General features: G+C 38.5%; 1 protein-coding gene, 1 long non-coding RNA gene and 1 pseudogene across 2 annotated transcripts; 2 read left to right on the forward strand and 1 right to left on the reverse strand.

Moving 5' to 3' along the window:
- The first annotated feature begins 16,908 nt into the window (after window positions 1-16,908).
- LOC139739613 (neuropeptide FF receptor 1-like) lies at window positions 16,909-30,520 on the forward strand. The gene is made up of 5 exons (XM_071650214.1): window positions 16,909-17,335; window positions 26,588-26,796; window positions 28,581-28,802; window positions 29,552-29,647; window positions 30,156-30,520. Exons 1-5 carry the CDS (start codon window positions 16,909-16,911, stop codon window positions 30,396-30,398), a joined length of 1,197 nt encoding a protein of 398 aa, XP_071506315.1. The 3' UTR covers window positions 30,399-30,520.
- A 4,923-nt stretch (window positions 30,521-35,443) lies between these two features.
- LOC139739628 (steroid 17-alpha-hydroxylase/17,20 lyase-like) lies at window positions 35,444-57,488 on the reverse strand (annotated as a pseudogene).
- Window positions 38,800-41,078, forward strand: LOC139739641 (uncharacterized). The gene is made up of 3 exons (XR_011711519.1): window positions 38,800-39,051; window positions 39,693-39,838; window positions 40,720-41,078. It is a non-coding gene; the product is annotated as an uncharacterized lncRNA (long non-coding RNA).
- Window positions 57,489-60,693: the final 3,205 nt, after the last annotated feature.

The following is a 60,693-nucleotide window of genomic DNA, read 5'->3' on the forward strand; positions in this document are numbered from 1 at the left end:
GCTTTGTCCTTTTCCTTTTTGAATGAAAAAAAAGAAGAAAAAAAAACTTTCCAAAGTAAAAGAAGGAGTTTGCGAGTGAGAAGAAGAAAGAGGTCTGCGGCAGGCATGGAGTGTTTTTACAGGCGCAAGGTTGAGGTTGTCATTCTAATTAGGTTTGTTAATCCAAGCCTAAACGAATAATTTTATCACTGTCCACCATGGCCATACACATCAGCGCGGGACACAATATTTTGATGTTCCGACAAGATATATCAGGATTTATGACATTCCTGAAGACGAGTATGTACGTGTTTTGAATTCCACGCACGATATATCTCTCTTTCTTTTCTTCTTGTGTGTATTTGATTGAAAGTACCACGTGTCTTCTTTCTTTGTAACGATGCATCGCTCTAAGAATCGTGATTACCCGTGTCTTGTGTAGGCACGTGTCTAATATGCGAATTACATAGTGGTGCCGATACGATTATGACCCCAAATCCGATTTACCTTCTATTTATTTATCCCTTTTCTGTCTGTATAGTTTAATTGTTCTTTGCTTATGTTTTGTATATTTCCATCTTCTTCATTAAAAGAATCTTAATTTTGGGGATTTTAGATGTTTGTGTCTTTGAAAATCCAGCATACTAAGTCTTAAAACACATTTACATCACATCTCCATTGGATCATTCCCCGTGGAAGGCCCTAAAAGCAAGAAAGGGCTTTCAAAAATCGTAAAAAGTGACATTATCACCCCAAGATTGGGTAACAGTTCGTCATCTTGCGTGACTAATCACTTAGCATTTTGGCCAAAATGATGACAGGCGGAGAATGGAAGGACGTATTGACAAGCTTCCGAGAGAGATTTGGGATACGAATTGCACCTGCCGCTCGAATGTTGTGTATCACCCTTCTGAACAGCAAAACCGGTGTATGGCAAGATACAAAAAAAAAAAAAAAAAAAAAAATATGATCACCATTCCTCGAGATTGTCAGGCTATTGAGTGCAGCGATGAATACTTCCTTGATGAAAGTCAATTTCTGTATGTATGACATTGTATTACATTCATATCATTTCTACAATATGCGTATAGCATACATATATATATATATATATCATATGTATTTAAAATTCATATAACATATCTGAAGATTTGTGCATGTTTACGATATAAGGTTCCATTTAACTTGCTCGTGCAAGTCAGAAGAAAGAGTGAAAAAAGAGATATAGGGAATAGATTTTCCATATTTTTCCCTTTGTAAATGATCAGGAACAATTCCTTGGCGAAGGCATCATACCATGAATTAGGAGAGTAACACATCATATACAAAACTTTTTTTTTTATAAACAACCCATTCTACAAGGGCTATGGCAAGGGAAAATCAAAGCTGAGTATGTGAGTGGTACGCATTGTATAGGTTTATTTGTTTGTTTGTTTGATTATTTATTTTGTTTTCTGGCTCCACCATACTAGCGATGTTTAGCTCGTAAAAAGAGGGCAAATAAGCATTTTATACTTCCCTTAACGCACATGTGCCAAAGTCGTGTACGTGTGTGTGTGTGTGTGTGTGTGTGTGTGTGTGTGAAAGAGAGAGAGGGAGAGAGGGGGAGAGGAGCATGTAAATAACACATAAATTAACACACATGAGGTCTTGCTGCTTAATGTCGAAAACTTCATCTCTGCACTGCAAATTTTCAAAGCAGATTTCAGAATCACCAAAATAATTGTCAGCGACGTAAGTCTGGCTAATAAGGCAGCGTTCCTTGCCTATCTATCTGTGTTAGGCGGCGTCATATACCCGATACAATCTCGCCTCAAAGACAGAACACTGCGTCGTCTTCCGCTTCCAGCCTCTAGGGCTATTTCACACTTTGTAATTGGCGTCCTATTCGCCAAACGTCTGTCGCGGGAAAGACATACGTAGATTCTGCGAAAGGCAGCGTAACGCGGGCTACGCCCGACACGTTAAATTCGTCTTGAGTGGGATACAGCTTGATCTTCATTCGCAAGATGATCAGTTGATTTTATTGTCTGACACCGACTGTGAAACTGGACGAGAAGAGAGTATCGTCTGCGGTAATAACATCTTTGGAAATGTGGTCCAATATACTGGCTTACATTGTCCTTTTCATTCCCCGAAATTCTATCATTAGATTACGTTTCTGGGAATGCACATTCTTCGAGCAGTAGGCATCATAGGCCTATTTTCAAACGAAGGCGCCATACAATTTACACTGTCGCTGCACATTTTAACATCTTTTCGGAGTAGAAGTGACGTGCAAATATTTTTGGCTTTTTTCTGATTCTCAGCTCTGAGCAACACGCTGGCTGCATACTGTCCGAAATGAATATCAAGTTTGTGAAATCACAGTTAGGAAACCTTATTTCCCTTTTCTTCCAAAATGGTCAACAGTTCTAATCTCAAGCATAAAATCCGGGAAGGGGGGGGGGGGGGGGAGCAGAGAGGGAGATTATATGAAATCGAAGAAGTGGATCAAGTGATGATTACCCGCACTGGTTGCTGTATCGAGAAAACTAGTATGTTTTATGCGTGTGTATTATTCTATCTTAAATGATATCAACGATGTAGACAAATTAATCAATCTGTGATTGGTAAAACGTCATCAATGAGTTACATCTGGACATCGATAAAACTGTTACGGTTGGACATTAATAAAACAGTTATGCGGTTGCCTCTAGACCTGTTCGATTCAGTTGATTTGATTGGGTGGGCAGTATGCTAGCCGGCGAGCCCCATACTAAAGTGGACATTGCTTATCCTACACTCACGTGATCCTTACTGAAGGAAGAGTTCTTTTGCACGCCGTCAGTGTGTCGAGCAATACGTATTTAGGCCCATGACGGATAACCTTTTCTGGAGGTACCGCGCCCTAGAAATCGTTGTACAGCCATCGTTCATTTGATTTGTTTTTACTCTTTTTTTTCTACTTGGCCAGTTCCGTTTCGCTCATAACGTCCCTCTCGGTGGTATACATATTGCCCACCTAAAAATCAATTAGCTTAGTAAGACTCTTGTAGCACGGCCCCATCATGGCCTTTGTAAAGTTGATAATGACCGAAGAGATGAAATGACCCTTAATGCACGACGCGTCAGAAGCATGTAGTTTGAAGTGGGCTGTGATCTGTTAGGTCGTGATTCCTGACCGTGTCTGCTTCGCTGTATATTCACGGCGCAAGGAAAGTGTATCCATTTGCACAAACTGGAATGGGAAGTTCAAAGGGTCGTCCGCTTAAAAGGGGAAAACGGCAAACTGACCAAATGCTCATGGCTCTGCGACCGTCTGAAACTATGCAAAACATGTCAACTCATTGACGATTGATTGTATTGCAATGAAACATTGCATGATATGTCATGGTCATGGTAAATATCAATAATCCTCGAAATGTAAAGAAATAGATGCATCCTCAAGTTCTGTACATTGTATAATCATATTGTATGCTATTGTTTAGTATCATGTATATAATGCATTCATGCTTACTCAGATAGAATCCTTGTACTTGGTCACTTTTTATGGGGATTACATCCTATGAATTAAGTTAGTGGCCGGTGATAACGTCATACACATCTTACATTTTCCAAAACGTTAGTTATTTATTAACTAACATTTCGTAGAAATGGTAATATCAAGAGATATACCTAGAAATATCATACTTCTGTAAATATCGTCTTTGCGTCGATCAGTTTGAGAAAGAAGATAGTAATTGCAAACAATGTTTAACACAATTAACACAGAGAGTCAGGTATTCAAAGAAAGCACAGATACCCTTTCAATAAAAATTAGGTTTCAATTGAGGGTTTTCTTCTTTTTGTCACAGCGATATAGTTGTCATGATCGATGTCTTCTCATTTCTCGTCTGTCACGTTTGTCAGAATTGATGAATACTAAATCAATCAGGAAATAATACGAACGGATTTGTGAGGTCTTAAGGAGCTCTTCACCGAGATTACAGAGGCGCCAGATGTGGAAAAAATGAATGAAACTGGCTAGCTCGCCATTAACTCCCTGTGTATCCTACTGAAAATTTTGCTGTATACCAAGGCGATGGTTACACGTATGCCGTAAAGATACTGAAGGTCTCTAACCGACCCTTACAATTTCATATCTCTTCGTTGCTCCCTCTGTTTATATGACACCATCAGATTCCATATCAGCTCTCTTTTTATGTGTGTTGCCTATCACAGATAACAGCATCAACTATAACAACGATAGTACAAGAATAAAAGTAAATAGCAATCGAGGCGAGATCATTCAAATGCGCGCCTTTCGCAGACCCCTCACCACATAAATTTGCCTCCATTTCATTTGATCTAGGCCCATTCAAAGCCGACGCCGTGTAAATCTGACTTGTTAACCTCTCTTTCTAGGCTCTTATGTGGAAAAGTCCTCATATTCCCTCATCCCCCTTCCATGTCCTTCATTCAATTATTGTTGCTCATGGTTCCTCATCAAGTCTTGATTCTTTACGATACAACAACAATTACGCGGCTTTCACAAAACTATTGGCAGTGCACAGGGTTATGTGATACACTGAGATATGATTATAAATTCATATCTTTCAACGGAATTTTTCTGTGTTTACAAAGAGCTCAACAGATTTCTTTCCGGGAAGTTATGAGACGCGTAGGATACCTTAAAGGAATTCCTTGTAAACGGGATATTTTTTTGAGGATGATTCTAATTATGCACGCAGAATTACCGAAGTGAGTGGCTATGTGTGTAATGCATTTGTAATGTGGATAAGAAGTTTGTTGTATTAAGTGTTAGTTTTGAAGAGCGCTATCACGACATGCGGATGAGATATTGCTCTCTTTGTCTTGTTAAGCTGCTTAGCGATAGAGTCGTCTGTATTTCTTTGTTTTTCTTTTCTATATAATCACCCACGAGTTGGTCCAAAATGCATCTTCATTTTACTCTAGCCTGACATCTGTGTATATCCTTATTTCCCAACCATTTCCTACATGAATCACATCAACCTTAATGAGAGGGACATTGTAACTTGGTTCCATAAAGTCATGTGCTGATATTTTCCTTAATGTTTCCACAACTTTGATCCCTGAACTGAGGAAGATGTGGAGATTTTGACAGTAAAAGTGACTTTTTGTTAATTTTGTCATGTAACGAGCAATAATAATTGTCCCTTAAAAACGGCATAGCAGCAATATGTTTTGTTCACACTTTCGATTTACATGATTACTAGTTTTTGTCTTCTTTACACATTACAAATATCTCTATACTATATCAATAGACATTATAATATCTCCAATTATATACCGCTCTCTCAGTAGTTCCGTCTCTTCGTGTCTGTCTCAACATATTTGAATATGTATATACACGTATATATATATATATATATATATATATATATATATATATATACAAGTGCTTGTGTGTGTGGATGAGCGTCTACAATACGTGTGCTAAAAAGATTGTGTGGAGGGAATATGATATGCATTTCCTATGTAGCAGAGGCTTAAGAAAAAAAAGCGAGCAGGGGTAAAGACTGAAATGCGCCGATCGATGTATCCTCCCCGAGTAGATAGCTAGGCCAGGTGAGGATACAAAGATTTGTCATTTGGAATTCTAGCAGGTCATCTCATTAAAGGGGCGGAACTCAATTAGATTTGTGTTTTTGAACAACGGAACTACAGTAGACCCGGAAAAGGTTAACAGGCTGAAGTAGGCACACACAGGTCGATGTCGGATTACTCAAAGGTAAAGAGACTCTCTGGTTCCAACGAATTTTTCAACCACGGCTCGTTGGTTGGATCCTCTTCAAAAATATAAAATAAAAAGGAGAGCTATGGGAGGGACTATTTCTCCCTTCTCGTTCGATTGAACAAACAGGGGATTTAGTACGCGGAACTGGATCAACGGATGCAGTTATTTTCTCAAAGCGAGGCAAGGTGTGTATGATTTTTGTTCCCTACATGGCGGCGCATTTTAACTGCCTGTAGTCCATCTTGTCTGTAACATTAACACGTCGTTCTCCGGAAACTCTAAAGTCTATATTACCAGCAAACAGAAGCTTCCAGTGAACGAACTAAGATTGAGGTCTTGTGAGATTGAGACCATTCAAAAATGAAGTAAGGGGGTAACAAGGAAAGCAAATTGAAGTATCCTTTTTTTTTTCTTGGGAGAATCTGCAGTATAGTTAGTAACACACACACACACACACACAAAGAAGAAGAAGAAAGCAGCGAATATGTAAATACAGGAGGGCTAGTTAGACGAATGATAGACGAAAATGTCTTAATCTAAAAGTCGTTACTTTCATTATGTAATATGTGAACAAATAAAAACCTTCCAGTGTATGAAGACAAGACTTTTCTGGCGAAAGTCTCACCATGTGACTCATTATTCTATTCTTGGTATTCCTTCAAGCACGACAGAGAGCAAATGTTTTATTTCATAAAAACGAATTTGATTATATGAATGTATAATAATTCTCTCGTCATGTCTCAGGAACGTATCAATTCAAGATGAACTGATACAATGTGAAAGAAACAAACATACTACAGTGTTTGATCTTTTCATAAGTGTGTTGTAGGATGTCATTTTAGTCTTTGATAGGAACTTCATCCTATTATAGCAGAAAGGAGATGGTTAACAATACTCCAGAGGGGAAAAAAAAACATGATAAAGAAAGAAACAGAGGGACATGCAGTGTGATTAAGCAGGCCTCTGTGTGTGTTTGTGGGAGGGGGGTGAAAGAGAGAGAGAGAGAGAGAGAGAGAGAGAGAGAGAGAGAGAGGGAGAGAGGGAGAGAGGAAAGAAAGGGGAGAAAGAGAGAGGGTGACCAGCCGTGGTTTTATATTGATGGAAATGTCCTTTCGAGTCGGATCCTGTAGACAGTATAAAAGATTCCTATTGAGGAGGAAGATACTCTGAATAAACACACAGAGGCTGCCTTCAGTTTAGACGTATTTATTTGCCATCCCTATTACCTTTCTTCACTTCTCTCTAACCCTTTTCACTTAACCTTTCTTCTTTATGTATCATATTTTCTATGTACACATTAGATGTTTAGTCTATAAAATTCCATAAAAACCCTAACTTTTGTAATTTCGTCTTGGAGTATCTATTTCCATTTGTTTTGTTTGCTTGTTTGTTTAATCTTCTCTCTTTACAATTCTTCTCTCATTTCTTTAAAATGTGGCTTATTTGATTTGTGTGTGTGTTTTTTTTTAAATCTTTGAGTTTACTACCCTCACCTCACGAACCTACAGACACATCCCTCCCCTGCACCCCCTCCCCCCTCAAAAAGAAAAAAAAAATCTTGGCATTTGGTGGTAGGGGGTACAAATTTCTCGGGGTAACCAAAAGATTAAAATTGAGCGCGCCAATCTTATGACTGCCTAGCACCCACGGAAATTGGCGCCGTTTGATTTCCAGCCTCAGATGATTAAAGACACGCCTTAGAGGACTCATAGGCAATGCCATTCCCTCGAAGATAGGCTTTCTGTTTTCATGTTCTCTGTTTTCCCAGACTCGATATTGCAGACATATTAAAGGAGACTTCCGGATGATTTTCAGACGTAAGTATTCGAACTTCTATAAATTGATGATACTGGGTACAGAGTTTCAGAATTTATAGTGATTGCGATGAGGAATAAGAACAATTTTAAAATCCATTAAAAGAATGAGGATGATGACAAAGCAGCTGCACATAAGAGTGCATGTTTGGATGCTCAAGGAAGAAGAACAAAAGAAGAGAGCATGATATAATTCTACACAGATGAAATTGTTGTGATGTAATGGAATTGCTACATTTCTGGAATATGCGAGCCTTCCATGTCATTGTCTTTGTTCAGTGTAATTTGTTTTTCTTTTTAGAATATTGGTTTATCTGCTCAATGACCACACTTAATTTCACAAATCTATACATGGTACTCTCGAGTCATATACTACATGATGTGAAATTATGAAAATCGTCTGGATTCCTCTTTAAACCTCTGATGAGACTTTGAAAAAGTCTTATAGACATAATAAATTCATTGTTTTGAATTCACCGACCATACATCAACAGCTTCAAGACCCAATGCCCTCTATTGTCAACCTCTGTTCAGAATCTTAGGATTATGATTATTTGGCAAGGACTATACAGGTAACTTAATTTCGACTTTGACCGCTGTGTAAGGTGTTACAGGCGTAAGGGATAAAGGCCCCAACTCTGAAATGGGATACATGTAACTTGACTTCTAATCCGCCCGGGGAGTGTATTCTTAATCGAAATGTTTTATCTACCCTAACTGATCTCTTGAACTGGCTTTATAAAAATGGCTGAGTATATGCTTAGGGTCATTATAATGACAGGGCCCGGAAGAAGACGGATACGAAGACTGAAGTTGCTACCATGGATAAATCGGACCCAATATCATATTACATTGTATCTGGAAGCGTAAAGAGCGATGCTTGTCAGACGATATACTTTGGGTTAATCGCCAAATCCTGTCCGATATTTCTCTGTCCCCTAGAGGACCAATGTAAGTGATTCTGCTTTGTAGTAGGATCCTCAAAAACATTTGTGTCGAACTGCACAGACACCTAAAATCAGTTCTCTCTCCTGCCTTTATGACACCATCATGTAGAAGTACCTGCCAGTACGAATCAAGCATTATTTTCCATTCATTTTGTTTTACCACAGGTATGCTATCTACTTCTAAGCATTCCTCTTGTGTCGGTGCATTTTATGCACATTACTATTTTTTTCTACATACCTTTCATTAAACTTTATCCTCATCTATGTATTAAAAAAATTATGATAGTCTACTTACACTTTAGATATTTACAATTGATTCTATTATACACACCGTTGAATAGCATCTATAAGCCGTTTATCATGGTAGTAAATAAAACGCTCCTTATTCAAGCTGATGGGACGAGGAAAAATACCTGAAAAGTTTTTGAAAGGACCAAAATATTCAACATGAGTGTCGAAGAATAAAGTGTACACCAACGTCAAGATAAATTTCCCGCCAATCCCCAAAATCATTACTGGCGTTTCCTCTTGAAAAAAAAACGAGAGGAGAAATAAACACTGAGAGTGGATATCTGATTTATATTCAAAAGCATCTTTTGGACACCGAATTTTCAAAAGGTGATCGTGGCGCCAAAAAGACGTCAAGAAATCGCATGCACCCTCTCAACTCTCAGCCTCGGAAAAGAAGGGGGAAAAATGTCGCCTAAAGGTAAAAATCTTGCATGTCTTTCCGAGCACCAGTCTCAAACGCTTATTTTCAACCGAGTCTATCAAATTGTTATACTCCTTCACCAGGATTTTTCTCTGCACGGCCGCCATCAACCGAACAAGGAGGAAAATTTCATATACTACCGTAGCTCGTGGTCAGCAACATCCAATTTAATACTGAGGGGATGAGGTCTGCAGATATTAATTGAAGCACTAACTGCACAGATATGTTTTCTCTTTTTTTCTGACTGAATATATACTTCCCTTCTTATAAAATTAAGATGTAGTGAATTATCAGGCAAGTAAAAATGCATATTGAAATAAGGAAGATAGATATACAATTGTATATTAATGGATGATTTAACAAATCAACAAATGAACATAGAAATGAAAAATGGATGTTAAATGGCTAGATAATTGATGATAATGTCATCAACTGAGTTTCCATTGAATTGACCAGGGAGGGAGAATGACTAATAAATTTTAATGTATCATAATGTGTATGTTTGCATGAATGAATTGTATGTTTTCATTGAGAACATCACGAACGACAAAGACTTTAACATTTTCGAATCGCTGAACGTTCACCTATTTTCTATTGTCTATTAACTACATCGATATGTATTTGTATGTGCTCCTGTCCCTCAACATAAAATGTCTGTCAAGTTGTGTCTGCAAATTCTATGCTTTTTCTATCAATCTCTCCTTTTGTTTCGTAAGTAAAAAAGATGCAAAGAATGCAAATCATCCCATCTATTTTCCTCTTCTGGTAAGTAATGGTAAGGCGGATGTGAAGTCTCTCACTATTTTGTTCTTCTGCCGTTATTGTTGTGTGCCGTGTGATATGAATGTCGGAAACCGCAAACAAGCCATTAGCCAATCAGATCTCGTGGCGTACGTATCTGGATTTAAAAGGTGGGACGACCGGTATTTGAAGGAACGACTGGAGAGAGAAGGCCAGATGGCGTGATTTCGTATCCCACCAGCTGACTACACGTCCGATCAAGTTAAGCCAATCTCTCTGGTCTTCTGTCGCAGTTTATTCCTCTCTACCTCACTCGTTCGGAGGTCCTCTGTGATCGCTGTGTTGGCATGACAGCGGGACAGTCGCAACTTTCTCTAGTCAAGAATCTGAAGTGGAGACGAATGCAGACGGTTTCCTTCTCGCTGATAGAATAACACTCATGGTGTTTCCAGCTTTCCTAAAACTCTCTATGCCTCGTCTGTCTGTAACTATAGATTAGCGACATTGTCGAAGATCCCAGATCAGGAGTGAAGTCAAAGGACTGTACACGCCTGATTTCTTCTCGGATATTTCCTTACAGACCCACCGGCAGATGCGATGCCAGATTCTTTTTAGGGAAGTGAACTTCCTCCGTGTGATTTCCAAGAAAGATTAGCTCCAGGTAAAGTATCAGTATAACTCCTTTTTAAAGGCTAAATGAATGTTTGCATTGCAGTGTTCTTATGATTGCTCATTATTGTTCAAAAGCGGTGTCGAGTGCACTGAAATTACGCACTCAAAGCAGTTGTGAAATAAAGAACTATCGGACACTAGAAGGCATAGCTTTCATAGAAATCTGACAATTGGTAAAAACAATGAATGTTTGGCTAACTGATAGAAAAAAAAATTGGCGGATTTGATTGAAAAGGATACACATGATCACGCAGAAATAGATAAAGAAAAGATTACCGAGTATGGAAATGGGATAAGAAAAGAAAAATCAACATAGATATAAAGGCAGCGTAAACCATGCATCTACAATTTCATTTTTCATTCTATCTATTGTTTTTACACTCTTGCTGGAGTGATGTCAGTCAAACTTCGCTTTTTGAAGTACTTTCTAATTTCACAACGACGCAACAAGAAGTGCGGCAGAAAGTTTCATATCTTTCCGTTATCTTGCCGTAATGGCGGGTACACGATCATGATCATGGAAAAAAGAGATTCCGGTATTTGTAAAACAGCCAGTCGTTTACAACTGTGAACTCAAACAATATTTCGGGTCTTAGCTCGTTTCAACAGAGAACATTCTGGAAATGTTCTGAAAAGGGACAGGTATACTTTTCTTTTGCCCTTTCAATCAGATGACATCCTGCCTAATCAAAGCAAAAAGTATTACATCTTTAAGTTGCTCTCAGTGTTAAAGAAAACTGATTACAAATCAAAGTTCTTTATGAAAATGAATCTTTATCAGATACCATTTAACAGTCATTGAGATAGAAATTTGCCAACGAATGTATGCTGTCTGGGTATCAGAACTTGTGGAATTCAGTGTTAAAAGACGCTGCTGATTATCATGTCGACTCAATAAAACATAAATGTCAAACTTTGCTTTCTGGGTAACGATCTACAATCCTCTGTGTGCCACATTGATTATCTCTCCATGGGTTTATATATTGGGTGAAGTGTGTGCACATTATATATTGGCACAGAAAGAGTGAAATAGACAAAGAAACGCTCATGCACAGCACAGAAAGTTTTGAAATATACACTGTTGCTCTAAAGATAATTCATTATCTATACCAACTATCATCACACTAGTAAATTATTTCCTTTGTGGTTTATTCGAGCATTTCTGTCTGCAGAAATATCGAATTATATGGTATACGCTATCACCCTACATACTTTTTGTGTTTTAATATGTTCCACGATCATTTTCACTAGCAATTTTTTACAGCTTCATCATTACGTAATATTACAGACACTGGTCATGCTGGTAGCAATTACCCATGATCATGCAGATTGGATCTTTCCAAGTGGAAACATCGTTAAACAATGCCTTCACATTCGTAAGAAATTTGATGCCCGAAAGTGCATTTCGTAATCTGTTGAAGGGTTTAAATCGCAAAACCAGTTAATTCAATTGTAATGATTTTGAGATATTATCAATTAACGATTCTAAAAACAGGGAATATGCTAAGAAAAATATATGTATGTATAACTTTAAGAATATTCCTTGTTATGTTACATGTGAGGCATCACTGGAAAGGTTTTATTTTGCTCTATCTGCTGGCGGACTAAATGTAAAATATATGAAAAAAAGGCGCTTAACCCTTTTTGCCACCAAACTCTTTAGTCAGTCCGTGGAAGTGCAAGAGAGACCGTTCTCATAATGCTGGCTGGGTAGGGCGCCCTTCCCAACCTCATGACTTTATGACTCGTGACAGGGCAGTGTGCATTCAGAAGTTTAACTTCTTTAGAACACAGACTGCAGGACAGTCGTCAACTCGTCTCGGGCTGATATCGACGAAAGGAATGCAGAAATTGGATATCATGATTCTAAAGTGATTTTGGTCATTGTAAATGCCAAACTTTTGATTTGCCGAACATGCGTCAGTCCCGAATGATTATACTGAATAATATTCTTGATTAAAATGAATGTTTGCCGAAAATGTCTACTATTTGATTACCTTTCAGTTGATACTTCTTGTAGCAGATTGGAGAGAATTTTATAAAGTGTATATAGTGTAATAATGCATTTATTCTTTTGATGGTGTGGATGATGCGTATTCATTGATATGCGCTGAGTCAGTTTGTAAGTACATTAATCAGAGAGGTGAGCGTGCGCTCACATGTTAAGATGAATGCACGTGAGCAGTTTCCCTAATCATGGAAAGCCTTGTGTAACACATCGTCACACTTGATGGGAAAAGGTGATCGTACAGCGTTGGGTGTATCAGGAGGTTATTCTATACAAAGTAGCCTGACAACGGTACATAGGAATATGGTGTAGACCAAGACCTAGATGAGAAATATCGGTATGGTAGCAGGTCTAGAACAGTGAGTAGCAGTTGCTTCATATTTGCTTTCTTTTACAATAACTTCCAATTGTCATGATTGTGACTACGGTCTGAGTGAAAGTGAGTCTACGCGTAGGGGTGTTCTGCGCATTATGCAGGAAGAGCAAACAAAAAAAAAGAAAGAAAAAGGAGAGAGAATGTTGTATTGTTACAGTCTTCTTCACTATTTTCGTCCTCCAGTTGCTTAATTTGAAGAGATCTTTTATGTTACGAAAAATGATTTTATGGTGTAATAAATTAAATGATTTTATACACTAAGCTTCAGGGCCCGTAGTACTCTTTCCAATGAAAGCGACTGTCTTATAAGGAATACTCATTCTTGTCCTGAAATTATTATGGAGGATCAAAGCATTTCTACCAAAATTGTTTCGTTTTCTTTTTCTTGCTCTCGCCAATGAATACATATTCTTTTCTGTTTTGAAAAGGTTGCATAAATATGCACCGAATCCCCTCTTCTTCTTTTTTTAATGCTTAAAACATCATATCAAATCAGTTCTCTTCAGGAGCCAAACACATTGTTTACTTTTTGTCTTTCATGCAAATATAAGATCAATTCATTCATTCATTCATTCATTCATTCATTCATTCATTCATTCATTCATTCATTCATTCATTCATTCATTCATTCATTCATTATCCATCTCCAACAGTGCATGATGGGTATAATGAGGCAGCAATGACAAAAAACAACAACAACATTAGGTATCTCTCGAAAAAGAAAAAAAGTTTTCCTCAAAATGTGTAGTGATATGATTCAGTTTCTACATCCCTCTAAACATCTATCATTAATTTTGTTGGCTTGAATATTTACAAAAATTAGTTTTCACCATTGATAAACAGGTTTTCTTTGTAATACCACTATGAATGTAACGCGTACCCATTAGCCGTAAATAGGAACAGTGAGTTCAGCATTAAAAAAAAAAAACACCCGTTGATAATCAGGTCTTAAGGGAAGCATGTCTACCAACATTATAGAGCTTGAGAACTTCTCGTCCATTTTCAAAACCAATTTAGACGGCGCCATTGATATGCAGGATATACTACTACACGGTCATGACAAATCTGGGGTACTCGGTGAAAATGTAAGAAGCGCGGAGCTGCCGCCACCTTTTCACGTTCGTGGTGGAGCACGTGTTAACGTGACCGGATAGCTTCCGGGGAAAGTAAGAAGAAGTGAGAAAGGTGGCGGACGTTAATCACCCTAAAAGGGTTATAATGGAGAAAGTCTTACAAACTCGCTCAATAGATGGGAGGGAGGAATCTCATGTTTTGCTGCACGCGTCGTGGGTGGGTCGGCCTACCCCCGCCCCCATGATCGTCTCATCGAATATGCTCTATTTCGTAAAAAGAAATTGGGGAGTTTGAATGGATTCGGACCCTTTTAATTGTCATTGCGATTCGTGAGTGCACATCTAGTGGTCTACCATTCATCCTCGTGCTTTTTGATCCCGGTGAGTGCACCATGATGAAACCCTGATGCATTGCTCTCTGTCATTCTTTATATTTCTTTATAATTTACCCCCCCCTCTCTCTCTCTCTCTCTCTCTCTCTTTACTTCTGTTAAATTCTAGTATTATCTATAGATTCCTTTGGATTGAGGAACTCTTATCTGAGGCTGTGAAAATGCAAAACGTATTCATCTTTGCGCAGTGAATTCGTGCAGTGGAAACTATCTATACTCGTGAAAGCAAAACATGACGACAAAACTTTTCCGCAACATGTATTCATGAATAACAACGCCACACACGTCCTTTTCTCTCTTTTTACATCAACACTGGACCACAACCTGAACAGAAACAAAAGTCATCGTCTACTTCAAATCCCTCAAACTTGTAAGGTGGAGTTGGTTTTATAAATATTATTGATATTAGTATATCCATGTTATTTTGATGTTGTTTATTAAGCACCCATCTCGGACATGAATGAAGACATGAATCCTTTGTTTGTCGAATGCACATAAAATCATCATGGTTAGTGAGGTTGAAATTGTTTCTGTGTTCAGAAAGGTACCTTCACTATCGGCTTACCTGCCGTGATATTCGTTGTAAACCGACACGGCCTCGGTGGCATCTCATTCGTCTGCATTTACTGGTGCATAGTCACGATAGTGCTCTTGAATGGACAGACAGTTTCGTGTTTTCACTTTCTAAAGTTCAAAGAGTTCTGGCAGTGGACATTCAAGTCAGGCATTAACGTGACGCACAATGGGGCTTAACAAAAATTTAAGCCAACAAACATAACTATGATCAATGAATTGGATGCGAAACTTTTATGGAGTTTGCATGTAATATTGATGAGATTTTGTATGCATTCTCTGTTGTAAGGGAAGTTGTTCTCTTTAACAGACGCTATCACAATTCCTTAGCAGTTACCCTGCGGCCTGATTGTATACATATTAATGAATGGATACCTCCCAAAGTAGTGTGGTGACCTTTTATCACACATTACGTGCTAATTGACCAACCAATCAGGGAAGCAATGTTCCGCTCAAATGACGTACTCTTGTCGTCATTCAGTGATCTGAAGGATGACGAGGCTCGACAAAGGAAAGTGATGTTGTATAAATTGACCACTCTTGTCGAAACTGAAAATGGGCCTGTTACTAAAGAACCAACGTGAATGCACAGCAAAGTAATCTTACCGCAAAATTACCATAACTTACGGAGAGTAATCTTGATAAAACGAGATATAGAAAGATTCAAAGATTCAAAGGCATGCATTCATTCAATCATTGCATTATTTTTCTATTAGGATATTTGAGTACAAAGTATGTCGTTGTTATATTTGACGAAAGTGAACACAAAAGCACGCCGACAGGTCTGTTGCCCTATTCTTCAATGGATAATTCCTCTAAACTGTCATAAACTGTAATTAAAGGAAGTGAAGGGTCGTCATTTTTATTTTACTACTATTGAAAATCCCAGCTAGCCATTAATTTCGCACATTCATTTGTGCCTGTGTACGAGCATGTCTTATTTACTTGTCAAAAGCCTACAAGATGTTGCTGCACTCATCACTTTAGCATCATGAATTCTAGAATCTGACCTGCATTTTTTTTTCTCAATATTTTCACGATTCTAGGATAAATCGTCCAGCGGCATTTCGGAGGTTTGATGGTGGCGTGGATGATGCTCACAATCACCTCAGCGCTGCATCAAAGGCTCCGATCTCAACCTAACCCTTCTCATCATCTCTTTGGTATGAGATGTGGTCCTAGCTAGATTAACAACTTAAAGAGGACAAAGATTAAGTCAACGAGATTATCGCCGACAGACCGACAAAGACACATCCGTCTGTCTGCCATTTAGCGGGCCTCAGAATGTTTCTATTCTCGTAGATTATATTCTATTGGCATACAGCGAACTGCGACTTCGAAGACCAAGTGTATGGGATTGCAAGTCGATGAGGCTGCTGGAATGATGGTGCTCGAGGACTCCAGTAAGCATGCCCACCGTCAGAGTGCATATTGAATCTGGAGAGGCATGGTTGAATTTACAGATGTGAAAGGGTCCATCGGAGGATGTGGGGCGTGATTTGCGCATATAACGGTGGTGCAGAATCTATAATGTAATTAAGGCTCGTCAGGGACTGCAGCTTGACATAGCGCTTTGAAAACAGTGGAAGAACCGTCAAATGAAATATTAGTTAGAGTTAACGATGGCCGACAGACTTAAAACAATGTGTAATTAGTCGAAATCATTCATATAAATCAAAGAGATGCTATGACGAATTGAGGGTATAGACATTGCAGTCAAAATATTGTGCTGCTTTGCTAAAGTGTGTCCGATACTGGGGTACCTCCGTGACGTAACAACAGACATCTTTTACGTCTGAAACACTGATTCGTAACTAGCCTTGTTTGCTCGTAATATCCAGAGCAGTATTAAAGCTCGAAAGGCGCAAAGTGGTTTACAGCATGGCATTGGGGATGGAACAGGAGACTTACCCCGTCACGAATTCGTGGATTGGCGCACACTCGCGCCTGAATGGGTCGCAAAACCAGTCAGCGTATGAGTTCTTGAACAATGGGAGCACATACTACGAAGAGGTTGGTACGATCGAAGCGACACCGCCACAGGCGGAGATTTCGCCCGTCGAGCTCTTCTCCAAGGTCGCGGCGATCGCGCTGAACATTGTGATGACCCTGATTGGGAACATCATCGTCATCGCCATCATCATCCGTAACAAGCACATGCGCACGGCCACATACTACTACCTGATGAACCTTGCCGTCGCCGATATCATCATCGCCGTGTTCTCGGAGTGGACCTACCTATGGGGCTCGCTTACCAACTCTTGGCCTATTGGCGGTTTCATGTGCAGGTGCTCCACTTTTGTACAGGGTAAGCTAAAGTGCGATTTGACTCCAAGTTCGATCTTATTATACTGCGTAAATAAAAAGAGTAAAAAAGTAAATGAAATAGAACAGAACGGTGAAAGTTTTTATCAAAATAAGTAAGAATTTTTTTAATAAAACATATTAAAAAACAAAGAATAAAACATACATAATGGGAGGAGTGAGAAAGGAGTGTGGGACCTTAGAAGCAGAAGTTGTAAAATGAAATAAATACTGAATTATCATTAATATTATCATTTAAACCATACTCTCTAATATAAAGTAACCGAAGTTAGGATTGACTTATTAGTCTATGAACAATCGTGGACACTATGGATCATATTGGCAGAATGATCGTACTACGACAATGGAATTCAAAGTGTATATCCAATCATCCGTATTTGAATTTATTTCTGTGTTTTGATGTCTTCGTGCATGTACGGGTGTCTCGTTGTTGTTGTTGTTGTTGTTGTTGTTGAATCTGTATGTATGACCTTTTCAAAACTCCAACAATTTATTCAATCCTTTCAACTCGGACTACAACTGTTGTTGATACTCTTTGTAATTGAATTTCCATTATCGTCGTGCACTTAAATGGTAAAAATCAGTGAGAACTAAATACTCTCTACACTTTAGGCAGTTTTCTGATCTCGTACCAGCCTAGATTGAAATTTTGAGATATCTTGAAATAAGTTCACTTGTCTCTTGTTCAGTGTTTTTTTATGCAAAACGAAAAAAAAAAGACACAACTAGGCCTTATACGAGTAACTACGTAGTTTGCAAATGAAGCAGATTGAGGCACTAAACATCGCACTAATGCTGCAGAAACAGGAGCAGAAAAACATCAACAATGAGTTGTACATGAAATAAAGAAATGGTTATATTTTGTTCATTGCTAATCAAATTTTGAATTGAAGTCGTTCTGTATACGGGGCCGTAACTACAATGAATGCTTGTCACAAGAAGTTTCGAAACCGGTGGGCTTAATTACGTTCCATCCGAAGGACTAGGCAATGAGAGGAATGTGCCTAACCTGTAGTGGTATAACACTACAGCTTGGGGACTCCAACCAGTGGCCCGTTGCATAAAACATTCCATTGAATTTCAATGGTAACTACCGTCAAAATTAGGCATCACAGCCAATCAGCATCAAGGATTACAAAATTTACCGCTAATTTGAAGACTTACCGCTAGAAAGGAGCGGTAAGTCCAGCGGTAGGGGTTTTATGCAACAGGTCCCAGGAGTCCCCGTATTCATTGATATATTAGGGAGCTTTAGATTTGCTGTGCGGACGTTTGAGACGACGCCCCGCCTTGACCTGGACGTTCTCCTCTTCCCTGTGTCGTGCTGAAAAGTAGCTTTAGATTACGCTGAGACGCAACCAAAGATATTTTCCCAAGTCACTGGTATACCTCCGCCATATTGTTCTCTTAACAGGTCTGGAGTACGTCTTGGCAATGTTACACGATAGTTTCACATACTTGGCAGAAAAAAAAAGATGGCATGTTTGTCACAAAATTGAATGCGTCGAGTGTTTACCTTCCTTAAACTAGGTGTAAATGGATATACTTTTTTTGTTACAGACTCGTAGACTGAGGAAGACGAGGAAATTGAGCATTTTCACTTTGACCAATCTATTTTTATGACAATACTTTGAGCGGACTCTAAAATTATGAGAAAAATCCTGTCATTTCAGTATTTCACTTGACTTTTAACCATCATAGCCAAAATCTTTCCCTACGCGTCATTGTGGAGTAATGGTGGCATGCAAATATGCCGTGTTTGTTTTTTATGCATTGGGCAATCTCCAAGGTATGGAGGAATTGTGTAATGATAGTTCAACAATAGATCGTATAATTTCAACATTTTACAATGATTCTTTGAGCTGCATGATTCTCACATGGCACAGAAACGAGTTGCTACTCGCTGACCAGTTTTCTGGTCGCACTCTAATTTCCCACTTTTCCTTCCTTTTGGATCTGCTTTCTCGTCGCACTCTGATTTCTCACTTTTTCCTTCCTTTTTGATCTGTCGGAAAAAGGTGCGTTATTACACTTGAGCCAGGTCGTTTATCGCGGTAAGATATCAAAATATCTCTTTCGTGTATACCTTCTACTTCAATAAAGAAGACAACGGCAATTATCCCCAAAGGCAAGCAATATCAGCGCTGGGCGTAATGAACAATGGGCACTGCGTGTGAGCTATGCTCGCGCCCGCGTAAGGTAAGCACTATTTGGGCACCCGTCCCGCTTCATCATGAATATTCATCTGGCAGTAAGATACTTTACTAGTAAATGGCAGAACGCTGGATACGTGCAAAACGTATGGCCGGGAAATATAAAAATCTCGAAAAATTGCATCAACGGGGAATGTTAAAACGTCTCGCCGGGAGATGGAAAAATGTTCAGTTTTGCCGAGAAATGTAAAAACGCTGCCGGGAAATGAAAAAAAATATGTATTTTAACGGTATTACGGATACATGTAGATGATGAATATTCATGATGAAGCGGGACGGGTGCCCAGATAGTGCTTACCCCCGCGTAATTGACTTTGGTAACGACATGGCACCTGTAGATCACGGGACCAGCTTTTGACCAATCACAGGCTTCAAATCTCATAAGCCGAATACTGAGTTGGTCAGACTCTCTTTATACACGGCACTGGACGCCATGTATAAAAAATAAAATGGCGTCCCCATATGATCGGTGCATGATGTAGCTCTCTACGTCGTGAACTGAGGGGACGTAAAAATAGCACAAAACGCGTAGTGAAAACTCAGGCGCGCGAGCTATTAATAGATCGACTTTGATACGCGATTCTGCGCATGCTCAGACCGGTTTTTTTTCCCCTCTGAACGTCCCCGTCGCGAAAATCTAAAGCTCCCTATTAACGTTCTTACCAAGATCATTATTCAGATTATGTGGCTTGACTCTTCAAAACTTTTGTATACAAGATGATAAATCTAGTCATGATAATGACGATTAACGTAATTTCCAGCAACACCGTAAAATTAGAATCGGAAAGAAACTGTAGGTCATATCGATAATATCAGTGTAGTAGGGGCAATTTTTTTCTTATGTGGCTATTGGGGTATAAAGTTCACTTGTTGGTTAAAATTTCTTTTGATGAAAAAAAAAAGAACGACTGTATACCTCCTTCACTTCATTTGTATAGTACATCTGTCAGTCGCTAACGAAATTTGTAATATTTCACAGAGAAATAATTTTCTGTCCATGAGAGGCTATAGCGAGTTCGCATTCTAAGCTTTCCGAAATCTATCTGGCATCGAGACCATGCATGGTGATGTGTCAGAAATCGCCACCAAAGCCATGCATTAATAGCTTCATTAAAACAGGCCAACTTCAGAGCTACAGGAATGAGGGAAGAATTAGATGGAACGCACAAGGAAAATACAAATCATCCATTCCTTTTGACAGTATGATGATGGTAGAATAAGAAATACACACATCATAAGTGTGTGTACGAATGTTCAAATGACATGGATGTATGTTCAGATTTCCTCAAACATGAAGTGTTCTATGAACACGCTCCGGCTTTGCAAAGACACTCAGATTGAACGGTGAACATCTTGAGTTGTTGAGTGTGTGCACACAATGCACTTGGGTGTTAAAAATTATGGACGCAATATGTCGGGTGGGAAATATACGAGGCCCTAGGTATCTTTTGGGCCCCTACTTGGGAGTCAAAAGATTTAAACAGTCAAGGAGTTGACGTTTAAGGCATATACGAAGTGTGTGTGCGTGTGTGTGTGTAAGCGAGTGCTTGTATGTACGTTAAAAAAAGCAGAAGACAATTGAGGCTGAGTACCAGAAATTAATATAAAATACAGTTTGCTGTGAATGCTGGCATGACCCTCATCATAGAATTATTCATGAATTCGTCAGTCGCCCAATTGAGTTAGATGATAATTTCTGCTATCAGGGAAATGGATGACATTGCGGTATCACTGGAATTAGTACTCAACACAGTTGACTTGCGTAATCATGACTTCACAATGTCGCAAAAACTTGCTCGATGGCGACCTAGCATGGCGACACGATATTTTCTTTCCATTAGCTAGGTTCACATATAAACTGAGAGCACATCAGATGAATCTATACTTTGGTTTTCTCCAACACATGTTGGATTTGAGCTTATAGTCAGATGTCGCCAATAGAATTATGAAATTGGTACGTTTTGATAAATACATAGATAACCATGTAAAACTGATAGATATGATATTACGCATAGTGTGTATATAGAGTGAAGAGATGGAAAACTGTACGGGTACTTGTGTAACTTTTATACTTCATACAATTTTGCCATTCCTTTTCCCTTTGTTTATCAAAATGATAAGTTATGGAGTATAAGGTTTGTCAAGTTGTAACTGATTCAAAAAGTCACGTTATACCAATAAAGCGAAACTTCCAGAAACTGACACGAAGAGTGATTGTAAGATTTGGCTTCCTCGTCGAAGACATCAATCGTATAAGAATATTCATGTCTTCGATTTACTTCGTGTTCATTAACATTAGTTGTTTATAAGCTCGCCAAAAAGGTATTTCAGAGGTGCTATAAGTTACGGAAGTGAGATAGATGTTAAACACTAAACAATACCTTTATGATTTATATAGTATATTTCATTTTCGTTTCAATTATTCATTTTCATTAAAAAAGAATGTATGAATGTACAAAACATGTTATAAAAAACAATGATATACATATTCTAGATGATATGTCAAAATATAGAATAATCACAATATTATAGGTTGCAAAGCAAAGATGCATTAAATAAAATACAACAAAATACACAAAAATTCGATTAGCATAATGATGTGCCGTTCATTTCCTTTGGTGAAATATAAAGAAAAAATTGCGTATGTCTAACTTAGCCTTGGTGACCATTATTTGTCTTAAATTTGCTTGTGGATAAAAAGTTGTAGGAAACCCAGCCCGCGTTTAGAATTGAACGCTGGATTTTGAGTACATCAGTGATTTCACTGAGACATGCTTTAATAATTTCACACAAATGATACAAGAACGAAATAACAAAAGACAGCAACCGAAACTTTACGTCTATACGTCTACACTGCTCGTTGCAAATGCCAGATACTTTGTTTGTGTGTTTTTTTTCCTAAAACGAATTAGATAACACATATAGAATATCTTTGATTATATTTTGCTTGTACTGTAAGAGATATACATTCTGTTCCCCCTTACTACAACCCTCTTTTCCATCCCTATTTCTTAATTTTTGGAATTCAATTTCGGTTTATTTGTAACATAACAATGTTTTCTTTGCAACTGACTTACAAATTGTCCTATATCGACATTAATAAGCACTAAATTGATCAGTGTTTTAGTAGTAACCATGATGAAAAATCATGGGCGTACATACTCGAGCAGGATCCGAACCTACGACCTCCTGATCTCCGGACAGGCGTCATCTCCACAAGACCACCAAGCTTCCGCCCGACAGCAAGTGTTGGTTCTTATCCTTATTTATGTCGATGTAGGGCAATTTGTCAATCAATTGCAATGAAAACATCTCGACAGAAAAATTTCATGAATTTGAATAATTACGCAGTACCCGCTGCATGCTATAAGGATTAGAACCAACACTTGCTGTCGGGCGGAAGCTCGGTGGTCTAGTGGAGATTACGCCTGTCCGGAGATCAGGAGGTCGTAGGTTCGAATCCTGCTCGAGTATGTACGCCCATGATTTTTTATCATGGCTAACTACTAAAACACTGATCAATTCAGTGCTTATTTATGTCGATGTAAGACAATTTGTCAATCAGTTGCAATGAAAACATCTCGACGGAAGAATTTCATGAATTTGAATGTTTTCTTCATTTGACAAAATATAACAAAAAACAATTATTATATTGTGAAAACTGAAAAGAATTGAACCATGTATAGGTTCATTCTCAAAGCAGAGAAATATAGGAAATAGATAGGAAAAATGCATAAAGTTCAATAAGATGATCCGTCATGTTGAGTATGAGGTCGCTAGAAGCAGAGCTTAATAATCATGATTAGGTGCCTGTGACAACTACGAGTAAGGGTAAATGAGTTGACAGATTATACATGTATATATATATATATATATATACATACATATATATATATATATATATATATATACATATATATATATATATATTTAGTGAATTAGATTTTGACAGTTTGAGGATTTGACTTATTCCGTTGACGTCTTGAAACCTTCAATAAGTTAGTTGACAAATCTCCAGCTGGAACTGTCCTTGAACTTATTGAACTGACTATATAGCTCATTAGAATAAACAACAAAGTATTTGTTTTTCTATCAACAAAAAAAAAAAATCAAATTCCCGCATTTGAAATTTATGTCCTTGCCTACAGGGATATGCCTCCATGGTGAAAGAGAGAAAGACGATGGTATGACGTAGATAAACTGGATGAGCAAAACCAAGATGAAAAAGTCTATCTTTATCTCATAATTATCAACATATTTCTCAATATCTACGTTCCGTATCACTTAATTGAGGAAACCCGAAAGCAGTGAATACAAATGGTTGTTGTGGCCACTGAGGCTTTTGATCATACCTCAAAACATTGGCCGAAAGTTACAGAGTGGTGCTAAGGCATTCCAAGAGAGAATTAGGGAGGAAACTCTCGGCCGTTGTGCGAGATGAGAAGCGATGGGGGAAAAGGTGCTGATATGATGAAGGGGGAAGTATCTTTCGGAGTGTTGTTGGCGTCCAATGAGGTAATCATCACAAATCAAACTGCTCTGGTTGCCCACTGACCGGGAGACGCTTACTTGTACCTCTCGCTTAGCAGGGTCATCCATTTCTCTCCCCGGTGACGCCTGAGCAGCGGAGTTCGGAAGTCGGGCAGTGGAGGCTAATAGCTTGTCAACATCCAGCAGACGAGTTTTAAGATTGATGCCGCAAATATTGGGCCATTACACATTACGTCGTCAAAGGTCGACACCATTACAAAGAAAGAAGACGAAAGTAAATAGCTTTGGATAAACTAACGAATAACCAGACACGTTGAGATGGATTGATAAGTAGTTGATAAATAGGTAGATAGATAGATAGATAGATCGGAAGATATACAAATGGTAATATAGAAAGGAAAGGGTGAAAAAAATGTTCAAAAGCAAACAGCTTGTAGTTACACTGAATCAAGAGCCATTGGCTTTTAAGAGTGATATTTAACAATGTCAGTGCACAGCAGTGATACGTGTATGTGTTTTACATACAAAAACACTCATACTAGTGTGTTATGTGTATAACGTCAAATGTATATCTATCTATTCTGCATATCATTCATTGCAACGATGTATATTAAGTGTTCCTAAATAAGACAACATCTGTAGACACCACAAGCTTTCAGTAATGCGATGCATGTTACTTGGTCTGGTAATTATGAAAGTATTTATAATGATATATGGCTTTTAAGACGATACTTTTAATGGTTGAAAGCATTCTCTCTGTCTAAAAGTTCTTGGCTCTAAGATTGGTGGCGTAAGACCGGGATTGGAAGGCGTCTCCAGCGGCTCCCGTAGAACCTCGGGCCTGATCGGAAGTGAGGGAATAAATTGCCGAGGTCTGTGCTACACCCCGGAAAAAACAAACAAACGGGGCACCCACATGACTTTGGCCGATGGAAGAACGATGAAAACCAACGAAAAGAATTTGATACTTTTTACAGCCAGACAAAAGAATTCAGAAATCTTTCTTGCCAAGATGATATGCCTTCTGATCAGAATCACTGAAATATTCAAGAGCATTTGTTTTTATTCCAAATCTTTATACATATCAGCTATACTTGTACAACTTTGGACAAGTTTAAACTTCCGTTTCAGACGGTGTCAGATGTGAAATAAACTCTTTTACTAGGAACCTGAACACCATGAAAAATAAACACATTTAAGTATTACACACTATCATTTAAAGGAGAAAAGATGGTATTCATATTGATTACACACTTTTCTGGTTAAACAACATGATTGAATATGTATATAGATACGCTTGGGATATCATTTAAAGAAAGAAAACTTATTTCAATAGGGCGTTTGGACTGTTTCGAATGCCCTGAGTCTGGATTATTTTACTGAAATGGCCGAACAATCTGATATTCATGATTTAATTTAGCTTTCAAAAATGATAAGACATATCTTTCGAGATGATCGAGACAGTCATTACTCATCGCAAGTAAATGAAACAATTAAATCTCGCCTGGTCACCGTCGCAACGTGAAAAAGCTAATGACCGGTCATCACCTTTACTAATGACGGGTCATAAGCAAAATTACGTGGTGGGCAAAATAAATGCCTTGTCACGTGTACGCTATCAACCAATCATTTGATTGGGATCTGATCCATCAATCTATGAATGGTATAACAATGCTGTTGATCGACACGGTAGTATCATTACTTCAAATAATATTCAATCAAACAATATGTTATCATTAATATCATAATTTGATTTCTTTTTCGTAAGGATTACAGCGTAATGTTTAAGTGAGACCATTGACCCCGCCCAGTAACAAACCTGCGTCACACAATTCTTATCATAACAATAGCCGTCTCTGTTTTGCATTTTTGTTAATTATTCCTGACAACATTCTGCTTCTTGATATCTGTTTTTGTTTCCAACAAAACACACTCACTCGACTAATTAGTCTCTGCCACTCACAACCTTCAGACATCATCAAAATGATTACCTTTTATCGACACTCGACAAAGATTCCAAGGACTCTTAATCAATTAGGTTATTAAAGATTGAATGACTGCTAACATGCTGCTGATGGAGAATGGCGGTGATATAAGATCCCGTAGCTCATCAGCTTTACAGAAGTTTCCCTGAACATTAATCTGCTGCATCACCGGAAAGTTCATCTAACGTAGATATAAACTAATTTTGATGACTTCATTCGCTCACAGTGTCGCACGACACCGAACAAGTACACTCTTTCAAAACATGCGCATGCGCAAACAAGTGCGATATAATTCCCTACCACTTGTTACTGAGTACGGTACGATCCGCAATACCCAACAGTTGTGGTTCTCTAATAGGAACTGTATATCCAACCACTGCCGCATGTTCTTTTCTGTTAGCACATGTTGCTCTACGGTGAGGGGACAAAAGTGAAAGAATGGACAATAACGATTAGATTAATATGTAATGTCATCCTACGTCGCATATTAAAGTGTTTCTGCCCCCCCCCCCTCTCTCTCTCTCCTTTTCTCTTTCTCTTTCCCAGGCCTGTCTGTTCACGTTAGCATCCTTTCCCTGGTTGTGGTTGCCGGAGATCGATACGTCGCCATACTTCACCCGATCAAATCGCGCGTCATCAAACGTAATGCATGGCTGGTCATTGCGGCGGTATGGCTTATTGCGAGCGCTATCAACGTGCCGACCCTGTACTACACCCACTTCTTAAAGTATACGTGGGACAACGGCGTTACACAGGTGAGCAGTACAGCCTGATATGGAATGCTAAGGACCTTTGTATCAGCTCTCTGTGGCAAATGCGATGATATAAATGATTTGCTTAAACTTGCACTGGGAGTCTTAATGAATAATACGGCAGTCACAACTACGAGAATAAGTGATATTTCATGAACATGGTAGTGATAATGATAACAACGCCATCAATGATGGAAAAATGTAATAATGATAATTATCTTGATAGATCTTTAATAGAAAATCTGATGAGAAGTATATAACTGTCTTCGTTGATTCAGTTCTCGTAAGAAATAAGTTTTACTGTCTTTAATCATTGCATCGTAACTGATTCTGCTCATCACCTGGTTCATTGCGCTAATCTTATGAAATGCGGTAAATCGTGAAATAATCTGATTTTAGAATTCTAAGTGATGCCACGTTTATTCTTTACCATCTTGAAATTGACAAATTACCATTTTAAACCACCTCAACTTTTAGTTCTTGGTGGATCACTGATCCAGTTCAATGGTGGAAAACAACCATATTTTCCTTGAATACGAAATTGTGCATTAGGACTGCCGCAAACAAAGGTGACAACAGAATAAATCAAATCCATGAAATATAAGACATCAAAATAATGATGTTTAGCAAGCCGAGTCCATTAATCAAATTGGGATATTCAAAGACACATATAAACTGCAATATAAGAGATGCAAGGTTAAAATGCAGGTGCATTCTTATTCAACATTTCAATCGTCTCGCCGTCATATCTATTGGATTTGATGACTGCCTGGCACAAGTTTTGCTGTGAAAAAGTCGTAAGGGGTGAAAAGAAAACATGAAATGTATCAGTCTCTTAAATCCAAGGTGCATCTTCATAGTATCTAGATAAGATAAATCTAAACAATTTAAAGCGTTTTATGCGTACAACAAATGAAAAGTATAACAAGGGTGTGATTAAGGTGTGAGTTTCTGCAGTTCGTCTACCTCTAAAAATTAAATTTGTGAAGATCGCAGCTGCTGATGTGTAAATTAATAAACATATCGGAAAAACGGAACCAGGGGACTCGAACCTGTCATCTACTGCGTTCCGGGCAGCGACACTACCACCAAGCTGTCCCTGGTTGCCGGCAGTGACACGATGAACATGGAACAAACACCCAAATGTAATTTGTAGAGGGAGACAGATGAAGAAACCCACACCTGAACCTTCACCCCTCTGAATAATATCTTTCTTCATTTAAGGGTAAAACTATGTTCAAATAGTGTTTTGATAAAGACCAATCGGGCTGGTTATTATCCTGATCTATTTCCTGTATAGTAAAAGTTGGAATAACTCTATGGATATGATAAATGAGAGTCATTGATAGCAAAATGATCTTTCATTATAATCCCTCTTTCAAGGAGTAGGCATCAAAGTTCACTTCACTAAGTGTATTAGAGATGACAATGAAAGAAGATGTCAAATTGTGAAATAATTCAAAGAGCAACAATTTTCCTTGTAGTCACAAAAACGTAATACAATATATAATCGTTTTCGTGTTTATATCTTCCCTTATCTCCTTTTGTCTGGGTGTCTTCTTCTTTCCTCCTTTTTGCTACCATATCCTTTCCTTTCACTCTTTTCTTCCTGTCTCATCTCCATTGTTCTTGGTTCCTCGTTCATCCCTTTTGTATCATATTCTTCTCCCCTCTCCTCCTCTTCTTTCTCCTCCTCCTCCTCCTCCTCCTCCTCCTCCTCCTCCTCCTCCTCGTCATAATCATCATCATCGTCATCCCCTTCGTATTCTCCTTCCTTTTCTGTGCAGTTTTACTGTTTCGAGCACTGGGGAGAACTTGACAACAAAGAGATATACCGGGCCAAGGAAATCTACTCTACGATCGCGTTCGTCGTGGTCTACGTATTGCCCCTTCTCATTCTGCTTGTCACTTACATCCGGATAGGACAGACCCTGAGTTCTCGGAGTACCAGCGGTCCCGGGGTAGCCATACAGACGACGATCTCTGCGCAGGACCGATCCCGAAGGAAGGTACTTAACGATTCCAAACGGTACCAAACATTAGACACCGTTAAAGGAGCATCTGTTCGTTTCTCTCCTCACTTTGTATCATTTATTATGTGTGTCTTAAAAAAAAAACCCGATTCTTAGTCGTAGCCTTAGTCCATATACCGCGGCGGCCTTAAACTGCCTTACCGTCCCAGAGTCCCGGGCTCCATTCATTTGAAAGTACCTGGCTCTGGTGAACTGCTAATATGGGCCCCATTTCATAAAAGATATTAGGATAGCAACCTTTGCTGGAATGGCAACTTCCAATGGCAAGAGCCAATCAGGAAGTGCGATTCTTGTCGTTACCATGACTATTACCATTCTAGAAAGAGTAGCTATCGTATCAACTTTTTATGAAATGGGACCTAGGTGTAAGCCTTTTCTATCGCTACACATGCAATATTTGTCGATGTGCCAGGTCTGTTTGATAATGTATTTAACTGCTTATTTCTATTCTTATTGTAACCATTTATTCATCCATTTATTATTTTCTTTGCCAAAAAGCTGTGTAGTCAGCTATTCAGTTGAATTTTCAAATCTCTCCGCAAAATGATGTCTGTATATTCCTTTGTGAGATCGTTCTGGTTAATGGTTGTCCTTTGTTACAAAGTTAGGCAGGAAATCTCAAGGTTTCTGTGCACCCATCTACTTTCTGTCTAGCGCACTTGAGGGGACTCACAACTTTAAATGTGCATTTTTAATGAAATTTGCTCCCATTCGTTACTTGACAGGTAGTTCGGATGCTGATTGTAGTGGTACTCGCCTTCGCGCTCTGCTGGTTACCCTTCCACGTGTACACATTAACCATTCACTGGGGAACTGGGTCTGTGAGTATTTGTGAATGAAGATTATGACATGACTATAATGTATTACAGACGGTGACTTTGATATTCTTAACACGAATGAATACCACGATTTTGCAGCCAAGCAGCTATCATTCAAGGAGGTATTAATGGAAAGGCAGGAAATTGTTAATTGTTGACTTTATCGGGTTTTTTTCAAGGGAAGTTACTCTTCGGAGAATATAGCAAGATGTTATCTTGAACCTCAAATAATCCATTGTTAGTAGGTTAATTGGGTGTCATAATTCAAGTAGTGTAGCGATTTGAATTTTGATCATCAAAGCATCCTATATTCCATCATTATATAAAATTCAAAGAAAAGAATTCACTTTGGGTTAATGAACAATTGAAATTATCATCTGTTTATATTACAAAGACATTGATTTAGCCAGTTCCACCAACCTAAGAGAATGCATTCAATTTCAATACATGTAATTATGTTTGCCTTCCTGGTTTTGTCTTCTCTGACTTTTGTTAGCTGCGAATTTATAAGAATCGTGATGTTGACTTCGGCCTGCTTTGGCTCGGCTACGCAAACTCGGCCATGAATCCGTTCATCTATTGCGGCTTCAACGAGAACTTCCGGAGAGGGTTTCGCTACGCGTTCACCGGACAGTGGTGTTTCAGACGACCACGTCAAACTAAGGTTCCTATTGGTGCTCCAACGAAATCGACGGTCACGACGTTCACCCATAGTGACCACGTCGACCCAACTACTCTCGAGTCGATGCTGTGAGGAAAATAACAAGTGAAGTTTCGACATGTTCATCATCAGACTCCGATCTGGCTGCCATGAATCACTGCTTAATCTGAATGAAGAGATAAAAGTGAACCACTGCCAATTGAAAACCCTCAATTATAGAGAATACACTTTTTAAAGACCTGGATCTTGTGCATTGTAATTATGATCATGCAATCAACTCTGATTAAACTTTTGAAGAAGCGATCATGTGCTTGAATACCTGTTAGATATTGATGTAATAGTGATATTTGGAAAGATGCTGTGTGTGTGTGTGTGTGGTTTTTTGTTTCTGTTTTTTTTTCAGGGGGTAAGATGATACATCTATGGTGCATCGCTTTGAGACAGGCTCTTCCCCTCTTTCAGAGAAATAAATCATGCTGCCAAAGTTAATCATCCTCTATAATCAGAAATAATCCTGAGTATAGATTCTGGCAATGATGCTCATCAACTATTCTTTCCGTTTCGCTCCGTAATACGAATGGTGATGTATGCCTGCTTGTACCAGGCCAGTCAGTTAAAGATGAAATATTGGTGGTCAAACTTGCTGTAATCATACGTTGTGTTTCACATACGTTAGATAAAAGATCAACGGAAAGTAACTATCATATTTCAGTTCATTAATAAGGACACAAACATTAATACTGTAACGGCCAGAAATAATTCAAACATAGAAAATAAAACAAACGGCAGGTATAACATTTTGGAATATCAAACTCAAAGCGAGCTGCCACAAAATCAATATTTGACCGCTAAGATGACAATGAACTGATTATTGAACGCTGAAAGTTATTCATAGTATCACAACACACAAATGCTTACCTCACAACATTTTCTTTCGACGTTTCTGTTGATACAGACAGCTTTAAGAGACGGTCTCGAAGAAAGTTCGCTGCTACCTTGTGTGCTACTGCCACAACCCCGAAACACCAAGAATTTCCCCATTAATAGCTGCGGAACATGTTCCGCCATATTTCTAAACACACTTTAAGCAATGACTGTACCTGAAGGAGGGTCACCACTAACCAAGAAATGAAGATTAGGGGATAAAGGGATTCGAAGAGAGGTGATATATTACAATGATTTTCCAGTAAAAATTAACTTCTTTGCCAATCTATTACGGTGACGAGATTATTTGCTTCTTTCTTATTCTGTTGAATATTGAATTGACGTACCCTTTCTATTTCGTAGTTGCATGGAAACACCACAATCAAACCCACAATACTGCTTTTATACCAATTCATATAATGAGTCCTGCGAATGCTGTTTAGATGGAAAAAAAAAGATGTTTCACTTCACCGTGTAGAATAAAGAAATAATCCTTGATCATAGAAGGGATAAATGCATTGGAGGTGGTGATATAGGGTGGGTTAAAAGGTCCACGCCATTCTTAAATCAACAGAATTCTCTCTGATCATTTTTCTGTACAGTAAAAATTAGTGGTTGCTCTTTGCATAACTCCATTATGCTCCAGGATGACAGCAGTGACTACGGTGAGAAAAAATAACTTAAATCTAAAAAAACATACCATTGATTTTAAATTTAATGTGTATGCTCTTCAAAGGATTACATTATGAATAAGCATAAAAGGCAGATCATCTAATCTGTATTCCTAATCCTTAATTCCTAATTATGACTAAAGTAACGATGTACTCCCTAAATATGAATTATACTCATTCTTAATAGCAACATTCTCAAGTAAACGTTACTTGATATTCTAGAACTTCACAAAATTCTTTCATGGAGGTATCTATATCTCTATTACTATAGCCACTCTTATGGCAATGGAAACTTGAAAAGTCTACTTGTTAGCAGCAGTAACTCTTAACTGTTTAAAGGTACTGTTTACCATTGGGAGCAGTGATTTAAAAAACGTTCGAAATATCACATTTGATGCAAATGTGTAGTTCAGTTATATCACAAAACATCCTGCCATGTACAAAAATTCGTAATATAACGAGATATCACTATGTTTCCCACTAAACCATCATTATAACTGTAGACATGGTAGACGATTTAGTGTAGAAACATTTTTATTATAACTATTGTTCACATTTTGTGTATTTAAAAGTACTTAACATTGATTATACTGATTCCATTTTTTACATTGGTTGTTTCTATTCTTAACTCACATTTTAGAACTATTTGGAAGCACTAAAGCTGGGTTTTTGTTTCATCTGCAAATGGCAATTAAGGCCTTTAAGTTCTAGAGGTGATGGCTCTGTGCATCTCTTCAGGGTGGTTAGATTGGCTCCACCATAGGCGATGCTCAGTTTAAAGGCAGTAGAGAATATCACTGTTTTGCTATGAAGAAGAGAAGGGCAAAGGGAAGGGTAGAATATAGGACCTGTTTTTTTATCGATTTTACCAGAGACAGAATGAAACTGGACGACAGTGCAATAAGACTTTGATGCACAGCATCCATGACGCTGGGAACAACAACATGAACAACAACAACAACAACAACAACAACAACAACAACAACAACAACAACAACAACATGAACAACAACAACAACAGCTCAAACAAATAAAACAACAACAATACAAGGACTTAGAAGGAGGATAGATTGGATATACCCCCACCTGTCCAAAAATCCCTGTGGCTTAGCGTGCTCAGGTGACACGTTAATGCCGTTATTCAAGCCCCCCCCCCCCCCTCCCCTCTCTCTCTCTCTCTGAGAAAAGTCGGAGCCCCTTTCGGTACAGATCCCACCCCACCCCCAATCAGCGTTAGTACAATTCACTTGCTGCTTTACAATATGAAAAAAAAAATAATCTCAAATCTATATTTTCTTTGTCTGTTTGGATCTCCAGGAACATAATAATTGTGGTGTCAAGACATAATTTGTCGTGATGTGGGCTCATTTTCTTTTACCTCTTTGTCTTCACACAATCAATCCACAACACACCAGCATATATTCAAATAAAATGGCGAAACTTTACAATTTATTGTGGTGCAATCGAGAGTTTTCCAGTTTATACTTTCTTCTCACCTGTTAAACTGAAGGTGTTGTCTATGTCTAGATGTGCCGCATGGACCACAGTCGCCACGGTCAACAAGAAGTTCCCAAATAAGAGACAAATCCTTCATTTGAACCACTGTGACTACTAACGGTACGAGGTGACTAGATTGATTGGATGATTGGAACACAAGAGATGATACAGGGGCGGATCCAGGAATTCTGTAAAGGGGGGGGGGGGGGGGGGGGGGCAACTAATATTTCTGGTGCCACTTCCGGGTTTCATTTTCTTTTTTTTCCTTCTCATTTCTTTTGTTTTTAATGATACATAAAGGGGGGGGGGGCGTGCGCCTCTTGCGCCCCCCTCTGGATCCGCCACTGTGATAGAATATTGTTCCCCTTGATGAGATATAATGCATTGGTATTGTGTTGTATACCTCTTGTGTACACTATGTGATCCAGCGAATGTGTTTTTTTTTCCAAAACACAGACAATTCTGTTTTGCACACGACTGTGTCGCCATGCGCGTTCGTGTCTCTGCTACATTCCAAACACAGTAAATATGATTTCGTTAAGACACTATGTAACTAATGATGGAGAGTGTGGATTGTAAATACAAATCTATACATACATTCTCCCCAAGCAATGATGTCATGTGACTCTACAGAGTTTAGTGAGTTAAGGACATCTTATATTTTGTCATTGTCTTATTGATGTCAGTGAAAGCAGACGAACTAAACACGCGAATAGCATCGCACCAACTATATTTATAGACTCTCAGTGTGAGCTATGCGTTTCATATTCTGTGAAATCTGTATTTCGAGTTTGTGTGTTTGGAGTAATCACGTGACATGGTATCCGTGAAGTAACATCATGATCCCTCCTTGCTGTAAAATATATAGTATAATTACTATCATGATGAAGAGGTTGAGGGAGGAAATGTCAATTGAGAAAATCAGGAATGATGTTAGTTGTGACGGGAAATATGAAACGAACAATGCCTCTTGATAATATATGCCGATGCAAGTACCACTCAGTTTAATATTATGACTAGTTTATTGAACAATAAAGTTATAATTATGTATAATTGAATACAGTGACACCTGATGCATCATTCCCCCTGATGTGATCAATGAAATGATTATATCCTTAACAATTCTAAGGTGAGTAATATTTTCAATAGAGTCGAGTCATCCATTATTATGACATAGACAAGTGGGGGCGCTAGAGCTCTATCTACACACAACTAGATTGAGCAAAGCTGTATCTATTAAGATTAGGATACATGGGGCCTTCGACCACACACACATTATACACATACACACACAGACATCTCATCGTATATATATATATATATATATATATATATATATACAGAGAGAGAGAGAGAGAGAGAGGGGGGGGGTGCTGGGGGAGAGGAAATGGGTATGTATAATGCTGTTAATACCAACAGTTCATTTGAAGAACAAAAATTTTCGGGTACCCTGAACTTTGTCAAGTGATTTTGATATTGACAGCATAATACATGTCTATTTCTGTAGTTTTGGCCTATTATTGATAATATTATTTGACCAACACGAGGACTACAATCAATGTATGAACATATAAATACTGTATATATTTGATAATATAGGTCTACGTACATAAAGAGTCTATTACCACATTAACACACAGACACTGGAAAACAATCATATTAATGTTGTTGAAAGAGTATTCTTTATTCTTCGTACAATTAATATTACTGTCTTCCAAATAGTCTGTTGGTATTACCTGAGGAATATCTAAATCTGGTTTGATCAATTTACTCTAATATGATTTCGCCTGTGAGCCTGTTTGCTTTGCTCTATCTTCTTTTATTTTCATGTAGGAACAGGGTTGAATGTCTTGGATATAAGATATAATATGGAAGTGGTACATTCATTAATAGCAACCTTTGTCATTATAAAGATGAACATTGATTCTAATTATGCGTAGACTGAAAAAAAATGACAGACAGACATTATCTAGGATGGTGGATTCAACAAGTGTATATATATATATATATATATATATATAAATCACTTGTTTCATGTGATATGTATGTGGTGTGTGGGTGATATGTATGTGGTGTGTGGTTGCTATGTGCGGATATGATCTGTAATAGGCGGTTTATACGATGTGTAGGTGTATTGTAACTTACATGAGTTGTATCGTGAAAATGCGCGTGTGCATGATGTGTGTATGTGTACGTCAACTGAGCTGTCATGATTATGCAAGAACTAGGTGCCATGCATCAAATTTCTGCCATTCAGTTCCGCAGTGATGACATTCAATATCGAAGTATCAGGAACTGTTGAAAGAATCTTTAATTATTCAAAGGGGCAATCTTTTCATATCAGACGATAACAGCACCAATAATCTCCTATGGCATTGACTTTGAATCATTAATTTTTGTATGTTTTTTATCTATTATTATCATTATTTTTTTTTGCGGAAGCAATGAACTTTGTGAAATGGTTTTGTGGGTGAATTGCTACTCAAATATTAGGACACCAAAATGGACTATAATTCTCTCGCGACTGTCCTATAAGTTCTGAAACTTTATTATAATGTGTCGTCTTGTTTCATCTATCTGTAAATCAGTTCAACCAATTTAATTTCACTGGGCTTGTTGATTGGTGATAAAGTCTGAGCCTAAATTGCTGTTACTTTAACATGTTTAAAGAGGTAGCCCTACAACATAGAGTGGTGGGAATACAAATTCTAAGATCCTCTTCTGAAGAGTATGCGATTGTGAGATGAAACCAATGTTTCGGGTGGTAAGCTTGAACAATAGTTCTTTCAAATCACAGTAAAAATCTAATCACTCTGTTTGTTTAAGGTGACTCTAAAACACCAGGAACAAAGAGAAATAGGGGTCGTTTTTATTTCGTACAGTCAGTCCCGGTAGTGAATTTAATTAAAATTTAGCGAACACTAATACCAAAGTCACCTATATTAATACACTTATTAAGTGAGGGAAGGGGAATTGGTGGATTGGGGAGGGAGGTAAGAAAGGGCTAATTCGATAATTCGGATTTTTGGGGTAAAATCGTGGCTTTTTCCCCATGTTTCTCTCGGCGATGTCTAATCACGCTTCTTGATGACGATCTGATATTCGGAGAGGAAGCGGGCAGTCGGGGCTGCTGTAACCTTCAGCAGGTTCTCGCGTTCCTTACCGGGTACCTTGCTGAAGGTGTAGTTCTGCATGAGCCATGTAAAGATGATGAAGAGATCGGCCTTAGCAACCGCCTCACCGAGGCAGCTACGCCTCCCAGCACCGAACGGGAGGAAGCTGGGAGGATGCTGTCGTACCATCCCGCTGTTATCCAGGAAGTGCTCTGTGGAAATAGCAATGGCAATATTAATTCATCTTAGGCTTTCTTTCGGACCTTCTGACCAAAACAGAATGATACAATTTGTCTGACAACGTCTTTAAACATATTTCAATGGATATGGGGACCAGTTTATCAAATTTCAGGTACTACAGAGAGCTCCTGGTAAAGCCTGACTCTCGACACTCAAGTAAAAGCCATTAGTTATAGAAGTTTAGTGAGTACCATGCATGTGTAAATCAATGGTGCCTACACACTAAGAAATCAGGGTTCAATTTGGGGTTGAATTTATCCCAATGCACCCTTGCGTGGACTAGGGTTGAATATTTAACTTCTATGGGTGCTATTTACTCCGAATGGGGTTCACCTTTGAGAAAGTTTAATTTTTGAACGTCTCCAAATAGAAGAGTTAGTCTGCTACAAAAACCTAGATCATAGTGTTGCGTTCAAACATGTTATGATTTGTAATGCAGTATCAGTAGTGATTTGAATTGTGGATGATGTTCATCTTTAAGATTGCAAATCAATCAATATAAAGATGTTTGTTGGTGTTTGATAAAATGAAATAGCATTTTTTGTTCGTGCCAGTTTCATAAACAGTACGTGAGCAAAGACAAACACGCCAATCCCGGAAATTAACCAATCACTCACATCAGAGAAGACGATCGAGGCATACAGCGAGCTAGCTACTGTACAGTATGTGTATACGTGTCACAAAGCAAAGCGTCGCGACAGTTCACTTCCATTTCGTTCTAGAACTCCCGTGCAATTGCATTGAAGCGGGGCTTTTTCGTTGCAAGACTTGCTGATTTATACAAGACTAAGGTGAGTAAATGATCACTTTGTAAATCATGACATATTTGGGTTGCTTCTGTACGGCTAGATCCTTCAATTCTTCGGTAATAGGCCTAATTTCAATCGTTTGTCGTGCCGTTCTTTGTTACCACGTTCACGCGTGTATTAATACACTGTACATGCAAAATCATATGACCTATAAATGGGAAGTAATACGGGCCTCTTTACGGTTACTACTGCTTGCTATTGCCATTTAGCAGAGTTACCAAGTCTCACGCATTCTGAGTGAGACTATCGACAAGAAATAAGGCAAAACAGTTTGCATTGTTTAATTGAATGGTAGTTTAATGTATAGTGATTTGTGATACTGTTGCGTCTTCTATTGCATGTGCTTATATGAGACAGTCTACAGAGTCAGTAGGCTATTAACTGCTGCGACCTGCCCGAACTCGAAGCGTTCGGGCTCCCACAGTGTACAACTGTGTATGCATGGGACTAAGACTCGATCGCGCACTGTCACTAGTCATATCTGCATGCCCCTGATACAGTCTGCATGATAAGCTGTGTGAGAGTCGCGGTCGGCGGTGACACACATGATACGGATACCGGTGATTGAAACACTGAATGAGAGAGTGTGCATCAAACTGTACTAAGGCAGAGGAGGTACAGCTAGTAATCATCAGTGTGAAAGAAATTCCTTCTTACTTGGGTTTGGTTGCACAGTGCCGCAGTCAGTACCTACCAAGTACCACAGTAGTGCAGACTGAGTACAGTAAAATCCTATACTGGTATAATAAAGTTTCTTGTACGGTATATAGTGGCCGACTAGCTAGGCTAAAAGGTTTAGCTGTGTCAGTGTGGCAAGGGTGTGAAGCTGATGATACCGGTACTGATTATCAAAAAAAAAAAAAAAAAAAAAAGATATTTCAAGTAGATCTACAGTACATGTATTTACTTTATGGCCCAAACGTTATATCTATGGACATGGTGAACAACAGTCGATCATAATTATACTGATTTCGAAGTGAAAATACAAGTTGCCAGCAGCGTTGTACGTCATGTAGCAGACTAGTACATTGTATTAAGTGTGAGCAATCTATATAATAGCCTATTGACATCACCATGCGCTGTGCAGACATCATTCATCTACATATTAAACTGGTGGGTGGTGGTAAATTTGAGGTTACAATTGGTACCCGTACCGGTACAACAGATGTACGTTACTCAGACCCTTATGCTTTGTATCGCATTGACGGAACTGTTACCTGCAGATTTGTTATAGGGCCTACTGCACATGAACAGTTCAATATAAATTCAAATTTCTGTGTTACCATTGCAAGTTTCTTTCTTTTTCCCCTTTCTTTCTTTCTTTCTTCAGGTCAAAGGTGTTTGAAGCATCCTTGTCCTTACAGCAAATGAAGGATGTTGTTTGTTTCATTATGGACTATGCTGCGCTGAACTGCATCCTACTCCCTGGGAGTATTCTCGGTATGAAACCTGATGTCAAAGCTTCTTCTCTACTTGTGACACCAAGGCAAAGGTGAGTTTTCTCTGCAGGCCAGGAAAATGCACTTTTGCTCCCTTTGATATAAAAACTGTTTTCTTATGAATGTTGCAAATGCAGCATTAATTATCTGTAAGAGTTGCAAAGATCGAATGGTTAATCTTGTAAGATTAATTGCAGTATGCAATGCAGAGTCTTTGTATCACTGTTGGCAGAAGGTTTTCAAAAGTGTGGGGGCACTTCCTAGTTTCATGAGCTAACAAGCAAAAAAAAAAAGGCCTTGAATGCAACTTCTGGTGACACTTCCAGGTTTCAGCTTACAAGCAAAAAACAAAACAAAACAAAACAAAAAAGTATTCAGCGCAAAAACAGATCCCTATGGTGCTCACACTTCCAGGTTTTTATCTACATGTATTTCTTTCTAGTGCCACTTACACACTTTCGGGTAAAGAAAGTTGGGGGGGGGGGGGGGATGGGGACCCGAAGTGGGGACAATTATAATGTTTTCCTTTGTATTGTGACGAAAAATTAGGGGCCCGAGTCCCCCTGGTTCCTGTGGCCATGTATATAGCATCCAATTCTTTCTTGCACAGCTCTACATTACTGTTGTTTTTTAGTTGGATTATCAAAGATGACATACCATGTATTCGGTTTACTTTTGTACATGTGCTTACTAGATTTAACGCAGGAATCGCAACACTACAACGCCAAGGAAGAAAGAAACCTTGCCAACATTTCGCAAAGTCCGGAAAAGTCTGCTGCCATATGTCGCTACCACCTAACCTGCAACTGACCTGTACTGGATCTGCCAAAGAACAATACTGTGAGTTGATCACGAGACTGCTGTGTCTCATTTTTTTTTTTTGCATTGTATGTTCAGATGTATTATTTATGGAACTCTTTAATGCATCAGTCTTTATACATACACACAGTGCACTCCTGTTCTGATAAATAACGTTACAACAAAATTGAAATTGAGGCCATAATGTTATTGGCTCTACATTTGTTGCGTTATTGTTTACTTGTTTGGTTGCAACAAAACTTTGATAAAACGAAAGAAAACTGTAGGCCCTGAGGACCTCATTATAACAGGAGTCCAGTGTATACTGGGCCAAATACGCTGTACCGAATTGCTGATGCAGTCACTGCATCAACATAAAAGGAGGATGATCCTGGACAAGACGTTTGTCCCAGTACTAGTATACGACTGGACTGGTCATCTCTCTTCTCTCAATCAACAGTTGTTCCCAGTTCAAGGTTAATCTGCATTTTTGCATTGAATGTGAAAACTCGGTACATGATCAGTATGACCTTTTTCATGGAGAGGGTTGATGGCCCTCACAAGTAATTTTGACTTCACCTGTTCTTCATTGGCATATATTATTTCATCCAGATGGCAGAGCATTTTCAAATTTTCAGTGTAGAGTGTATGGTCTATTAAAGTTCTAGAATTACATTGTACATGTAGTATAACATTGTTTTGAGATTGTTACCCTACAATCAAATTTAAGCTTAAGAGGGTGTGTAGAGTGTGTTGTACTTGTGATTTGTCAGGAAAGTGCAACCCATAGAAATGTTCAATTTTGTGTTTTCCTTCCTCCCAGAAATTAATCTTCTCAATAAATGAATGATATATTGTACATTTTTGCATCACTATACAGAGGAGAGTGTAACACTTTTGTTGTTGTTGTTGTTTTCCCCCAGGTATTCTGCATGACTGAGGCACCTTCTTCAGCTGTCTTCGTGGAATGAATCGCTACAACTTCACTCAGTTCTACAGATGCATCCATGATGAAACCTTTGTCCAGGGCAATCAACTACAGTCTGAAACAGTCTTCATAAAATCAGTGTAGTATACTGGCAGGTAATATTGTATTGTGAAGAACACTTCATCGAATGATTTTAAAGAAATCACTGTAGAGTTACAACCCTGTGGCTACTTGTATCGTGATGAGTTAATACTTGTATCTGCTTTGCATTGTGTATCATCCTCTGCCTAAATGACTAAAACACTAAAAAAATGTATTGTTTTGTATGCTGACACTTTGTACAGTACTATCATCCTCGAGGTTGTTATAGAAATTCTTACAGCTAGAGTAGTTTGGTTTTCTTGTCATTCTTGCTTATGAATATAAGCTGCATTTTGATGTTTTGGGTGGAAGATGAATTTTAGCCTTGAGCCAGCACTGAGAATTACACTGTAGTACAGTGGTATCATTCAAGCTTTCTGTATAAAGCTGGACAATTCCTGTACCTTCCTGTTTTATGCCTCTCCTATCCTGCCTATGCTATCCTACTATTATCTCTGAGTGTTCCTCTATCTTCTGTCATATCTCGTACAATGTGATTCTAGTTACAAATGCTATCCCTATATCGATGGAATAGACATATCCCCATACTTTGGGTTAATTGGATGCTGTTAGAGGAAGGAGGGGGGGGGGGGTCCTTTTTCCTTTTTTGCTTGTCACAATTTGCATGTGTGTGTGTATTAGTGGTGTTGATTATTTATTTTATTGCAGTTTCAGCAAACTTGGTATCCTTCTTTTCCTTCTGTTATATAACAGGTGAGGATACTAACCTTTACAATTATGGTATGTAAACATTAGCCATGTAAAGATGTGTTCACGGAAATCCTACCAATATTTGTGTACTGTGCTTTGATTACTTGTTAATGATCCTTCTTTTTTGAAGGTCTCTAGATATTAATCTTTAATTTATGAAGTATTTTCATTCATTTGCATATACATGTAGCTGGAAAGTATTGTGGCCATTTTGTTTCCTTCTATGCATGTGGAAACTAACCATGAAGGTTTTGTAATGTACATGTATACCTTTTATTCAACTGTTTTATTTTTTTACCTGAATTCACTGTGTTGTAACTGCTTGCAAATGCAACATCTGGAATTAACAGCTCTGCTTTCTTTAGATGATAAAAGTGTACTTTTTGCACAACGCACATGGATTGCAAATGTTTCATATTTTTTTTCTGCTGGGAGAGATTTTTATGTTTATTTTTTGTCATAAAGAAATTCTTATAGGGAATTGAAATGATGTAATGATAATATAATGACAGATGTTTGATACATTTTTTTTTTCATCAGGGACTATTGTTTTCCCTTATTTACAAAATTTAAATATACATTGTATTCCATTACTATATGAGTATATGTTATGTACATGTATTGTATTTAACTTTCTTAATTGTGCATGTATTACATTATAATGCAAAAACTTGATTTGACTTAATTCTTTGTTTTGAATAATGAAAACCTAGCCTATGAAATTAATACATGTGCATTTTTGTGTGAATGCAGAAATGCATCCATCTTGACAAATGAAAGTGACAAGTTTGTATGTACCAAATGATGAACTGTACTTAGATAATGTACGAAAATGGGGAATTTCTCTTTATTTAATTTTCCTCGTTTTTTATCATCCCAAGACTTTATTAAACAAACATGAAATGTAATCATCTGTGATGCAGATATGTTTTAATTTCTCTGTGCAAAGTGTGTGCCAAACATGAAGTATGAGCAGCATGTACAATGAATTGGTGGTGGCATTGTTAAGGAGTATGTGTTGGCATTGCTAAGGAGTATGTGTTTGATTGAACAACTCTGAACACTGTGCTGTACTTTAAGCTTGAACATCTCCATTATTTCAGCTGGATATATAATATATATAATATATATACATATTGTATGTAATATTGTATATAATATATATATATATATATATATATATATATATATATATATATATGTCTATTTAATACATGCATGTATTCAAAATTGAACCCTTTACGGTGCATCTACGCTCCCTGGTTTTTATTTTTCCTCCTTAATGGGTTACATATATACTTTATATATATATATATATATATATATATATATATAAAGTATATATATATATATATATAAAGTATATATGTAACCCATTAAGGAGGAAAAATAAAAACCAGGGAGCGTAGATGCACCGCAAAGGGTTCAATTTTGATATCTGAAAAGTTCAAGAATTAACCCTTTTGGGTGGAAGAATGAACCTTTTTACAACCTTGAGGTTGAACAATGTATCCTTAAGAGGTTCAATTTTTAACCTGCCTGGGTGCAAAAAATAAACCTTGAGGTTCAGTTTTGAACTCAGAGGGTTCATTTTTATGATTTTCATTTTTCAATTTTGAAGCCCATAAAAAATAAACCTTGAGGTTCAGTTTTGAATTCAGAGGGTTCATTTTTATGGGGATCAAAATTGAACCCTAGACAGGGGTTCAAATTTTGAGGGAAAAGGGGTGCTGCTATTGCATCACGCCTAGAGGTTCAATTTTGAACCCTGATTTCTTAGTGTGTATGGAGGGATCGTCAGGTCATGACATCACCATACCATCTAATTTGCATAATGAGGTTGCCATTGACACTACTGAATGACATCACTGTTACTTGAAAAACTCTGCTAGTTTTCATTTGCGTAACCTTCCCAGGTTAGGTCCGATTTTGAGGAACTCTTTAGAATTCTATTTAGTTTTTACCGAGTTTATACAAGTCAAATTTGGCATATAGTATCGAACAGCAGTTCCATTAATATGAGCGGAAGACATGAAGGTGATTATGATTATAATAGAAACGAACTATTTGAAATTATCTTCACAATTAGTGAATAAAAATGGTACTTAAGAATTTCACTGAGTTAGCATCATCGCTCTAAAAATTCGTCATCCTGTTGATCATACCAGGTTTAAAGGACTCAGGATCATCCCACTCTTTAGGGTCATAATGCATGGAGTAGGTGTTGATGATGACGATTGTATCCTTAGGAATCCGGAAGCCATCTGTCGTGATCAGGAGCAAGGAAAGAGAAAGGAAAAAAAAAATAAGACTACACGCCACGATTTCCGTCCGAACAGAGATACTGCTTATCTATACGAAAATGACATGCGAGGGGAAAGTATCAATGCCAAGTCCAATTGGCGCCCTCAGCGTACAGCGTCATAATGAATGACGAGTCAGCCGACACCTCCGTGTCTAAAGTCGTTTTATAACGATTTTTCGCAGGGACGTCCGATGATTGAAATACTGGTGAATGAAACAAATCTACCAAAAAAGAAGTCATTCGTCTACCTGTAGGATGATAAATATTTAATTTCCTTGACAACAAGTTATATAAATTTCATCCCTTTTGCGTTTCTTTCTTTCTTTCTTTCTTTTTTTTTTGGGGGGGGGGGTCGTTTTTTGCCTCACTGAACTTGATATACACCACACAGTTTTCAGTGTTCAGCGGTTTACTACGTTTCTGGGCCCCAAATGGTAGCATTTTAATGTTTACGAGTATAAAGTGCTACGAAGGGAATACGTAATACGAAGGGAAAGAGTTTGAGTGTATACAACTTACGAAGAGTAGTGTCCTTCATCGTAGAGTGAGGCAGAGCAATAGGGAGCAGCGAACTGTATCGCATGATCTCGTACAGCGTCGCCTCGGCGTACGGAAGGCTTCCGCGGTCGCCGATCTCCGGCAGGTGGTCGCGCCCGATGACATCGTCAATCTCCTGACGCACCTTGGTCTGGACGTCAGGGTGTTCGGCCATTAAGGCCATGGCCCAGTAGAGAGTCTCAGTCGAGGTGTTGATTCCAGCTGTGTCGTGGAAAAAGGGGGCGGGGGATAAAGAGGAGCAATGTGATGAAACAGATGTTGGTGATTTTAATCCCTTACTCACATTTTAGAACTATATTTAGGTCCTAAAATGGACTTGGTTAGATCATGGACCCTAGTTCCATGTCCATCGTAGCACTCATCGCTGCTCATACTGGGTTGAAAAGGGACAGTTGAACTCTATTCTTTTATAAACGTAGCTAATTGAAAGGAAGGTACAGAGGAAGTAGAAACTTGTTATAACTCTCCGATTATTATCTTTCTTTTTTTTTGTCAGAGTGACATCTGAATGTTCTTCGGTGAGTTGTCAGCTTTACCTCTAATACACAAAACGAAGAAAAACAGAGCAAAAAGATTCATTTTCGGGTCTTCCTGACAACTCAATACCATGAAGCACGTTAACTATGTGGAACTGGCGCATTGTAAGTACCCTGTATTATTAAGTACCTCCATGGTCATACATTGGCCTGTGCATTCTGGATGTTAGCGAGTGACGTCGCCAGACTCACGCCTCGCTCTCGGCACCGGCGCCCTCCGCTCCTCCATCTCTTCTTCCCGCTCTCTCTGTCTAAATATTTCTCGTTTATGTAAAGCTATACTCACACACACACACACACACACACACACACTTTTTTTTTGTTTTTCAACGATGTTTATTCTGTTCCATTCAAAGTAATAGAAAAAAAATAACAATTTTCATTTGCTACAATTGAAATGACGAAAATATACATTTGTGATCATAATAGCAAATTTGCTATTGCTGTACATAATGACATAACAAAAATTACATTTTCATGAACAATTATCAATTTACATACAGTCACTTCCCCTATGCTCTCAAAAAAATTGCTTAAATTTAACAGTGATAATTCAATTCTTCTAGCATTAATCTTAATAATCATCCAAATGAATTGTGCAGCAAAATTATACAGTAATAAATAATGGAACCACACACACACACACACACACACACACACACATGCACACATACACGTACACACACACACACACACACCCTCACACACACACACACATACAAACATACACATATACACATACACACACACACACACTTACACACATACACATACACACACACCTTCAAACAAATAAAATCTTTTGCAGATATCAATTGACGACAGGACCGACATAATAAAGCTGACTGATTTTCACCTGAAAACATGTCGACCACGGTCTGGACCAAGTGTGTGTCAGTGAGTTTGTCGACATCCGGGCTGTTTGCATCCTCGGCCTCCTTCTTGGCAGCCAAGAGCAGGTCAATGAGATCGTTCACCTTGTCTGAAAGAAAACAAAATGTCATACGCGAGTCTTTATAGATTGTTTACACAAACGAACGTAATCTAATGTCCTTGTATATTCAATTCAATTCAATTCAATTCAGTTATTTTCATTCTTCTTTTTCCAACAAAAACATAACATAAAATAAATCAGGAATTACATCATAAACACAAACATTCGCTTTTGCAAAAGATAAATGACACTGATAAACAAAAGAATGTAGTCTCGCTTATGATGTTTAAACCCTGATTCCCGTCTCCGAAATATAATCATTAGCTAAATGTGGCTGTAGCATAATTTATGTGCCTTATATTGTGTATGTGTCCGTGTGACGGAGTGAACAGGAATGTGTCCTTTGTACGTAAAAATGACATCTCAAAAGGGAAACATATTAGGAATCTTCCACAACGAGTATGACAGGAAAACGTCTTAACATTTAAATGCGATTGAGCGTGTTACGTATACAGATTTCAATACATTTTTCATTCCCTTGTTTAGGCAGTATTTTGCTACTTTTTCCGTACATCATACGACCCCATTCAAAACACACCGGCGCTGTGTGAGAAATTGATTTGTATCTACCTCATTCAGTGAGTAAATCAATAAATTAATCAATCGCCCAATCAGTCATTCGATAAGATTTCAACAAGACTAGCAGCCAGACTCGATAACGCATGCTCAACATGCTCCACGCAAACTGATATGAGCCATAGTGAGGCAATGTTTTGGTTAAAAATATCGCAAAAGAAAAAAAAAAGTGCGGAGGCTGTGCCGAAATATACTTAGAATGGACATACCTGGATTGAAATTTTTCTTGTGGTTCTCAACCTCAGGTCGTATAACACTGAGAATCTCGTCGCTGGACTCCTTGAGCAGGCGAGGCCCAGAGGTGGGAACGTAGCGGGCGAAAGCAAAGAAATCTGCGGCCAGTCCATACCCAATCTGATCCGTCGCCCGGTCCATCACCTCTCGCCACTTCTCCAGGCGGGGTCTTTGAATTCATACCTGTCGAAGTTTACAACCATTCCATCAGAACAAATACTCTACTGGCGGGGGGGGGGGGGGGGGGGGGGGGAGGGGGCAGTGCACTGGGGTCGGAGATGGCTGTTTCCTATTGGACGAATTTCCTGCTGACCAGCTGTCTGAGTCTTTAGGTATCAGTATAATCCTAAATGGGCTCGAATTTTTTTTAATGATTCCAGATAGTTGCTTATATAATTAAAAAAAAATTGTAACAAGTTTGCTGGGGAAAGCCCTTAATTAAAATCTATCTGATAACAGCTGCATACCTATCACTTTTCATCGCAGTAGTATATTTAAGCGTGAATTGACAAGTCACTTTCTATGTTGATATTATGCTGTGGGATTTGCTGGTTTGTTTGTCAATTTTTCGTTTTGCTAGTTATTTTGTGTCTCCGTCCCAACCATGAACATATTATTTAAAAAATGATACAAAGCCAGTCATAATGTTTCATACGAGACAATGCACCAGCCGATAGACGGATAAAACTTTCAAAGAATAATACAGTCAAATAAAATATACATGGGAGGTCCTCTCGAAACCTACAAGACAGACTAGGATGAAGAGCATTTAATGTATCACCATGGGGCTACAACAGTATCTCCGTGGTATCACTCACACTTTTCCGAAGCACATGGTGGAGAGCATGTTGTACAGCAGAAGGGTGATCATGAGCTTGGGGTCCACGGGGCGACCGTTGTTTTCTTCTAGCGCCCTCTCAAACTTCGGGAAGACACTGTGAAGCAGACCGTCCAGTCGTTTCCCTGTGGCAAACTGTCTGTACTCAAGTCAAGTGTAGGGGAAACGGAGGGAAAGCAAGACTATAGTCATTGACCAGACCATAGAGTCGCTGATTCGTTATTACAGGAGGAGTCGATTTGATTTAAATGGAGAATCGACCTTGAAAATTAGTGTGTGTGTGTGTGTGTGTGTGTGTGTGTGTGTGTGTGTGTGTGTGTGTGTGATAGCGACAGAAAATTAGAGTAACAGAACAGTGACAGCTTAAGCATTTTTTTTTTTTTTTGGGGGGGAGGGGTGAATGATCTGTAACATCTTAGTAAAGTGTGCGAAGCGGAACATATTGAAAGGGAGTTTCTCTCAAACATCTAATGGATTAAATGACTGTTGAGAGACTAATGGAACACGAAGAAAACTTTCAGAAGAAATTGTACGATCGTTTCAAAAGAGATGATTTTTTTTTAAACGTTGTCGTTTAATCCAATCCCATTTCAGATGAGAACGCCACAATTACTGATGTCACTGTAGCAGAGCGATTTAAAAGCAACGTCGAAGGAATTCCACAAATCTGAACAATTCCAGGAGGTCGAATGAGCACTTGACCTTACCTTTCCAGAAAGTATCGGGGCTAATTTTCACCACCACACATTTATGTCAGTATTTGCATTTCTTTTTACAACAACTTAAGATTTATGACTTTCCTGCACCCCTCTCGCCCCCCCCCCCCCCCATCCCTCCGGGTTTTCGCTGCAAATGAAGTGTTGGATGGTATAAATATGACGTTACATAATTATCAGTCGTATTTTCGATGCCCCTCTCCTTATCCGATACTCCCGACTGCCTCCTATAAGGCACAGGTGTCACGTTCCTGCCTAGTGCTTGTTTCCAGGTTAGCATGCCTGTACAGTGACGGGGCATTAAACTGCACATTACTTGAATATGAGACCACTCTGAAGCAAATAATTTTCACACAATAGATATATGATGTACTCTTAAATGAATCCCACAAGGATTGGAACAATCATTCCCCAGCATTCCCACTGATTCCCATTGATCAGTTACTAGCCATTCCCTTTAAAAGTTTGCCAAATTTATGCCAAATACTTTAGAAACACCTTTTGTTACCATGGCTCTCACATGCAAAGGCGATTACACTGATCCAGCTAAGAGTTTGGTCGACTGATATCAAGAGTGGATAGGGTATTGAAAGGCTGTTTCAAAACTGTCATCACCAAATTCATGCCGGATGTTTTACGGTTGATTTCTCTAAGGGGATTGAGGACAGGAGCTTAGCGTATTACTGTATACTAGATGCAATACCCATCGGAATTATTGGATGCCCCATGTTAATGAAACTCTAGATGAAAAAGCTTAGATTTTCACATTTAAGAATTAAAACGGAAATCTGGCAGAAAGTTCATCGAATCAATGTCTCACCTCAGAGCTGTGTGTCCAAGCTTACGATGAAGCTTCCACGTGTCCGAGTAGAATCCGAACACGATGTCCTTAAATCCCTCGCTGAAAATCTCGACTAGGGTAGAGATCGGAAACAATACACCATTTCGAAATTAGCTCACGTGCACATTTCGAAAAAATGACCTTTCTTTTTTTTCGCAGTTGGTTAGGCACTTTATTAATTTCGAAGAGATACAGCGCATAGGGTGGCCCGACGTAACATAATATATGGAATTAATGTTCAAACAAAAAATGAATTTGCATGGACAATGTGACCAGAGAAGCATTTCAATCAACAATCGGGGAAGCATCATTTTATATGCATTATGCAGTAACAAACTATTCATGTTATTAGTACCAAATACTAAAGGCTTTAAAGGAATGTTTCAGTTTCAGTTCAGACGCGGTTTGAGGTTTCGAACTTTTTTATGATAGTTTTTTCAGATAATGAGTAACCTCTATGAAATATGAAAGAGCATATTATATGATAAGTTTATTTGATGAAAATTGGTTTTGAAATGGCTGAGATTCAAAACAAAGGGATTCAAATTAAAGGTGGGACTCATACTTTATTAGGATCCCTTTCTTCAACTTTGTTTTTAGATATCTCATCCTTTTCAAACCAATTTTCATCAAATAAACTATGAATTCTTCTGAGTATTGTTATTTTCTTGAAGTGGTTTCTAAATATCTCCTAAGAAGTTAAAAGCTGAATTCTCACCTCACCCGTTATACTATACCACCCTTTTAATGAACACTTTGTTGCTGTCGAATGGAGGTGCTGGCAAGCACCATTACGGATTACACGAATAATCATTACCACACAGATGCTTATCTCAATGAATTTAAAGAGGCATGCATGTTATGGCAAATTACTTTTTTCTGCTCATGCGAAAAGTCGAACTACGAAATGGCTTATCATTAAAGATAATTAAAGGGAATGTAACAATTCTAGCCAAGATCAATGAAAATAGTACCGGCATTATAGATGATGCTTCATCAAAAATGAATGTATGCGTTCAAACAATATGTATACCCTTGACCCAGAATCTGTTCATATTAGAAAACTACTGCGGGAGACAGCAGAAATATTCATTTCTCACTCCCGATTGTTTCCTTCTCGCAGGGATAATGACTGCAGAAACTGATGATGTTTAAGTGTGTTAACAGTTACTTCAAATGGCACCCTGTCAAACGCTATTGTCCTAGCGATCCATTACATTTAACGCTGCATAGTATGCATCATCCCTATATACAACGTTAGGATTTTTATATACCCTATGTGGATTGTGTATGTAAGTACCCGCAGATATCCTTACGGATTTTTTTTTCACCGCTTTTTACTGTAATATTAGTCTGGGTGGCCGAAATAGATTTTGGGCCTGACAGTGTTTCATCATCTGCTTGATGTTTTTTTTTTTTTTTTTTTTTTGTGGGTTCATCTTGTTAATAGTGATCTCAAGCTTCAAGTAATGATATAGGGAGAGAAACAAATTGAGCCTTGCTTTGTGTGTCTTCTATAGTTTACGGGTGGGGCGTGATGCTTGCATTCATGCAATCTGTTCCCTTGCCTGCCTTGCTTTAAATGCAGAGCGGATAAAATACGCAATCCGTATAAAGTCAGGCTTGCGTTATTCATTGTCCAGCACTCAATTCTTTTGAACTTGATTCCCGACCATACTGGAATAATACCTGGTACTACACGGGTGTCCAATTCCCTTTTTAGTAACGGCTTAGGTCTCCCAACAGGTGTATTGAAACTACCATTACTATTCACAACTTGTATACAGAATCGTCGAAACCCTGGGATTGTGGTTGCGAGGGGGTTAATTCCTTATTGTGTAGGGTTATTGTGGGCACCTACTCCGGACAATAAAGGGTTTGGTCTTCACGCACAAGTCTTTTTCACATCACCTAACGTAATGTGGTTGTGCTGTTTGGGCTGCTGTCCTCTCTGCATTTTAAAGAAAGTGGCTGGCAAGAAAGACTAGGCTACTGGGGCTGCTGGACACCGCTTTCTCTAGATTTAGAGAAAGTGGCTGGCAAGAAAAGACTAGGATACTTGGAAATCATTCATGCAGAACAACGAGAGTCAATAAAAGAGATGCAACCCCCGGATGGTCGGGCGGAATTCTCCCTGGTGACCGCCATGAGTGGACGTGCAGCAAGAGACCATCTCGCACCACCACACGGCCATACCCACCCCCCGGCCACACCCACTCCCATCACCACCAGCGCACCCCGAACAAGCCCAAAAGCATCCCCAGCATACACCAGACTCGCAATGTCTCAGCCCCCATACACCCACCCTATCAGTTTGTACATTGCTCTATGTACATTCCTTGAGGGTGCTGCATGAGAGCCTAACGGATGACTCTAACCCTCGACTCCTTGAGGATCTTGAGAAGCCCCATTATATTTTAACTAGCAGCACCCGTGGAAATCCACGGGTCTGAGGGGTTTTATTTTTTTTTCTCATAATACGATTTTGCACATTTTTATTGAAGAAATAAAAAGAAAAGTCTTCTCATTCTTTCGTTAATTGTGCTGTCTTCTAAATGACCACCCTTCCCAGAAATTTTATAATGCATTTTTGTAGTATATGCCCGGCGATCCGGTCCATTGGTAGGGATCATTCCCGCCACTACTTGCTTTTATTATAGAACTTGAGTTTCGAGGGGTTATTTGCACCCGTTGAAGTCCAACAGTTGTCTTGTTGCCCCTCACCCATCCCCCCCCCCACGCACACACACATTTCCACCTCCGCAGGGCAAAAAACAAAAACATTCAGGGAAAAATTACCAAAAACGCAAATGAGATTCCCCGAAAGTTCTGCCCACAGGTTGTTCCCGTCGAAACGGGAAGATATTAACACTATGACTTTGATTACCCCCTGCTCTTGCATCCACGCGGGCACCCGCGGGAATCCACGGCTGGTCTCAAGGCCTCGGTTTGTTTTGTGGTTTTTTTTTTTCATGTTTCTTTTCCCCACGTTATGAGAGAAAAATAAGATATTTTCGTCTTCATAATTTTGCTCCCTCTTTTTGTTTTTAATCACCAAAACTTGGCTTGATATATCATATAGAACTACATCTGCTACAGACTGTACATTATCATAATCAATATTAGGCCTACAATTATTGCTCCTATTATAGTTACTATTATATTATTATTATCATTATCATTATTATTATTATTATTATTATTATTATTATTATTATTGTTATTATTTGGGGAGGGGAAGATCATAGTCATCAGGTTTAATAGGCACCCGTGGGAGTAGGGTCTCACGACCTCGTATTTTTTTTCTTTAATATTTTTCCCATGTTATGGAAGAAAGAAGAATATATACATCACTGCATTCGTCTTCATTTGCTCCCTCTTTTTTTTTTTTTTGTCACCAAAACTTGGTTTGATAGACCATAGAACCACACATTCTATTTCCACTTGCAATTTTAAAAATAGGCGGTCGGCAAAGCGAGGTTTTCCTCTACGTCCGCTCATCTTATGAATAAATTATGTATGATTACAGCAGCTCTGCAGTAAACGAATGGACACAGCTGCGAGTGTAATCTGATATGGAAGGGTACGATCGGCAAATATATTTAGCCGCGTCCTAAACAGTCTGCGTACAATGACATCGGACTTGAGAGCAAACGGCGAGCAAACTAAATGACGTACCTGAGCTGCATATAGTATTCTGCAGTTGTGCAAAATACAATTACATAACAACGTTCGTTGTTTTCATTTGGGGACGCCAATAATGGCGAACTGTACGTAAATGCCCTTGTAGTCCATATCATCACGCACACACAGATTCGTGTAACCATCGTCAATACATTCAGTACACGTAACAGGCGGAGGCAAAGGTACATCACAGAACTATACACACAGTGTAGAGTGTGTAGAGTTCTGCGAGGTACATTGTGTGTGTGCGTGCGCGTCCGCCGGAAGATGTCAGAGATTTCGCTGCACCATCATCTTTAGTATCTCCCAGTGTCTCTGCAAGCTAAAAGATGGAAGATCGAGAAAGCAGGAGGCCAGCGCAGGTACCGTGAATATTGAAACGCTCGGCTCTTTCGTCACGCACAAAAATGCATTATGCATATTGCTAATTAATTTTTCTTTTTCGTCCTCGACGTCGACACGGAGGCGGAGAGGGGACGAAACCCGCGCCATTCGATGTAGGATACTCTCCTGCGGCCGACGGCACCGGTCGCAGCTGCCCGGAGCCCACGGCTCGGGAGGAGATAGACAAACCAGCAACGCCGAAATAAAACAGGAAATACATAAGGCCGCGACAACAACAACAACTTCGAGTATTATAGTATAGGATGCCGGCGAAAATAATGAAATTCCAATATCATTAACTCATAGGTCCACGCTCTAACCCTTGAGGATCTTGAGAGGCCCTATTATACCCCGAACAAGCCCAATAGCATCCCCAGCATACACCAGACCCTCAATGTCTACACCCACCTTTCACCCCTATCAGTATGTACGTTACTCTCTGTAAATTCCTTGCGGGTGCCGCATGAGAGCCTAGATGACTCTAACCCTCGACTCCTTGAGGATCTTGAGAGGCCCCATTATATTTTAATGCCGGCGAAAATAATGAAATTCCAGTATCATTAACTCATAAGTGGTAAGTAAGTTGAACCAATGATGAAAACCAGTATTTACGTTTCAGTCAAGCAAATTTGTCAGATCAGTAAAAAATAATATCCATAATGCCCGCTCGTCTGTTTTCATAAGTGATAAATCAAAACACTTGTTGCGCTGTGGATTGAGAAGGGGGTGGGGTGGCCGCAAGAAAGTCCAGTCTCTCACCACCATCGAAAACTGCATTACCTATGATGCTGATTTCACTTTGGTTAGGCGTGCTGGCAGACGTAAATGGAGGTAAACTCAACCAAAACCCGTCCTTGCGCACTTTAGTTGAAGCACTAGATTATAAGGTTGACATGTATTCGTAAGTAAATCGTAAACCGTGCTTGATAAACCATGTTGTCAATGACAACTCTTATGCTTACAGCTCTCTTATACTCATAATTATCATGTGAAAGGAATGACGGCAAGACAGAGTGCCCTTGATCGTTGCGTATTTGCTTATTGCCAAACATCCAATAATAAATTGGATCTAACACGTACATGTACATCTATATCCCAAAGAAGAAACAAATAAGAAAAAAAAAAACCACAAAGCAAATTGAAATTTTGTTTCATGTTTGTAATGTTTATGATATGTATATTCTTTACCTGGTCGAATAGATAATAATAATAATAAAAATGATAATAATAAATTGGAGGTATGAGTGAGTTCAACCACGGACCTATCCTTTATGGTTGCACGAGCAAGCTTTGTGTAAAAAAAGATTTCCTACAACTTTGTTTTGGAGTTTTCAATAGAAATATAGCATTTATATACATTTCTGTTAACAATTAGCTGTGTCAACATTACATGTTATCATATTCATTACATTGTTGTACTGATTTCGTGTGTGTGTATTTTGTATACCCAACTATTTCATTGTATTCTCAATTTGTTGGAGATGTTGAAGAATATGTAAGCAATCGATTCGTTTTGGCAAAAATTTTCTACATTGCCGCCTCTTTGTTTTCTTCGTGTTTTCTTAATTTCATTTTTCTTTACTTCACTGTTTTTGTTTGTCTTGCATTGCTGTGAAAGTAGCCTATTGAGATGGCAAACTTGAAAAAAACCCCAGAGGAAATGGAATCGACTTGAGTAATCAAAACAACAAAGCACGCAGGGAGAGAACAACGTCTGCCCTTTCACCTGGTTTTCTGTGGCACTTATCGAACAACAGGTCGCAAGTTAAATATTTGTGCACGGCTCGATTCTCACTGAAAAAAAAACTATTCCATATTCACGAAATTCACGCTCAAACACAAATACACAAGCACACACACACACACACACACACACACACACACACACACACACACACACGTTCCATGTATAAAGATATTATCTTGCTATTGTTTTCGCGAGCCTTTTTGTAACCTTGAAATCTGGAAGTGCAAGCACATATCTCTTGAACCCATAAGTAAAGATAATAAATATTGGCAATGAAAACAATATGACAGATATACAGTGGGCCAAGTTCAGCGTACCGGAGTAGAACCAAGGTCTGTTAGCAAACTCCACTCCCTGTTTCAAGATGGCCTCTTTAATGGCGTCTTTGCGATTGAGGACCACCATCCAGCGCTCGCCTGCCTTGAAGCCAAAGACGTCCCCGTACTTCTTGGCCCACTTATCAAAGATGATGTCTGGACGGTCTGTCATATCTGTCCAGGAGTATCAAAAATTTAAAAACGAAAAATCAGTGTCATCTGTTGTCGTCTGTTCTTTCGTTGTAATGTTATGCTGTTACATTTACTTTGATAATGCTATTTATTGATTTACAACAGCGGACTCGGTTTAAGCGACTATGTTCCTCTTAAAAGGAGATCTAAAAACTTAATAAGATATTCTATTGTGATAGTACTGATAAGTGATCTAATGAGGACATAGACGAGTGTATAAACAAAACGATTAGATTAGATGTATTAATTCTAGTATAATATACTCAAACAGAAATATATAGATAGGGAAAGAGGGAGAGATTGGCCTCATGAGAGAGGGAGGGAGGGAGGGAGATTCGACATTTAACATTTCATACTAGGAGCAATACTCATGTGAGGAACCACAGAATATGTTATCAGGAAATCAGAACACAAGTTTCAGAGCACGATTTTAAGTGATTACTCAAAACTTACTGCACAAGTCACGTGACATGACAATCATTACACCGTGCTATACCTCTCTGAAGAATCAGGTATCCAACCAAACCCATTTATGAAACTACATGAAAGTCCATGTATGGCCATGATGACAGCAAAATAGATGTGATGTTTAAAATATGAAACCACTCAGGAGACTGTTGGCTAGCACAAAATATGAACTGATAACAACAACAACAACAACTACAACAATAACAACAAACTTCAATGGTAAACGTCTTATCTCAAACATGAATCGAAGAGTATGCCTAAAGGTAATATTTGTGACAGAATAATTTACGCGTATTTCTAGTATCACAGTGAATTGTTCTTGTTGGTTTTCTTTGAAAAAAAAAGTGTTGAATACATCAGACTTGAGACATGTACAGAAACACCAAATAAAACCCAATGTAGATTCTGTTGTCATTGTCCCAAGTCCACAGCTTTCAGAATTGCGACGCTTATCCTACAACTGGGCTATTAGGGCAAAACATGTTTTGTACCTGCAGCATGTATCGTATACATCGTATTGTCGTAATAGCGCCATTGTTTTTTTTTTTTTCATAATATAGGCCTACCCTTTCGCTCTCATTTAGCATAGCCAGAACTGAAAGGAATTACATCGATTACTTTCAGCGCCATACCATAGATGGATCCGACAACAGGCAGCCCTCTGGGACCGGGAGGAAAGCCCTTGGGTCTGACGATGGTACGGAGGGCGAGCACGGTGACGATCACCCCAAGGACAGCAGTGACCATCACACTGTTGACCTGACCAAAAGTGGTCTCCACGGCTCCGACTGCGTCCAACATGACGAGACTTTGATGCGGCTGTTATCGGTGGTGAGAAGCTGTACCAGTGGCAAACAGACATGGAAACCACAAGACAGAACCCTAGATCATAAAATGATCGATGTTTCTGACAAGGTAGGGTGCCTCTGGGCTATGATCCTTTCTGATAATCTTCATTGGTATTTAAGAGATGATTGTATATTCATCAACCTCAAGCATGTGTCTGCTCAATAGAACAGAGATGCATTTCAATAGACAAAGAAAAGGAGGTCTTTTCATTTTGTCTTTATATATTCGAAATTATATTTTGTATAAGATAACTAATTGGTATTGACTAGGCAGCTTCTTCCCCGATAGCACTCTTATCTAACAGAACACTTCCATGATTATTAAACACTCTATTTGTGTCGGGTAATATACAGTGATGATATATTGATCAATGATAATCAATAGTCTGGAAACTAAAATATTCAATATACAGGACCCTACAACTACAGCAGCTAAATACTCTTACTTTCATGACATTGCTCTACAGTACATCCGATGAGGCGAGCTACAGAAAGGAAAATACAGGCATCACAATCTTAGATAGACTTAAACAGCGTCTCGATTCACGTGTGAGAACTTACCCAACGTCCGTTGCCGGATCAAGAGTCACAACTGCTGTCACTCGACGGAAGCCTTTTTGCGCTTGCCTTCGGGAGCGAAAAAGTCTTATAGAGGTTTCGTACGTGACGCAGAGATCATGCAATTCACATTCAAATATTTGATGTGTTCCTAAGTGCCATACTACTTTTGTCGGGTGTGTGTTTGCGTGTGTGTATGCTGCCACAAGCGATGACAAGATATTCTTATCAGTCAAACTTTGTGACTCTGACAATCTCCTAAAAAGGGCATGCAACCTCTTTTCAATCGGGGACATTGCAATAGCACCAAGGTTTGACATCACGTGTTGCTAGTGCGACCCTCAAAAGTACTAATAGTTCTAGTATCATTGAAATAGACTCGGTGTGCATTTGATAAAATGACCTGATGAATTGCATGCTGCACGTAATGCAAAAAAAAGCTTTCAATCTTTGCTGTTTGAAATATGATTCAGAATCTGACATCGGTTATTCAGTTATTTGACTGTTAAGTGAAATATCTGGCGATGACTACAGGTAAACTTTTTTTCAATTGGATAGCAGACGTAATAAACACACCAGAAAAGTATGCATTAATTTCGCGCATATCGACATGTTACACAGTGTAAAAACACAAATAAACCCAAAATATAGTATCGATAATCAAAAGAAAATTGACCACACCCCACAAGCTACTTTAAGCTTACGAGTGGGGTGATATTTGTTCTTGTTGTTTTTTTTTTTCTAGTAAGCCCTTGGAAATGGCATTGATGGTTTAAAAATATGAAATTATCATGAACTTGTAAAAGATATGATACAATGAATGATTATAAACAATAAAATACGTATCAACTTCTGGGCCCTGTCTTATAAAACTTGTGATAGAAATCAATCAATCACAAATCTCTTGAAAGCTGCATTCAATCGCTATCTGTGATTGATTGATTGCAGTTCTCCGTCTTAATTTCAATCATAACTTTTTTATAAGATGGATTTGCATTCAATTGTAAAGTTGCGATTGATTTGAATCAATCACAAGTCTTTATAAGACGGGGCCCAAATGACTTCGTTAGTATGCCTACACACGGACGGCCGGCGATACTTTTCACATTCAATTTGGAGAGAGACCAGAATCCCATTCGATATTACCTGGCAAATTGCTTACAGAGTTCGTTTAGAAGAGTGCGCCTCGCGTTCATATTGCTAACAGTGAATTAGTTTAACAGGTCTTCCCCACGTCTTCAAGGGTAAGTTTCAAGGTCCTGATATCCTTTATTTCACTTACGGTCCTCTGTGAAAAGACATTGAGTGTTTTTCTCAGTTTCCTCACGATAATGCATCTTGACGGTTGCTAGGAAACCGCATACCAATTCTTCATCAGTTTCCCTGCGGAACGATTGAAATAATATCATTATTTGCAAGAGAGAACGCCTGATTCGATTTAAGATACGGGCAATGCGCAGACGTATTTCTAAACAACTTTGTGTTACCTCTAGTTGCAGATTCAGATAAGCCTTTTAAAATGTTAAGTCTGTATCATGGTGTGGTAATAAACTGATTTCATGTGGTCTTCTTACAAATGTCTTTATAAATTCTCTATCTTGTAATAACAAAAAATTACAGAGAAGCAGGTAGCATCCTTTTTTCACCTAGTCTACATATGCCATATTGAGATAACGACAGCTGAATACAACCATGCACACACGCATTATATCCAAATCCACATATACATAAATACATACAAATATTGTTATCTTCTACTACTAGTAATACACAACACATACTCGTACAAAATCTCTCTCTCCCTTTCTCTCTCTCTCTCTCTCTCTCTCTATCTATCTATATATATATATATATATATATATATATATATATGTATATTTATGACAATCTTTCACATTTATATAATATATCTGACCTAACTTGGATTTTTTCGTCAATATGTATTCTATGATTTCTATTTATTTCTTCTTCTTTTTTAAAAAATCATAATAGCATTTCCCGTTTTCCTTACTTGGTATAGCTATATCATCTGGTCTTAATTTTTATCCGTTCTCCGTTTTTCTTTCACAAACAATGATAACTCGGGAATTACAGCCAAACCAGCTTGCTTTCACATAGGTCCCGTCATACTTCTCTTTGTTCAACCCAAACCGAGTAGTTACCATTATAACTACTGTGTATACTTTGTATATACATTGATATTGTTTTTTTTTTGTTTGTTTTGTATATTATTGACAAGGTACAAGAATTTGTGCTATTACTTTTGATAAAACGAGAAGTATGAAATACATTGGAATTGAATTGAAATTGAAATTATGTAACTGGTAAATTAAAAATCTTCACCATTCATCTCTTTGACTCTGTTGGTTTTACGTTTAGAGAGTAGACGAGTCTGGACTAAGACACAAGGGATATTTGACATCAGTCTGATATTTATTATCAAGATTACAAACTTTTTACATAGACACGCCCTCACCTCACATCGTGTTAGACTACAAGTACATGTATTTTACTTATTCTTATTGACAATACACCATTCCTCAGCTTACAATTCTACAAAATGTTCACAATAATAATATGGACTCTTTTCCCAGTTAAATGGGACTTCATGAGCATTTCCATCAAACATAATCTAGCCTCGTAAATTCATACACCACCGTATACGCGTTACACCAACAGTGTATTCAGGTTATCATATTCATCGATCAACAAAAAGACAAACACAGACAGACTAGGGTTCAAGTGGCTCAGAGCGAGATAGCTTGTCCTACAAAATAATGCACTTTGTACTAACAATGGCGGCAGAACAACTCTGCGGATAACAGAAAAATAAAGGAACACACGAAAATTATACCAATATCAAGAAATAAAAAAAAAAAATCTATATTTGAAAAAAAAAAACCCACAAACAACAGTCCTTCTTAACCCGTTGAGGACGGTTTGATTTCGCTACAACACGCATTTCCCATAGACACCTGCCCGAGTATACAGTACTCGGGACTCGTCCTCAGCGGGTTAAGGTGAAACATGTAACACCTGCTTTGGAAATGTGTTAAATCACAGAGGCACTGAACATTTATCATTTCTTATACAACAAGTGTATCTTCATATAGACGACTTCGATGGACATAATATCATTTTACCTGCTCACGTCTTAATAGTCAACCGCATGTTTTGGTATTGTGAATCACCGTATCAAACAAGCGACGAACAACTATACATTCCACAGTAGTACATCATCAAAGCAACCGGAAAGACACGATTACACTCACATTCATGAGCGCACACACTTTAACCCGACCTCCTACCTCAATCAATTCG

Source organism: Diadema antillarum, unplaced genomic scaffold (assembly GCF_040938485.1).
Source record: "Diadema antillarum isolate AM-2024a unplaced genomic scaffold, OU_Dant_1.0 seq00000809_RagTag, whole genome shotgun sequence".
Lineage (NCBI taxonomy): Eukaryota > Metazoa > Echinodermata > Echinoidea > Diadematoida > Diadematidae > Diadema > Diadema antillarum.

Bases quoted from the DNA above. Each gene is read 5' to 3' on its own strand.
- LOC139739613 (XM_071650214.1), top strand. From the start codon at position 16,909: ATGGCATTGGGGATGGAACAGGAGACTTACCCCGTCACGAATTCGTGG. The intron at 28,803-29,551 runs GTACTTAACGAT...GTTACTTGACAG, and splicing joins AGGACCGATCCCGAAGGAAG to GTAGTTCGGATGCTGATTGT. The intron at 29,648-30,155 runs GTGAGTATTTGT...CGAATTTATAAG, and splicing joins TTCACTGGGGAACTGGGTCT to AATCGTGATGTTGACTTCGG.